At 39.6% G+C, this 72089-nt stretch overlaps 2 protein-coding genes and 1 long non-coding RNA gene across 5 annotated transcripts; 2 read left to right on the forward strand and 1 right to left on the reverse strand.

Moving 5' to 3' along the window:
- Window positions 1–19604: 19604 nt before the first annotated feature.
- On the forward strand, window positions 19605–35923 carry LOC124264660. 3 transcript variants are annotated; one of them, XM_046699415.1, is made up of 3 exons: window positions 19605–20063; window positions 34608–34739; window positions 35522–35923. In XM_046699415.1, the coding sequence occupies exons 1-3, from the start codon at window positions 19751–19753 to the stop codon at window positions 35791–35793; spliced, it is 717 nt and encodes a 238-aa protein (XP_046555371.1). In that variant the 5' UTR covers window positions 19605–19750; the 3' UTR covers window positions 35794–35923. The 3 variants fall into 3 exon arrangements, with proteins under 3 accessions (XP_046555371.1, XP_046555360.1, XP_046555354.1); XM_046699404.1 differs by lacking the exons at window positions 34608–34739; window positions 35522–35923 and adding exons at window positions 21463–21594; window positions 23200–23680 and having other exon boundaries at window positions 19615–20063; XM_046699398.1 differs by lacking the exon at window positions 19605–20063 and adding an exon at window positions 27925–28489.
- LOC124264671 lies at window positions 23092–36029 on the reverse strand. Its single transcript, XR_006895215.1, has 3 exons — window positions 35920–36029; window positions 24039–24043; window positions 23092–23102 (listed from the first exon to the last, which is right to left on the reverse strand). It is a non-coding gene; the product is annotated as an uncharacterized LOC124264671 (long non-coding RNA).
- A 29756-nt stretch (window positions 36030–65785) lies between these two features.
- Window positions 65786–69158, forward strand: LOC124264712 (monocarboxylate transporter 14-like). The gene is made up of 3 exons (XM_046699483.1): window positions 65786–66117; window positions 68383–68526; window positions 69088–69158. Exons 1-3 carry the CDS (start codon window positions 65919–65921, stop codon window positions 69156–69158), a joined length of 414 nt encoding a protein of 137 aa, XP_046555439.1. The 5' UTR covers window positions 65786–65918.
- Window positions 69159–72089: the final 2931 nt, after the last annotated feature.

A 72089-nucleotide genomic window follows, 5' to 3' on the forward strand; every position in this document is an offset into this window, starting at 1 on the left:
TCTGTAAATAATAGAGTCTGGACCAGACAATCCAGTGATCAACAGTATGAGCATCGATCTGCGCAATTGGGAACCGATGACATGTGTCAACCAAGTCAGCGAGCCTGACCACCCGATCCCGTTAGTCACTGTAGAAATACCGACGTACCTTTAAATAGTTGACTTAAATACTACTTCGAAGTCATTATGTTGTTTCTTGAAGATTTTGTATTGGACCAGGCATTTGTTATGAACAACTCTGGGCAACCAGGCATTTAGAAGTTTCGAAATTACACGTGACTATAAGACTAGATTTATAGACTAGCACACCACTGACCTCTATCGAATCTTATCAGAAACAATGTATGCAACGTTGCACCAAGAACAAAACAGCTGATTTCGAGGGATATGTTCATGTGAATCCAGTCTCATAATATCATATACTGGTCGAGATGGAGCAGGATGGACCCAGATGGACGCTCGACTCTTTGGACACGAATGCAAAAACATTCCATTGTATAAGAAGGGTCTACAGTGGTCCTTCACAATCCATCAATATCGGATTCTGCTTGTCTACCCGTTCTATTGTCAACATACACCGCTAACGGGTAATTAAAGTTTCTCCGCTAGGTTTGCCGAACTGATGACATCACATTTGCAACATACCAACAGCAACATATATATCTCAGATATATATATTGTAAGACTCCATTCTCTGGATATGTCACGAATGCATCAGATCCAAGGGAAATAACTCTTACTTTGTGTCGTAAGGAACGAAGGGCAGACATGCCTAACTGTGATATTGGATTTTCCAACGCACAAGACATGTACCTACACTATACTTAGATGGGCGCTGCGATTAATGTGTCCTCCAACGGTCCCGGGACTATCATGCAGTGTTGAAAAGTCTTTGTTTGGGCATGTCCCTCAGGCGCTGGGAACATAAACAAGCGTAGTGTGTACATCTATTATTAGTGTCACCAATGAATTAACACGGTCGGCCGGTAATCTGAGGCATAATTGTTTCTGCAATGTTCACTCAGTATAACGAAATAGGTTTGAATGACTCTTAGTCTAGCATCGTGGTGACCGTGTTCTACTTTCAGCGCGAATAGAGCAATTGACAATAGAAATTAACGTTCCCTGACGCTACTCCTAGTTGTCCTTGGAGAGTAATAACCAGTGACCATTGTCTATGGTCAGTCATTCCTGAAAAAGCATAATGACTTCGAAGTAGTATTTACGTCAACTATTTAAAGGTATGTCGGTATTTTTATATCTACCGTAGTATATGTGTTATAAAAATATATGGCTAGCTTCGTCCACAATTGGACGCGTGAAGATCCGGGTTAGAAGTGGTCTTCCGTAACCCATGCTTTTCTAAAGTGGCGACTAACGGGATCGGGTGGTCAGGCTCGCTGACTTGTTTGGCACATGTCATCGTATCCCAATTGCGTAGGACGATGCTCATGATGTTGGTCACCGAATTGTCTGGTCCAGACCCGATTATTTACAGAGCGCTGCCATACAGCTGGAATATTGCAGCGTAAACATAAACTTTCTCACTTAGTTGTCTACAATAGCTAACAGATGAAGGGATGGCGTAAGCATATATACTGCAAGTCCCCATAGTCACTAGTCTGATGATCTACCTTCACTTTTTGGCAGCCTACAATCCGTTTCTATATTGTCTTGTCATCTGTATACGTAGTTAAAATGTTTCACATTTAATAACTAGTTTTACATTTATATCTGTGATATTCTAGATGTGTTTACTGTCCTTCGTTTCTATAATTTAAATTTATCTATTATGAATGATGGTGACAATGACAATACTTAAATTACCCCTTGGGGCATTCTCTTTACATTTGAAAGTCATCACATAATTATACATTAAACTGACATAAAGGGTTAAGAAAACACACAACAACACAATGGACAAACAAGTGTTTGCCACTGATATGGTCATGTCCCCCGCCTCTAAAGAATGGGATATATATATTTACTATTTTTTATTTTTGGGTCACATACAATGATATGTGTGAGGCAGAGAGAAAGTGGTGTAAGTGTAGAAGTCGGGGGAACGAGAGAGTGTATCTAAAGCACTGTTTTGTGAGAAAGCGTAAGCTGTTTGACAAAGGGGTGCAAGCTGCAAAACGTGCGTACGTACGAGAGGAAAGTAAACGTTTGGATGAGATGTGTGATAATAATGACAGAGAGTTTTGGAAGAAGATTGGTAAGGTTGGTGTTGTGCAAATGTTTTAAATAAATGGCGGAATGACTACTGTGAATTGCTGAATGGGAATACTGGTGTGCAGAAATGTGCCCTGATGTGTGAAAATGATGAATCTGACGAGATGCATGTGTTGTTTGACGCTAAGATTACTCTGTTTGAGGTTACGGCAGCTGTGGATAGAAGCCACAACAACCAGGCGCCTGGGGTTGATGGTATCCCTAGTGAGTGCCTTTAGTCACAAAGTGTTATCAAGGCATTACATCATATTTTCAATGTGTGTTTTAATACAGGGAAAATTCCTGCTACCTGGGCTACAGGCATCATTAATCCAATACCCAAGTGTTCAACCTTAGATCCTATGGATCCTATGTCATATCGGGGTTTGACCCTTACCAATTCTATGTACAAACTGTATTGTAATGTTCTGAATAGTCGTTTACAGTCCTGGGCTGACTCTACTGGCGTTTTGAGTGATATGCAAAACGGATTTCGGAAGAAGAGAGCCACTACTGGTCATATATTCACAGTGTTTGTTCGTTTATTGAAAATAGAAAATGTAATAAAAAGGATACTTTTGCTGCTTTTATTGATTTTAAGAAAGCGTATGACTGTATTGATAGAAGAGTGTTGTGGGAGAAAGTAAGTGATATTGGCGTAAAAGGGAAAATGTTTTTATCTCTTCAATCAATATATGATAAGGTAAAATGTAGTGTCCGTATTAATGGTATGTTAACATCGTGGTTTAATGTTAATCAAGTCTTAAAGCAAGGCTGTCTACTTTCTCCAATACTGTTTAATTTTTTTCATTAATGATTTGCTTATCACACTGGAAGAGAGTGGTATTGGTATTTCTGTTAATGGTACTACTATTGCCGCCTTAGCCTATGCTGATGATCTTATCCTGCTTGCAGAATCATCAGAGGACTTAAATAATATGTTGTACATTTTATACAAGTGGTGTGTGGATAATGGTATATGCATTAATAATGATAAATCTAAGATTGTACATTTTAGACATATTATTGCACAAAGAACAAGTGCGGTTTTTACTGTTGATAATTCCGTTTTAGGAATTGTTAATAGTTATAGCTATTTAGGCCTACTGCTCACAGAACATCTTGACTATAATGATATGGCTAAGGCAGCAGCAAAGTCTGCTAACAGAGCTTTAGGCCTTCTTATTTGTAAATATAAGGCACTTGGAGGAATGGAATCCACAACTTATACAAAGTTATATGATACGATGGTGTGGTCAGTTTTAAGTTATGGGGCATCTATATGGGGACATCGGGAGGTATCCGCAGTAAATGCTGTCCACCATCGTGCTTTGAGATTTTTCTTGGGGGTGGGTAAATATGCTCCTAACGTTGCAGTGAATGGAGACATGGGATGGATCCCTCCAATTGTTAGACAATGGATATGTATTGTTAGACAATACTGTCGTTTTAGAAAAAATGTCTTTTAGAATAAATAAGTATGTATTTATATGGTCGGAGAGTTGTGCGAGTGGATGTGTGAGAAATTGGAATTTCCGAGTAAAAGCAAGGTTAAATGAATGGGGCCTTAGTGTGGAAGCTGATGTTAATGTTAAACAGGTATGCGAGAAGGTGCGAGATATTTGTATGTAGAAGTATGTGAATGATTGGTATGATTTATTACACAAGCCAAGCGGTAGAACGGGAGGTAATAAATTACGAACGTATCGAATGTTTAAGGATGTGTATGGCTGTGAAAGTTATGTGAGTATGAGTATGCCCCGTTCTTACCGCTCTGCCTTCTCCAAATTCAGATCAGGTACTGCTCCTCTGCATTTGGAAACCGGCAGATATACAAATGTGAATGTGAATGAGAGGGTATGTTTTCAGTGCAGTGAGAGTTTTGAGGATGAAAGACACTTTCTGTTGCATTGCCCTATGTATGATGGTTTGCGTGAAAGTTTATATGAAAATGTCTGTTTTAGCTATCCAAACTTCTTAGATCTTTGTGATGATGATAAATTAGTTTTACTTTTTAAACACCATGTATATTTCAGTGCCCAAACCTGCTTTTATATCTTGCAAAGAAGAAAACGTATTTTATACAGATAGATTTTACACAGTATGTACCTATATAATTATTTATTATTTAGTATTTATAATGTATTAATACATTAGTCTCTCATAATCCTTAAAGGGTGGCTCACTTATATGCTATATTTTATAAATATATTTATATATGTATTTTATGCGAGGTGAAACTGAAACAAAATATCTGTCTGTCTGTCTACAAGATGCCTGAAATGACTGATGTCTCCATCATCACACAATGTAGGCTGTCAACATAATTGAAAACATTAGGTGCAATGTCTTATGAGATATCGCGTTTAAATAAGTTTGAAAAGTGGTCAAAGAGTCGTGGTGACCTTGAAGATAAGGTCAAGGTCAACCAAATCAACTGGTGTCTACGTAATCCCCCAATGTAGACTCTCACCAAATTTGAAGACATTGAGTACAACAGTTCATGAGATATCGCGTTAACAAGAATCGGGATGGACGGACGCCGCTAAAATACATACTCCCCTGTTCCGCGTTGCGGCGAAGGGACAACAAAGTTAACCAGTCATTAAAAAGAGAATACGTGCTGGAATAAAATCAATTTTGAACTATTTTTGTTTTTAAAACGGGGCATTTGGTATCCGCGTCCTGAAGGTAAAAGATTATATTCAGGATATAAAACGTGGCTGGAATCAAATAAAATTCTCTCAGCGAGGTTACGAACACTAGAATTAAAAAGAGAAAGTAACTCCGAAAGACAAACCCTTGCCGCTAATTTGGTGGCGGTCTGTAAAGTAATGGAGTCTGGAACAGACAATCCAGTGATCAAAAGCATACACATCGATCTAAGCAATTTGGATATGATGATGTATTTCAACCAAATCGTTGAGCCTGACCACCCGATCCCGTTAGTCGCCTCTTATGACAAGCACTGGTTGCTGAAGACAAAATCTAACCCGGATCATTACGGGTAATACGGTGAGGTACAGCTTACATATAGTGGACACAGATAGTTCGGTAAAAATGTAAATTTTGAGATTATGAATAATGAGCTATTTATTCATTGACACACTGATAAAATATCAATCATAAAAATACCAATAACCCAAACTTGTTTTGTCGAGTATATTTACTTACAAAGACAAGTCTTACAGGAATACACGTTGTTCCCCCGGTCATCGCTACACGTGTGGGTTTCATGTTTTTCTTAAAACTGTTATTCTGCAAGTAATTCGAGTCTTAGAATAGAATCTATAAGTTTGTTATTGTATTCTTTCGGAAATAAGGATTGACGTTTATTCTGACCATCATAAAAGAAGCTCGATTTTGAAAAAATATGAGAATCTCATTTTACTTCTGGGAACCTCATTTGTATGGTACCTCTCAGCGCTATGACTAGACTAGTACAAATATCTGCTGATAATTCAAGATTTATTTACATGGGCTTGTACTAAAGGAGTGAAAATACATTTTTTTCGAAACATCGAACTTAAAAAATGCTACGTCTCCCCCAAGGGCAAAAATATTTTCCCTGAAAACTCGTGTTTTTGGTTTGGAAATAGAGTTTGGAAAATTTACAAGTGCTATGGCAAATAATTCAACTCAACTTAACTTATTTCCTCTAATCTATAGCGTCGGTAAACCATCGTCCATAAGCGTGGCTGGCGGGAAAAACTATTTCCATTTTCATAAAACTCAAATTTGTCTTGCAAGTTGATTAACTTGTGTCAACAAGGAATAAGGCACATATTGATTAAAATTAAATTATTTATAGCCATAACAAATATTTTCGATATATTTTTCATATTGATTAAAATTAAATTATTTATAGCCATAACAAATATTTTCGACCAATGGCAAAGAGGTTTGGGCCCATGGACAAGAAAATAGCCTTTGATCAAACTTCAATATTTTTGTTTTGGAAATACATACATGAAAAGGTCTGTCTGTAAACATCACATAAATACTACAATTTTAATGTTTACGAATTTATAGCCTTGTTCAAGTGTCTCGTACATGATCAAACAATTTGGCGTATGTGAAAAGAATACATATTTCTTGGTTACACCAAAACACAACAAATGGCGTGGCTGGAGGCATCATCACGCTTCTTTCAACATTTTTGGTTTATTGGTTTGAAGAAATATTCTCTTGTTAATGCATTTATATATAATTGTTTCGTTTATTGAATGAGCATTCACAGTTAATTCATATAACCTTATGACCCTACATGTTATATTACGGGTAAAGATGTGAATGTAAACTACTAGTAAGATGTGTGTTTGATGTTTAACGCCACACTCAGCAACTATCCAGCTATGTGACTGCGGTGTGTTAATAATCGAGTCTGGACCAGACTATCCCGTGAATGACATCATGGGCATGAGTCTACGCAGCTGGGATACGTGTGTCAACCTAGCCATCTGTCTCTAAATAATCGATCCTGGACCAGACAGTGATCAGCATGACCATCAGTTTACGCAATTGGGGTACGATGACATGTGTCAACCCAGTTAGCGATCCTGACCACCGGGTCCAGTTAGTTGCCTCTTACGACACACTTGCTGAAGACCAATTTTAACTCGAATATTAGTTGTTCGAAGAGGGGATACCATGATACGTATTACAATGTTTGTTGAATCAGTGGTTCGATAGAAATCGTCATAGTGTGTTAGAAAAGGAAAATAACTGATTAATTTATATCGTTACAAAACGTATGCTCCTTGCACTAGCAAATTCCGTATACAACAAATGTATTCGTTTTGTACAAACAAAGGCGCGCACGAATCCCGGATGGGACTCAACCCTACAAAAGTACAAGAATCTTTACTTTGCTGAGAAATTGTAATCCCAAATCTAACATATCTAACATTTGACCACTTTCTAAATGACATTGTGTAATCATTGTGACAATAGTCTGTGCAGTTGCCTCAGGCCAGCGTAAATACGTCGTATGTTAGGTTCAATAAATATAACACACCCATGCTGGTCATAGACAAGCCACTGCGATTCTCTAATACACATTACAGTAACATATGTAGTGTATTTGTCTTAGAACAGCTCTGTTGATGACTTGGATGCGGGTTGAGCAACAGACACAAAGGCTAGTGTTACTGGAAAAACTGAACATTCTTTACGCTTTTCCCGAATGACTGTTGTCATCTGTTGGAACTGATTTTTTGCATAACGCTTACTTTTGAGATGGCTAAACAAATATTTCTATCCTTGTCAGCGTCAACCTTCGTATGACACTATATATGTTTGCTTACTACTGATAATTATCCCCATCACCCGTGAACATCCGGGTTAGAATTGGTCTTCAGCAATCCGGGTTAGAATTGGTCTTCAGCAATCCGGGTTAGAATTGGTCTTCAGCAATCCGGGTTAGAATTGGTCTTTAGCAATCCGGGTTAGAATTGGTCTTCATTAATGCGGGTAAGGATTCGGATTGGTCTTCAGCAATCCGGATTGGAATTGGTCTTCAGCAATCCGGGTTGGGATTGGTCTTCCACAGTCCGGGTTAGAATTGGTCTTCATTAATGCGAGTAAGGATTCGTCTTCAGCAATCCGGGTAAGGATTGGTCTTCAGCAATCCGGGTTAGAATTGGTCTTCATTAATCCGGGTTGGGATTGGTCTTCAGCAATCCGGGTTAGAATTGGTCTTCAGCAATCCGGGTTGGGATTGGTCATCAGCAATCCGGGTTAGAATTGGTCTTCATTAATGCGGGTAAGGATTGGTCTTCCACAGTCCGGGTTAGAATTGGTCTTCATTAATCCGGGTAAGGATTGGTCTTCATTAATCCAGGTAAGGATTGGTCTTCATTAATCCGGGTAAGGATTGGTCTTCAGCAATCCGGGTTAGAATTGGTCTTCATTAATGAGGGTAAGGATTGGTCTTCAGCAATCCGGGTTACAATTGGTCTTCAGCAATCCGGGTAAGGATTGGCCTTCAGCAATCCGGGATAGAATTGTTTTTCAGCAATCCGGGTAAGGATTGTTCTTCAGCAATCCGGGTAAGGATTGGTCTTCATTAATCCGGGTAAGGATTGGTCTTCAGCAATCCGGGTAAGGATTGGTCTTCAGCAATCCGGGTAAGGATTGGTCTTCATCAATCCGGGTTAGAATTGGTCTTCAGCAATCCGGGTTAGAATTGGTCTTCATTAATCCGGGTAAGGATTGGTCTTCATTAATCCGGGTAAGGATTGGTCTTCAGCAATCCGGGTTAGAATTGGTCTTCAGCAATCCGGGTTAGAATTGGTCTTCAGCAACCCGGGTTAGAATTGGTCTTCATTAATGCGGGTAAGGATTGGTCTCCAGCAATCCGGGTTAGAATTGGTCTTCAGCAATCCGGGTAAGGATTGGTCTTCATTAATCCGGAGGTAAGGATTGGTCTTCAGCAATCCGGGTTAGAATTGGTCTTCAGCAATCCGGGTAAGGATTGGTCTTCAGCAATCAGGGGTTAGAATTGGTGTTCAGCAATCCGGGTTAAATTGGTATTCAACAAGCAATCTTCAGCAATCGGGGTAAGGATTGGTCTTCAGCAATCCGGGTTAGAATTGGTCTTCAGCAATCCGGGTTAGAATTGGTCTTCAGCAATCCGGGTTAGAATTGGTCTTCATTAATGCGGGTAAGGATTGGTCTTCCACAGTCCGGGTTAGAATTGGTCTTCATTAATCCGGGTAAGGATTGGTCTTCATTAATCCGGGTAAGGATTGGTCTTCAGCAATCCGGGTTAGAATTGGTCTTCAGCAATCCGGGTTAGAATTGGTCTTCAGCAATCCGGGTAAGGATTGGTCTTCAGCAATCCGGGATAGAATTGGTCTTCAGCAATCCGGGTAAGGATTGGTCTTCAGCAATCCGGGTAAGGATTGGTCTTCATTAATCCGGGTAAGGATTGGTCTTCAGCAATCCGGGTAAGGATTGGTCTTCAGCAATCCGGGTAAGGATTGGTCTTCATCAATCCGGGTTAGAATTGGTCTTCAGCAATCCGGGTTAGAATTGGTCTTCATTAATCCGGGTAAGGATTGGTCTTCATTAATCCGGGTAAGGATTGGTCTTCATCAATCCGGGTTAGAATTGGTCTTCAGCAATCCGGGTTAGAATTGGTCTTCAGCAATCCGGGTTAGAATTGGTCTTCAACAATTCGGGTTAGAATTGGTCTTCATTAATCCGGGTAAGGATTCGGATTGGTCTTCAGCAATCCAGGTTAGAATTGGTATTCAGCAATCCGGGTTGGGATTGGTCTTCATTAATCCGCAATAAGGTAAGGATTGGTCTTCAGCAATCCGGGTTAGAATTGGTATTCAGCAATCCGGGTAAGGATTGGTCTTCAGCAATCCGGGTTAGAATTGGTATTCAGCAATCCGGGTTAGAATTGGTCTTCAGCAATCCGGGTTAGAATTGGTATTCAGCAATCCGGGTAATGATTGGTCTTCAGCAATCCGGGTTATAATTGGTCTTCAGCAATCCGGGTAAGGATTCGTCTTCAGCAATCCGGGTTAGAATTGGTCTTCATTAATCCAGGTAAGGATTGGTCTTCAGCAATCCGGGTTATAATTGGTCTTCATTAATCCGGGTAAGGATTCGTCTTCAGCAATCCGGGTTAGAATTGGTCTTCATTAATCCAGGTAAGGATTGGTCTTCAGCACTCCGGGTTACAATTGGTCTTCAGCAATCCGGGTGAGAATTGGTATTCATTAGTCCGGGTAAGGATTGGTCTTCAGCAATTCGGGTTAGAATTGGTCTTCAGCAATCCGGGTTGGGATTGGTCTTCAGCAATCCGGGTTAGAATTGGTATTCAGCAATCCGGGTTAGAATTGGTCTTCAGCAATCCGGGTTAGAATTGGTATTCAGCAATCCGGGTTAGAATTGGTCTTCAGCAATCCGGGTTATAATTGGTCTTCAGCAATCCGGGTAAGGATTCGTCTTCAGCAATCCGGGTTAGAATTGGTCTTCATTAATCCAGGTAAGGATTGGTCTTCAGCAATCCGGGATATAATTGGTCTTCATTAATCCGGGTAAGGATTCGTCTTCAGCAATCCGGGTTAGAATTGGTCTTCATTAATCCAGGTAAGGATTGGTCTTCAGCACTCCGGGTTACAATTGGTCTTCAGCAATCCGGCCGAGAATTGGTATTCATCAATAGTAGGATTGGTCTTCATCAATCGGGTGGGTAAGGATTGGTCTTCATCAATCCGGGTGAGAATTGGTATTCAGCAATCCGGGTAAGGATTGGTCTTCAGCAATCTGGGTAAGGATTGGTCTCTGGCAATCCGGGTTAGAATTGGTCTTCATTAATCCGGGTAAGGATTGGTCTTCAGCAATCCGGGATAGAATTGGTTTCATTAATCCGGGTAAGGATTGGTCTTCAGCAATCCGGGTAAGGAATGGTCTTCATTACTTCGGGTAAGGACTGGTCTTCATCAATCCGGGTTAGAATTGGTATTCAGCAATCCGGGTTGGGATTGGTCTTCAGCAATCCGGGCTAGATTTGGTCTTCATTAATTCGGGTAAGGATTGGTCTTCATTAATCCGGGTTAGAATTGGTCTTCATTAATCCGGGTTAGAATTGGTCTTCATTAATCCGGGTAAGGATTGGTCTTCAGCAATCCGGGTTAGAATTGGTCTTCAGCAATCCGGGTTAGAATTGGTCTTCATTAATCCGGGTTGGGATTGGTCTTCAACAATGGTCTTCAACAATCCGGGTTAGAATTGGTCTTCAGCAATCCGGGTTAAGGATTGGTCTTCAGCAATCCGGGTAAGGAATTGGTCTTCATTAATCCGGGTTAGGATTGGTCTTCAGCAATCCGGGTTAGAATTGGTCTTCAGCAATCCGGGTTAGGATTGGTCTTCATTAATCCGGGTAAGGATTCGGATTGGTCTTCAGCAATCCAGGTTAGAATTGGTATTCAGCAATCCGGGTTGGGATTGGTATTCAGCAATCCGGGTAAGAATTGGTCTTCAGCAATCCGGGTTAGAATTGGTATTCAGCAATCCGGGTTGGGATTGGTCTTCAGCAATCCGGGTTAGAATTGGTCTTCATCAATCTGGGTAAGGATTGGTCTTCGGCAATCCGGGTTAGAATTGGTCTTCATTAATCCGGGTAAGGATTGGTCTTCAGCAATCCGGGATAGAATTGGTTTTCATTAATCCGGGTAAGGATTGGTCTTCAGCAATCCGGGTAAGGAATGGTCTTCATTACTTCGGGTAAGGACTGGTCTTCATCAATCCGGGTTAGAATTGGTATTCAGCAATCCGGGTTGGGATTAGAATTGGTCTTCAACAATCCGGGCTAGATTTGGTCTTCATTAATTCGGGTAAGGATTGGTCTTCAGCAATCCGGGTTAGAATTGGTCTTCATTAATCCGGGTTAGAATTGGTCTTCATTAATCCGGGTAAGATTGGTCTTCAGCAATCCGGGTTAGAATTGGTCTTCATTAATCCGGGTTGGGATTGGTCTTCAACAATCCGGGTAGAATTGGTCTTCATTAATCCGGGCAAGGATTGGTCTTCAACAATCCGGGTTAGAATTGGTATTCAGCAATTCAGGTTAGGATTGGTCTTCAACAATCTGGAATAGAATTGGTATTCAGCAATCCAGGTTATGAATTGGTCTTCATTAATCCGGGTTTAGAATTGGTATTCAGCAATCCGGGTTAATGATTGGTCTTCAGCAATCCGGGTTAGAATTGGTCTTCAGCAATCCGGGTTAGAATTGGTCTTCAGCAATCCGGGTTAGAATTGGTCTTCATTAATGCGGGTAAGGATTGGTCTTCCACAGTCCGGGTTAGAATTGGTCTTCATTAATCCGGGTAAGGATTGGTCTTCATTAATCCGGGTAAGGATTGGTCTTCAGCAATCCGGGTTAGAATTGGTCTTAGGCAATCCAGGTAAGGATTGGTCTTCATCAATCCGGGTTAGAATTGGTCTTCAACAATCCGGGTAAGGATTGTTCTTCAGCAATCCGGGATAGAATTGGTCTTCATTAATCCGGGTAAAGGATTGGTCTTCAACAATCAGGATAGAATTGGTCTTCAGCAATCCGGGTAAGGATTGTTCTTCATCAATCCGGGTTAGAATTGGTCTTCAGCAATTCGGGTTAGAATTGGTCTTCATTAATCCGGGTAAGGATTGGTCTTCATTAATCCGGGTAAGGATTGGTCTTCATCAATCCGGGTTAGAATTGGTCTTCAGCAATCCGGGTTAGAATTGGTCTTCAGCAATCCGGGTTAGAATTAGTCTTCAACAATTCGGGTTAGAATTGATCTTCATTAATCAGGTAAGGATTCAGATTGGTCTTCAGCAATCCAGGTTAGAATTGGTATTCAGCAATCCGGGTTGGGATTGCTCTTCATCAATCCGGGTAAGGATTCGGATTGGTCTTCAGCAATCCGGGTTAGAATTGGTATTCAGCAATCCGGGTTGGGATTGGTCTTCAGCAATCCGGGTTAGAATTGGTATTCAGCAATCCGGGTTAGAATTGGTCTTCAGCAATCCGGGTTAGAATTGGTATTCAGCAATCCGGGTAATGATTGGTCTTCAGCAATCCGGGTTATAATTGGTCTTCAGCAATCCGGGTAAGGATTCGTCTTCAGCAATCCGGGTTAGAATTGGTCTTCATTAATCCAGGTAGGATTGGTCTTCTTCAATCCGGGATATAATTGGTCTTCAATCAGTGGAATTGGTCTTCATTAATCCGGGTAGGATTCGTCTTCAGCAATCCGGGTTAGAATTGGTCTTCAGCAATCCTGGGTAAGGATTGGTCTCTGGCAATCCGGGTAGAGAATTGGTCTTCATTAATCCGGGTAAGGATTGGTCTTCAGCAATCGGGTTAGAATTGGTCTTCATTAATCCGGGTAAGGATTGGTCTTCAGCAATCCGGGTAAGGAATGGTCTTCATTACTTCGGGTAAGGACTGGTCTTCATCAATCCGGGTTAGAATTGGTATTCAGCAATCCGGGTTGGGATTGGTCTTCAGCAATCCGGGCTAGATTTGGTCTTCATTAATTCGGGTAAGGATTGGTCTTCATTAATCCGGGTTAGAATTGGTCTTCATTAATCCGGGTTAGAATTGGTCTTCATTAATCCGGGTAAGGATTGGTCTTCAGCAATCCGGGTTAGAATTGGTCTTCATTAATCCGGGTTGGGATTGGTCTTCAACAATCCGGGTTAGAATTGGTCTTCATTAATCCGGGTAAGGATTGGTCTTCAGCAATCCGGGTAAGGAATGGTCTTCATTACTTCGGGTAAGGACTGGTCTTCAGCAATCCGGGTTAGAATTGGTATTCAGCAATCCGGGATTGGATTGGTCTTCATTAATCCGGGTAAGGATTGGTCTTCAGCAATCCGGGATTGGTCTTCTTCAGCAATCCGGGTTAGAATTGGCATTCAGCAATCCGGGTTGGGATTGGTCTTCATCAATCCGGGTTAGAATTGGTCTTCAAGCAATCCGGGTTAGAATTGGTATTCAACAATCCGATTGGTTAGATTAGAATTGGTCTTCAAGCAATCCGGGTTAGGATTGGTCTTCCACAATCCGGGTTAGAATTGGTCTTCATTAATCCGGGTAAGGATTGGTCTTCATTAATCCGGGTAAGGATTGGTCTTCAGCAATCCGGGTTAGAATTGGTCTTAGGCAATCCGGGTAAGGATTGGCCTTCACCAATCCGGGATAGAATTGGTTTTCAGCAATCCTGGTAAGGATTGTTCTTCAGCAATCCGGGTAAGGATTGGTCTTCATTAATCCGGGTAAGGATTGGTCTTCAGCACTCCGGGTAAGGATTGGTCTTCAGCAATCCGGGTAAGGATTGTTCTTCATCAATCCGGGTTAGAATTGGTCTTCAGCAATTCGGGTTAGAATTGGTCTTCATTAATCCGGGTAAGGATTGGTCTTCATTAATCCGGGTAAGGATTGGTCTTCATCAATCCGGGTTAGAATTGGTCTTCAGCAATCCGGGTTAGAATTGGTCTTCAGCAATCCGGGTTAGAATTAGTCTTCAACAATTCGGTTTAGAATTGGTCTTCATTAATCCGGGTAAGGATTCGGATTGGTCTTCAGCAATCCAGGTTAGAATTGGTATTCAGCAATCTGGGTTGGGATTGCTCTTCAGCAATCCGAGTAAGGATTCGGATTGGTCTTCAGCAATCCGGGTTAGAATTGGTATTCAGCAATCCGGGTTGGGATTGGTCTTCAGCAATCCGGGTTAGAATTGGTATTCAGCAATCCGGGTTAGAATTGGTCTTCAGCAATCCGGGTTAGAATTGGTATTCAGCAATCCGGGTAATGATTGGTCTTCAGCAATCCGGGTTATAATTGGTCTTCAGCAATCCGGGTAAGGATTCGTCTTCAGCAATCCAGGTTAGAATTGGTCTTCATTAATCCAGGTAAGGATTGGTCTTCAGCAATCCGGGATATAATTGGTCTTCATTAATCCGGGTAAGGATTCGTCTTCAGCAATCCGGGTTAGAATTGGTCTTCATTAATCCAGGTAAGGATTGGTCTTGAGCAATCCGGGTTACAATTGGTCTTCAACAATCCGGCCGAGAATTGGTATTCATTAGTCCATTGGTATTCAGCAATCTGGGTTGGGATTGCTCTTCATCAATCCGGGTAAGGATTCGGATTGGTCTTCAGCAATCCGGGTTAGAATTGGTATTCAGCAATCCGGGTTGGGATTGGTCTTCAGCAATCCGGGATAGAATTGGTATTCAGCAATCCGGGTTAGAATTGGTCTTCATCAATCCGGGCTAGAATTGGTCTTCAGCAATCTGGGTAAGGATTGGTCTCTGGCAATCCGGGTTAGAATTGGTCTTCATTAATCCGGGTAAGGATTGGTCTTCAGCAATCCGGGATAGAATTGGTTTTCATTAATCCGGGTAAGGATTGGTCTTCAGCAATCCGGGTAAGGAATGGTCTTCATTACTTCGGGTAAGGACTGGTCTTCATCAATCCAGGTAAGGATTGGTCTTCCAATCAGGTTAGAATTGGTATTCAGCAATCCGGGTTGGGATTGGTCTTCAGCAATCCGGGCTAGATTTGGTCTTCATTAATTCGGGTAAGGATTGGTCTTCATTAATCCGGGTTAGAATTGGTCTTCATTAATCCGGGTTAGAATTGGTCTTCATTAATCCGGGTAAGGATTGGTCTTCAGCAATCCGGGTTAGAATTGGTCTTCATTAATCCGGGTTGGGATTGGTCTTCAACAATCCGGGTTAGAATTGGTCTTCATTAATCCGGGTAAGGATTGGTCTTCAGCAATCCGGGTAAGGAATGGTCTTCATTACTTCGGGTAAGGACTGGTCTTCAGCAATCCGGGTTAGAATTGGTATTCAGCAATCCGGGATTGGATTGGTCTTCATTAATCCGGGTAAGGATTCGGATTGGTCTTCAGCAATCCGGGTTAGAATTGGTATTCAGCAATCCGGGTTGGGATTGCTCTTCAGCAATCCGGGTTAGAATTGGTCTTCAGCAATCCGGGTTAGAATTTGTATTCAGCAATCCGGGTTGGGATTGGTCTTCAGCAATCCGGGTTAGAATTGGTCTTCAGCAATCCGTGTTAGAATTGGTATTCATCAATCCGGGTAAGGAGTGGTCTTCAGCAATCCGGGTTAGAATTGGTCTTCATTAATCCAGGTAAGGATTGGTCTTCAGCAATCCGGGTTAGAATTGGTCTTCAGCAATCCGGGTAAGGATTGGTCTTCAGCAATCCGGGTTAGAATTGGTCTTCATTAATCCGGGTAAGGATTGGTCTTCAGCAATCCGGGTTAGAATTGGTCTTCAGCAATCCGGGTTAGAATTGGTATTCATTAATCCGGGTAAGGATTGGTCTTCAGCAATCCGGGTTAGAATTGATCTTCAGCAATCCGTGTAAGGATTGGTCTTCATTAATCCGGGTAAGGATTGGTCTTCATCAATCCGCGTTAGAATTGGTCTTCAGCAATCCGGGTTGGGATTGGTCTTCAACAATCCGGGTTAGAATTGGTCTTCAGCAATCCGGGTTAGAATTGGTCTTCATTAATCAGGGTAAGGATTGGTCTTCATCAATCCGGGTTAGAATTGGTCTTCATTAATCCAGGTTAGAATTGGTCTTCATTAACCCTGGTAAGGATTGGTCTTGAACAATCCGGGTTAGAATTGGTCTTCATTAATCCGGGTTGGGATTGGTCTTCATTAATCCGGGTTAGGATTGATTTTGAGGAATCCGGTTTTTGGATTGGTCTTCAGCATTACATGCCAAGAGGCGATTCAGGTGGTCAGTCTCACTTACTTGATTGACACATGTCATAATAACTCAATTTCCGCAATTAATGCTGATGCCGTTGATCACTGGATTGTCTTGTCCAGACTCGATTATTTAGAGACCGCCGAAATATAGTTCTAATATTGCTGAGTGAGGCGTTGAACAACACACAAACAAACACTATCAATCTTAATCGATCAGAGTGAGTGAGTAAGTTTAGTTTTACACCGCACTCAGCAATATTCCAGCTATATGGCGGAGGTCTGTAAATAATCGAGTCTGGACCAAACAATCCAGCGATTAACAGCATGAGCATTGATCTACGCAGATGGAATACAATAACATGTGTCAACCAAGTCAGCGAGTCGCCTTTTGTGGCAAGCATGGGTTGCTGAAGACCTATTCTACCCCGGATCTTCACGGGTCTAATCGATCAGAGGAAATATGAATCAATACAAACCTGTAGTATAGGTTTTAAAAATTCAGTTATTGTCTTATTGAGACCGTTTGAAGAAGGAGTCGTCAGGTACCGTTACGTATCAATTATCTAGAGAGGAAAACAAAAGTGTCGATTATGCCAACACTGCTCTTGCCATAACACTTCATGTATTCGTGAAAGTAACGGAAGTGTTCACGATCCTCAACTGCCGAAGGTCCCGTATGCTTCTTGTACTCTAGAGATGTGGCACAATATATAATTCTTTTCCATCAACTTCTTGGTGTCTGAAACAGTACAGAGAAGGAGGAGACATACAAATCTAGATTTACGCGATTGAACATGGATGTCCATAGACATCTTCACCGTGTTGGTGGTAATTGAAAACACTGTATAAGATGGTTGTCATTTCTTTTGGGGGGGGCTGCTGTTGTTTAACAAGATGTTTCAATGATGACAATGAGACAAGAGAGATTCCATGAACTTTCCAACAATTAGCGTTCCTTTTCTGTGGAGTAATACTCTATTAGTTCCAGCCTTAAAAAGCTTGCTGTCTACATTTCCCATGCTTCTGTATAATTGAACATCCTCTTTCATCGATGATTTGAAAGTGCATCATACGAATCTGGCATCATTGTTGGTTGATCAACCTTTCAATTTTCGACACTTCAGTAACGCTTTCATGGTAGCGGGTGTAGGTCATTTCCAAATTTAACGCATTAGAGACAAACATGCTAGATGCAATTCGAATTTTGAGTTTGTATCATGTGTTAGTTTGGAATTTTTGTTAATTAGCGCCGCACTCAGCAATATTCCAGCGATATGGCAGCGGTCTGTAAATAATCGAGTCTGGACCAGACAATCCAGCAATTAACAGCATGAGCATCGATCTACGCAGGTGGAATAGGATAACATGTGTCAACCATGTCAGCGAGCCTGACAACCCGATCCCGTTAGTCGTCTCTTACGACAAGCATGTGTTTCTAAAGACCAATTATGATCGATGATATTCTAGTTGTTCTTACTTTCTTTCGTCCACAGGTTTTTCATACTCTGCGTTTATGTGACATGAATCTATAACTAGATAGTGCTGAGATAGTGCCGATGTGATTAAAACTCCTAACTACATCAGTCACTCAGATATGATAAATTTTGATTTCATGGCGCGTTTGCTATAGCCTCCAGGATAAAGGAATTGATCCACAGTAGTGTAGAAAGTTTGTATGTTATACAATAGGAAACCTTGAGCCACACTCTATGCAATGCGCTGATACGTAGTACAACAGATGACTGAACCAGTTAATTATCTATTCAAACTAACAAAGCAAAGCAAGTCTCAATGGGAATACATATGGTCGTGTCTACATGCATATCTGTAAAATCAATTCTGAGGCAATTGTCTGATTCCTGGAGTGTGTAAGGATGGTTGGGTAGGTTAATGGTTAAAGCGTCCACACGCCACGCTGAAGACCCGGGTTCGATTCTCCACATCGGTACAATGTCTGAAGTCCATCTGTGGTGTCCCCCACATGTGATATTGCTGGAATATTGCTAAAAGTGGCGTCAAACCCTGCTCACTCACTCAGTAAGGTCATGAGTGAGTGAGTGGGTGAATAACAGTTTATAGTCACATCCGCAGTATTTTAGTCATATCGTAACCAGAACTAGTTACAACTTCATAATAACTACACTAAAATGAGACATTCCTGTTGACAAAGGACAGTTCAACCAATTAAAATATCACAGAAACAAGAATTAAAACTAGCATAAATCTCTAAATGTGTACTTTTATCAGGACACTGCAGTATAAAAACGGGCTAAGTATTGTTGGCAACTAGGTCCCCATACTAGGGTCTTAAGGTCATGTCATGACGTTAACGTTTGTCAATCAGACAGTCCTGTGATTTACATCATGAGCATCCATCAATTTAGAAACGGTGACATGTGTCAAACAAGCCAACGAGCCAGACAACCCGATCTTGTTAGTTGTCACTAACAAGCAGGGGTTGCAGAAGATCAAAATCTCCCTGGGTTGGTGAACAAGACTAATGGCACTGATATTCCTCAGATGATAATAAAAAATCTTATACAGATGTGTGTGTGCGTGTGTGCGTGCGTGCGCGCGCGCGTGTGTGCATTCGAAACAGTTTGGTGAGCAGGATAAGATACTGTTCAATAAGAGCAGCATTTTTATTTTCTGTGTTTTTCATCAACGGCAAACCTTTCTATTTTTATTCCCGTCCACCCCCACCCCACCCCAGCCCCACACACATTCTTCATGTCATTTGTTCTGAATTATGTTTTGTTTCAATTTTTACCCCCAAATGGTGCCCAAATAGACATCCACATATTTAACGTTCTTAAAGGTGTACGAACAACCATGTGGGGATGAGGTTTTTGCAGTTTACATTTTACAAAATGATGATTAATTCTGACTACTTGCTGCCTTTGCCCATGTCGATAACCCTTGGTTGCCTGGTCCAGACTCAGTTCTTCACAGTCTTAATCAAACTCACCCTGTGCTTGTCCCAAGGCCCTGATAACACACGGAAAGAATCACTAAGTTCCAAATGTGCTATGACTACTTTACAGATGACTGGATCAATCAATAATGAATACAAACCAACGAAGCAAACCAAGTGATCTCCATGCAGACATTTGGTCGTGTCTGCATATGTATATGTAGAATCAATCGTGACAACATTGCATAGTTCCTCGAGTCTGCACATTGACAGGAGGTTGGCCACGTGAACGGATCAGTGTACCATTTAGAGACCGCGTGAACACGCTTAAGATTTATGCCACTAAACTTGATGACCAAATCATGGGAAAAAATGGCGTTTTCATCTTGATTCTATTTCTGCGAGTTTCGACAATTCAAGCCATTCCAGGTTGCGAGAATGTCAAATACTCTCATGTCATGACGTTTGACAATCGGCAGTTTTCAAGATGGTTGTTGTGGACAAAACCATCAGTGAATGGAAATGAATGTGCCGCCCTCTGTTATCTAGAGAAAACCTGCGTCACCTTTCAAGTTAACTCAGGAGGATCAGTCTGCAGAGGCTACGCCGTCGCCTTTAACGAGAACTCCGAAAGCGAATCAGCCCCCGGATATATGCTGTATGTATCGGAGAAAGGTAATTCATGCTATAAAACATATACGTGTCAGAGTATTACACAGAGTAGTATGATACATGTTTGCTTGTTTACACTTTTCTGGGACACGTGGACTCCTATAAAATGTCTTTTTGTATGATTGGTTTTCGGGATATTTGAAACATTGATGACATACTGTCTAGAGCAGGAGTGTCCCTTCGAAACATATTCAGTGACAATACTTAGATATGAAACATTACATGGCATGAAACCAACTGTCGGTATTATACTTCCATGATTTTTGGTAAGACGTAGACAGCCCACAATACGACGATGTGCCTATAAATAACCATTTAAAGATGAAGATTATTTCCTCGGAGGGTTTAATGTGAAATACGTCTCTCACTCCAACATAGACTGTTTTACTTAACGTTGAATAACATAGTTGGTATTCATTGCTTTGAAATATCTTAAGAAATAAACACATCGAATTGAAATAAAACAGATCTTCAATGTTGTTTTCCAAATTAAAATTACAAAGTACCTCCTCTTTCAGAGTTCGCACTGTTGTGATATATCCTAACGTATTTGTTCATTCCTGCCAATACATATATGTTCATTCTGAAGATTTACTTATCCAGTTCTGTGTATCAACTGAATCTGGATTAAGTGGAATTCGTGGGAAAGTCTATTAGATGCCAAATGAAGTAGTTTGAAATAGCGAGTATTTTATGCATTTCACCGATACTGTATAACAAATGGATACACGTCAGCCAGATGGCGAAGTAGTGCTTAGTAAATGATTTGGGACTTTTATGTGTTCATGACGACAAGGTGGTCTTCTATGGAAACGAGGGTAGTGCTAAATATATTGTAAAATACTTATCATTAGTATTTTCTTCTCCAATGACCTGAAGATATCCAGTGGCAAGCAACCACTTTGTAGACTAAGTAGCCAAGGTCCACATGCGAATTGCCCGAGGCCAAGGGGGTATGACGCTTGTGTTACGTAACTAACTTTATGTGTGCAGGTCTTATGATGTTAGTTTTGTGAGAAAAAAGTATCTAAATGTTTACCGCCCTGTTAACAATTAAAATATATATTCAGTTTGCGTCCTCCTAATAACAGTTTTTTCAGTGAAACTGTTAGAAAATGTCAAACCAACCTTGCTTTCTTAGACTGATGTGCCCATAAAGCATATATTCTTGTAATGAAGCTTTGCGTTTGTACTTTCTTGTAGTTCCCGTTGTCTCAGTATGTTCAGTAATCTTGACTCCTAATTTTACTTGTCAATTCAAACTTGTTTTAACTTTCACACGTTTTATGTGGCTACTCTTTAAACCTTTATATCGTACGTGTTGCAATAGATATTGGTTCATATTTATAAATACATTCAATGATAATCTCAGTTTTAATGGTATTTGTCATTGTTTTTTCAGCTCAAGGCTTTATTGGATCTTCGTGTCAGAACATCGCAGACTGTTACGTGGCAAGCTCCGTCTGTGTCAACTCCGAGTGCATGTGTGACCCTGGACTGGCATTCTCACCTCAACAAAAGGCTTGTGTTTCAAGTATGCATGAGATAAAATATTTGCGAATTTATTCGGAGCCCCCCATCAAAGTACGAATTTGCTACAAGTGGGTTTGTAAATCCGCTCTGTTTCCAACGACCAAAGGTCCATGTGAAATTATTTACGGACATACTCCTTTGTAAGCCGTTCACAAAGGGGTGCTTCCTGGTGGTTTTTATTTATTCTGTAAATTCTGACGTGCTGCATTTTAAATTTCCCACTCCCCTTCATCCGTCAGTTGGATGATTTGAATAATACCGTTTTATTAGTGTTCATAAGTATTAGGGGACAAATTATGCCTTTAACTGCACATTTTGATCTACTGATTTTGAATTCAAAATCAATTAGTTCTGCTTCAAATCTTTGAAGGGCATTTAGAAGTGGATTGCATTAGAAAAGCAAGATTTATGGATGTCAACTCCTTTATTGTGAATAACACGTTTCAGAGTGTATGCTTACTCCTTCATCAGGTGAAGGGTAGGGTAGGGAGTATGAGGGGGATATATATATATATACATACAACAACAACTGGCGCCAAAGGAAGCTTCAGGAAGCAATAGACATATGGAGCCAGCCAGCTATCAACCGTGATCAAGGGATCTACTTACCATGTGCTTGGGATTCACTTATCTAATACACTCACCTATGCCTATCACCACCTCTTCTGTCCACTGGCCTCGTGTTTGTTTACACAGTAAGGCTGTGTCACTGGCCTCCTTTTGTTTGCTCTTTACCCCTTCTATTACCACGCGTGTGTGTGTGTGTGTGTGTGTGTGTGTGTGTGTGCCCCCCTCATACTCCCTACCATTCATCTGATGAAGGAGTAAGCATACATTCCGAAGTGTCGTGTTATTCACAATAAATCTTCCTTTTCTTAGTTCTGCTTCTTTGTGAAGTCTGGGAGAAACCAAGCTGACGCTCTTGGTGGTTAAATAGGAAGTTTAACTTGCTTTTAGGATCGTAAAGCATCGAGAATACTGCTAGACATGCCAACGCCTTTCCAGTTACACAAAAAAGAAACGCATAAGCCATTTTAAAGAATTTATTGTGTTAGTTTAAGAGCAATTATTTCATGCAGCTTCAATGGTAAAAAGGTGAAAATTCACACGTCACGATTTTTGAAGAGTGTATAATTAAATCCAACAGAAGTGAGAGATGTAGTCCGAACCATTATGTTTGCAGAATGAGCTAGTTCAAGGCTGTTAGTCCAAACATAGTGGTAATCTCGAGTCGACCCGATCAGCACAGACATGGACACTAGAGGGTCGAATATATTTTATTAAGGAGACGAAAGGACTCTTGTCAGGTTGTTTTGGTGTGATTATATGCATTCAAAATTACATCATGAAATAGAGTGAGTACCTCCTGGACCATAATGGAGTTTGGACGACTGTCTTGTGCGGAACAACCAAATTATTGCTGGGTGATGGATGAACAAAAGCTGAAAATTATTGGCGGGCTTCTGTTCAGTGTACAAACTATTCTTTCATCATCAACCTTCAACCAGTCTTTAACTGACATTCATCTGACTTCATTTTAAGTACCCTAATCCCCAACTTGTGCATCATGTCACAGAAATATACAACATAACTAATTTGTTTGCAGGTTGTACAGAGTACGGTCCTCATTACACTACAATCCGTGGCTACTATATCGGCAACAACAACATGGCTACCTACACCGGGGTGACTGAACAACAGTGCATGGACCACTGCACCAATCATGTCGCCTTTGTCTGCGTGTCAGCTGATAGGCGTGCCTCTGACGGGAGATGTGACCTCACCACCCAAACTCTCATGACTGTTGCCGCATCAAACTACAGAATAGAAACGGATCGTACTATTATTGCCCAGTTTTCCCGAGATTGCAAAGCCTGATCCGACCATGTTAAACTACTCCAAATCTCCTCTGTATTTGTTTACTTGAAACCATTAGTCAGAAGCTACAGTCCTCACTTTGTAATTGACAATATAACATACACTGTAAATGCACTCGAGTTCCAAACAAACGGATCGGTGGAGTAGCCCAGTGGTTAAAGCATTCACTCGCCACGCCGAAGACCCGAGTTCGATTCCATACATTGGTACAATATCTGAAGCATTTATGGTGTCCCCGGTCGTGATATTGCTGGGCTATTGCTAAAAGCGGCATAAAACTAAACTCACTCACTCCAAACATACATTGCAATATTAAACAAATCAGTATTCTTGATGAGATCCCGGAGGTGATCTGACCAGACCAGACCAGACCCAACCTGCGACCAGGTATCCTGGTATTTTGTTCACAGAATGAACCAATCAACTGTAATCAGGCGTTTTGTTATACCGAAATTCACTTATGTTTATGCGGCTTATGTTAATGCGGCCTTTCATGCAGTCTCTTCATCTTCACAGTAACCTTGAACTGTTAAATCATTAAGGCCCAGCGTAATTGTATTCTGCAACATAAGCTTATACTCATCGCTTGACAGGTCAACACCCACAGCGTGACGAGTCAATATTCGACGACAACATGAATCATGTGATGTGGGGTTTAAATGGATGGTTGGATAAGCCTAGGAAATTGGAAGATACTTACTGGAGATATACCAACGTTTTGTTCAACATTCCAAATGGTCAGAGCCGTCATTAGTACTGGTTTTGCCTTTGCAGTAGAAGTTCCTGATGGTGTTTTCTGTGGATTACCGTCCTGTTTTAGCTTATGACTTCATAAGAATCAATTTATGTCGGACATTGTTGGTGTTTTTCAGTGACTTTCAGTGGTTCAGCTAATGTAGATTTTACTTCTTTGGATTATATCAGAATCAATATCCATAGATACATCTTTTCTTCATGTGCCTACTTGTTATATGCTTACTTAGTACAGGCATTACTTGAACCGTTCCCATGTTTATAAATCATACTAAAGAGTTGGTCCAATTATTACACTGCGTTATTAGACTGAGTGTTGATGCATCACTGTTGTTGTTGACATTGTCATTATATGGTTACATCACTGCTGAATACACTAGTATTGTTCAGTGGATATACTTGAATTGGAAATAATTCGTTTGTGGTATCGACGTATCTATTTATTTTCTGTTATAACTTAGCTATTGGTCCTCAATTGTATCTTCAATATATATTAGCTTTCATCCAAAGCTGGTTAGCATTGTCCTATGAATACATTTACCCAAGTAAATGGTCCTGGTTAATTCTGTATGCTGCCAGATTACCCACGTCTAAGTTTGTGTGAATGTTACTAATTACAACACACTTTCTTTGAATGGCGGACCAACAATTCTATGTATTATCAAGTTATAACGGTCATAAGTACTTTTCCGGTTGTACACTTGCTTTCACACAAAATGTCTTTTTATTGTGAACATATATATTGAGCAGGCCAGAAGGCTTCTCTATGAGTAAATTTCCATTCATATCAGAAATTGTCGTCTGTACTTTCTTATAATAGTATATATTAGTTATCATAAACAAAACAGGTTGGAAATGTAACCAATCTCAACAAAACTAGAATCGATTTTCCGACGACTAGAGTCCCCCACAAACTTCTTTTTTCATTCAGAGGCCAGGGGGATGCGCTTGGATATAGCATGGTTCTGGTTCTGACACAACTATGTTCCTAATTCCTTGGAATACAAAGTTCTGTTATTTATTCTGTTTGTGTCGTCACAAAGTCTACCCATGAAGATCCGGGTTGGAACTGGTCTTCAGTAACCAAAATTGCCGTTAGAGGCGACTTACGGGATGGGGTGGTCAGGTTTGCTGACTTAAGTGACCCATGTCAAGGCATCCCAATTGCGTAGAACAATGCTCATGATGTTGATCACTGGATTTTCTGGTGCAGACTCGGCTATTTACAGACCGCCGCCATATAGCTGGAATATTGCTGACCGTGGAGTAAAACTAAACACACCCACTCATCCAAAGTCAACACTTTCTTTACAATGCATTATACCACCTTTGCTTTGAAAGAATTTGTCATAATAGTGGTGGACCATTTGTCCTCTTTAAATATCTATATTTTAATATGTTCACCCAATCCAGTATTGTTGTAAGCGGATTAGGAAATATTAACATACTCATAAACAAATTTGAAAAATGCCAAATAATGCATTTTCCACAAAACAAGGGCAAACAAAAGCAAGCAAGCATATGATATTGGAGGCGAAGCAAATACTCAAGTTATTATACTTGGTCAACCCAAAGCTCTAATTAGTAGAGACAACACAATAATATTGGTATTATTTAATGAACTACTTACAACAGGGATAAGGCAACAACACTTTCCTGTGGGAGATGATTCATTACATTTCTGTAGCTGCAGACCATGCCTCAGCCATACACGTATTCATATTTCGGTTTTAAGGCAGGCATATTAGAGTGCCCTATTATTAGACTCCATATCAAGTACACACCTTCCATAGGGTATGAAATAGAGGTTATTGATCAGCCTGGCTTTGCGCTGCTGGATACACGTAATTATTTTGCCAAGTAGTGAACTGATTAATAATGATGTAGCTTAAGGTGACTTGATGCCGGTTCTCTTCACCATCTATTATCTTTTATGGCTTTTTCTGACTTTCATTGTTACAGCAGTAATGTCAATCATTGGAGTGTCTAGTCAAAACTTAATCGTTACAGATCGCATTATATGTGGACAATAGCTGAGTTAAAGAACCAATAAACATACAACAAGGCTTCTGTAAATGCATAAACAGGATCCAATGTTGATTTGTACAAAGTTAGAAAACTCCATTATTCGTCCCCATGTTGTGTAAAGATATAACTCTGTCAAAAAAGAAACGCAACCCCTGTATTTTAGAGATTTTGATCTGAAGTTTTAGGACGACACGGCATTTTTATTATTTAAGACAGAAGTCTGAAATTTGGCAGAATAATAACCCAGATGGGCATGTTTAAAATTGTTATTTCAAAAGTCATCTCACAGACACCAGTTTGTCACCAGGGGGGGCGTCTTTCTCAGTATCTCGTATGAGCACCACGAGCTGCAATCACTGCACGGCATCTCCTTGGACAAGAACGGATAAGACGCCGGATTCTTTCCTGGGGAATGGCTCTCCACTCCTCCTGCAGTGCAACGGCGAGCTGTTGCAGCGTCTGTGGCGGCGGCTGACGTTGACGTACGCGTCGATCCAGAGTATCCCACAGGTGTTCAATAGGGTTGAGGTCTGGTGATTTAGAGGGCCATGGCAAGACATTGACGTTGGAATTCTGCAGAAAGTTCATTGTTGCACGTGCAGTATGAGGCCGGGCGTTGTCCCGTTGAAAAATCTGTGTCTGTTGGTCAATAATCGGGAGAAGGTGAAGCTCTAACACGTGGTTGATGTAACGTTGGGCTGTCAGGTTCCCTGGAACGATCACCAAGTCTGATTTCTGGTTGTATGAGATGGTTCCCCAAACCATGACGCTTTCTCCGCCAAATCTGTCCACCTGTCGGACGCAGATGGGCGCAAAACGTTTATGACGTCTCCTATACAGACGCTGTCTTCCGTCGTGACGTTGCAAAAGAAAACGTGATTCATCAGAAAACCAGATGCGCCTCCAGTTTTGTAAAGTCCGTATCCTTACGTTGTTGCACCACCTGAGTCGTCGGCGTCGATGTAGGGGGCGTAGTACAGGTCCAACAACTGGTCTACAGGCACGTAAACCCGCTTCTTTCAGACGGTTCCTAATCGTTTGAGCTGACACTCTCCTCAAACCTGGTATTTGTGTGGCAGTCACGGTTGGTAGGGCATGCCGATTACGCAGGTGATGGACCCGGATGTACCGATCTTGAAGGGGGGTCGTGATTCTTGGCCTTCCACTTCTCGGGCGATCGTTGGTCAAATTGAAGTTGTTGTAGCGGCTCCAAAGTCGGGATATCGTTGTTTTGTGAACATTTAGGTGCCGTGCAACAGTTCCAAAACTTTCTCCGGCTTGAACACGACCAATGGCGATATTTCGGTCGGCAGCACTCAATCGTGGCATTTTTAACACAGCTTTTCGGCGACAAATGAATGAATATAATACGAAAGCACATGGGCTTTTATACACCCCTACATTAACTGCCATTTTCATGATTTGCATGTGTTTTTTTTTTGTGCGAAGTCACCATGAGGGTCATTTCATGCGTTGTGACGGAATAAGCAATAAAATACACTTATGCGTACAAATGCAGTTGTTTGGATGGTACTGTTCATTAATTACGTGTATAATTTCAGTACATTCGAATAAAATTTAGTTTGGAAGCAATAACTTCATTCAAACGAATTTTTCATATCTGAGGACAGGGGTTGCGTTTCTTTTTTGACAGAGTTTATTATTTCTTAGGCCTAATGTGTATTGATATTTATTTCACAGTTGAATGCAGCACTAAATAATGAATGCAGCGTACAAATGAAAGGAAATTATGCTAATAGAAAAATACAATCTGCATAATGTGTTTTTGTAGAATCAATTCTTACGCACAGCATGCTTCCCGGAGTCTGCAGATTGACCATGTGAACAGATCAGTGTTCCATTTGGAGACCGTGTGAGTACGCTGAAGATACATTCCACTAAACTCGATGTACAAATCATGGAAAAAACTTGCATTTTCATCCTGATTCTATTTCTGCGATTGTCAAAAGATAGAATTCAAGCCACTCAAGCTTGCGAGAATGTCAAATACTCTCATGTCATGACGTTTGACAATCGGCAGTTTTCAAGATGGTTGTTGTGGACAAAATCATCAGTGAATAGAAATGAATGTGGCACCTTCTGTCTCCAAGAGAAAACCTGCGTCACCTTTCAAGTGAACTCAGGAGGATCAGTCTGTAGAGGCTACGCCGTCGCCTTTAACGAGAACTCCGAAAGCGAATCAGCCCCGGGATGTATGCTGTATGTATCGGAGAAAGGTAATTCATGTTATGAAACATATACGTGTCAGAGTATTACACAAAGTAGTATGATATATGTTTGCTTGTTTACACTTTTCTGGGACACGTGGACTCCTATAAAATGTCTTTTTGTATGTTTGGTTTTCGTGATATTTGAAACATTGATGATATCCTGTCTGGCAGGATTGCCACTTAGAAACATACTCAGTGACACTGAGACTTTATTTAGATATGAAAAATTACACGGCTTGAAATCAACCCCCGGTATTATACTTCCACGATTGGTGGTAAGACGTAAACAGCCCACAATGCGTCGATGCTGGTCATGCAATTAGCCAGTTACCCATAAGTAACCATTGTAAAGTGCAGAATATATCATTGAAGGGACTAATGAAAAAAAAGGCTACCCTCCCAATAAACTGTTTTCCTGAATGTTGAATAAAATATTTGGTGTCAGTTCCTTTGAAATGTCTTTAAGAAATAAACACATCAACTTCAGATGAAACAGATCTTGGATATTGTTTTCTCAAATTATAAAATTTCAGATTTTGTAATTTTGTGATATTTCCTTGTATACATAGTATTCTTTGTACGGAAATGCCCTGTACTTAAATGTCTTGTACGGAAATGTACAATCAGTAGCAACTGTACACAAGGACAAATATATCAAATATCTTTCTGCTTCTTGGCTTATCTTAAAACTTGGTTAAAATTCATCTCTGATAGATGCTAGCGTATTTGTTCATTCCTGCTGTACATATTTATGTCTCCCCCCGAAGGGTCGGGAGACACATTGCTTTTGGTTGAGTTTCCGTCGGCGTTGGCGTCGGCCTCGTCGTTCCCATTGTTTCTGGAACATAACTCTAAAACTACTTCAAAGTCTTCACCAAATTTGGTACACTGCCTCTCCATATCATTTAGATGTGCCTTTGGGGGCTTTGAACTTTTCTTTCAATTTTTTTTTCTGTTTCAATGGTAACAAATTTGGACTTGGTCTTTTTGAAGGGTTGGTTTAAGCAAGCACACCTCTTCATCTCTGTTTTGTGAGCCCTTTTTGCAGCTTATTGATAAGGCATACCGAAGATCTGGTGTTGTTATATGCTGCTACAGTTTCCATGATATCACCTATCTTGTTCTTTATTCGATTCCAGTGAAAAAGTTACATCCATAACTAAATGTGATAAAATTTGATTTTGATTTCAGCATTTGTTGAGATTTTTTCTTGACTAGAAACAACTCTGTCACTGAAAAACAACATGCATTTCGAAAAAGAATCAGTTAGAATTCTGAATGTGCTGTAAAGTATAACTGTTGAGGTGTTGATTTACGATAAGCAAGTAATTTCAATTGAATATAAAAATATTAACTCATTAAGCCCGAGAGCCAATTCACTACTCAACACCTGGAACCCCTTGCTGATTGCCCGACTCATGTGCTGAGACTAATTAGTAGTAATAACACCTGATTTCCCTGGCAGGTTTCGGGGATGACAGGAAACTGTCTAGTCGTACAAACAAGTCCTGATTGTTTAATTGTGTCGCACTATGAAAGAAAGCAAGCGTGAATACATATCATGTAATCGAACGTTTTATGTTATTTTATTGCTATAGTTTCTCTTGTAGACCTTTGGCGGCTTGTACATTTATATTTTATCAACATATGCATGTATTCTTTGTATATAAGAGATGAGACATACATAAACAATTCTCTCTCTCATATCATTGTGTGAAGTTTAATTTTACAAAACATCTATGACAATGACATACTGTAAAGAAGAAGTTACTTACATACTTCATAGTCTTCAACGAAATTAGCGTTTTTGCCGATACATTTCTAGTGTATACGGATTATTTTAAGGAAAGTGTTATTACACTTTTCTGTGACTAACATAGAGCACATTCATAGCATGACATTTTGTTGCATCTAGATTCAATGCAGAAAACATACGTGACCATACAAACATACATATACAAAATGAATATTACATATTCCTTGCATAGACAAGTGACTCTATACTGAATTATTATATTGTATAAACCTGCAGTTGAATTCCCCCAAATATTTATGAAGGTGGGTGTGCCTATATTTATACTGAATGCAAACGAGGTTCACAAGATAACAGATGTGCATGTATGCATAAACGTTACAGAGAGGGGCGTGACTCCATAAAGCAAGCTGTCCAATGATATAATAGCTTATCTGTTTAGTTTACACTTGTCACTGGACAAATCTTTCAACAAGGGCGTAACTACATATGCATTCTACCGGAGGCTGTTATATTTTAAGGTCGAAAGAGGTCTTCAGTTATCTCATTACTGTTTTCTGATTGAATGATTATACGCATGTGTATCGATACCGTAACTGATATACTATCCATCTTTTATTGACGATGGATCGATAGAGACTGAGTTCATTGATACACGTGATAATTACACCGGATTTGATAATTGCAGAGATCAAATACAAACGTTTTACACAATGCTCATGTAAATTGCATAGAAAACTGACAATTCAAATCAACATGAAACTTTCAACAGCTTGAACAAAAATGCTTGAAATACCTTTGGATGGTTTACATGTATTAATTCATTATATTACTTCTGTGTATGTCTAAGAATTTTTTGAATTACCAACTTACTGTGTTTTGTAACAAACGTAGTAAAAGATGTCATTGTTGTAATGACACTGTAATGTATATATATTCGATGCAACGGCGCGACTTGTCACTTTATATTCGACAAGGTAACATTATCAACTTCAGATTATTGAAAATAAATAGTTACAAAGTTGAAGCTGAAGAAAATATAATCTTCAGTAACCGCTAAACAATTACATCTAATTCAATCAATTTGCATAAGAAGTATTTTAGGTGGTATCCTCTTTTGCCAGTCGGGCAATTTGTTTATTTAAAGAGTAAGAGGATTATGAGGCATGGTCGACTGGGTTTGTTTGTTTAACGGCCTTCACCAGTAGAGGGAAAGATTTAGTATCCATTCCCATTGAAGAGTACCAGACACTGACATCTGTAAACACATCATAATGTGTTCATTTGCCAAACGCTGTATAAGCCTATGATAATGATTAGCAATTGCTATCAAAACACTTTAAATACTTCTTCTGATTGACACTAACGGTAGCATCTCTCATAAGAAAAGCTAATATTTGCTCAGTACTACTAAATTGGTTGAAATAATAGGTACATTGCGATTTTTAAAAGTACGACACACATGTGCCTATCTCGCTGCCTAAGAGGTGCTTTCTGTTGTTGCACGTGTGCGTCTCTCGCTGTGAGGAGTTCATTAATTTGTCGAACATGTGCGTCTCTCGGCCTTAATGAGTTAAATGAAGACTTTACAAACATGCTATTTATCAACTGAATCCAGGTTAAGTGGCATTCATGGGAAAGTCTATTAGATGCCATATGAAGTAGTTTTAACCAGTATTTTATGCATTTCACCGATACTGTATAACAAATGGATACCCTCTACATCCCCCAGAAGCCATTACAATGGGATGCTTTTACCAAGATAATGCTTTCATTCAATATACTGTAACCTTTCTACCATTTCAATTTTGTATCCAATCTCATTCCGCATACATAAAGATTGCCTTAATGTAGCTGAATTGATGCATAGTGCGGTGTCAATTAACACACTTGGCTTGTGCACTGGCCTGAAAATACCTTGTGTTGATGCAAGTGAAGGTATGGGTGATTGTGACTGAGAGTGTGTTAATATTAAAAGTCACTTCACTCAGCAGTATCATGTCTAAAACAAGAGTTGAATTTTAAAAACTTGTCAACACAGGGCAGTAAAAAGCACTAGAAGGTCAAGTGTTTAAATGAAAAACTAGTTTGTAAATCTAAAACGTTCTTACTATTAATACAATACAATATTAAAACAGGCTGTAGATCGCAACAACTGAAGGTAGATCATCATACTAGGGACCATGGGGACTTACAGTGCTTCTACTATCTGCATGAACCCTAGCTTACGTTCCCTCTCGGGGTAACAATCATTTTGCGCAGCTTGGACCCGCTTTGAAGGTATTGCCTCTAACAGCCAAAGTGATTAATTCATTCTAACAAATTGGAAGAGAAGATATGAGCAGGATTTTCCTGCAGCCTAATCTGCAATATCATGGTCATGGCACCAAAATGTTACGATCGGGGCTCTTTCAATCGTGAGCTATGTCGGGGGGTGCTTATTAATAACTAAACTCTTTGTGTATATGTTGCTGGTTTGTTGAAGCAACGGAACACTCCAATAATTAAAACGATTGCAGATTTAATTCATTATTAATCGATCAGATCAGCCTTAATGTAGCTGGATTGATGCACAGTGTGGTGTTAGTTAACACATTTGGCTTGTGCACTGGCCTGAAAATACCTTGTGTTGATGCAAGTGAAGGTATCAGTGAGTGTGACTGAGTGTGTTAATATTAAAACTCACTCCTCCAATATCTTAGCAGTACCACCTCTAATATATAGAGAATACTAAACGATGTCCCGTGTAATACCATATTTATGAAACGAGTGAATGGTTTGGTACCTAACGAGCGAAATCGAGTTAGATATTACTACCATTCACGAGTATCATAGATATGGTATTACACGTGACATCGTTAAGTATTGTTTATATTGCTCACCCAACATTACCAAAATAATATCGAGCAAAGTACTTCTTTCCTAAGAATTCAACGAGTGTGATTGACTCTGCTTTCCACGAGTCAAGGTAGGTCTAATACTGTTGTGACAGAGGTATTAGTATTGTGACGTCATAACTGTAAAACACTTTGACATTGTAAAATTATTAAACAGTGATATCTTTCACGGATGAGTATGAAAAGTTCTAAATACATGATAGATATAGAATTGAATTTGAAAAAAATTGTCAACAGTCATTTTACGTTACTATGACCCCCTTTGAAGGTATTGCCTCTAACAGTCAAGGTTACTAATTCATTCTAACAAATTAAAAGTGAAGATATGAGCCAAATTTTCCTGCAGCCTAATCTGTAAGATCATGCTCATGGCACCAAAGGGTTAACATCGGGGCTCATTCAGTCGTGAGATATGTCAATAACTAAACTCTTTGTGTATATGTTGCTGGTCTGTGGAAACAATGGAACACTCCAGTAATTAAAAGGATGGCAGATTTAATTCATTATTGATAGATCAGATCAGGCATAACATAGCAATAACAATAATATACTATGACATACTATGACAAAGGACTATTGGGAATCGTGATGTCTTCTTCCTTAGTATATGCCCTTCTTTTCACCCTAAAACTAACTATCCTTTTCTTCTCGAGTAGACTGGTTCATGAATCTCAGGAAAGTGGAACCTTCACATTTCAGATACATTTTCAAAAGAAAACATTCTCTGATAAGTGTTTGGTTACCTCAGCAAGAAAAGTGCAGACTGAAAAACGGTGGTATACAGCCATCAGTCTGTGGTACGCCCGTTTATCTGCCGTCCGTTTTCCTTTTCCATAGCTGAACTTCAAAAGCGTTGAATATGTCTTCTTAAAAATTTTAAACACGTCAGCCAAATGGGGAAGTAGTGCTGATTAAATTATTTGGGACTTTTATGTGTTCATGACGACAAGGTGGTCTTCTATGGAAACGAGGAAAATATATTGGAAAATACTTATCTTTAGTATGTTGTTCTCCTATGATCTGCAGATATCCAGTGGCAAGTAACAATTTTGTAGTCTAAGTAGCCAAGGTCCACATGCAAATTGATTGAGGCCAAGGGGATATGACTCTTGTGTTAGGTACCTTACTTGATGTGTGCAGGTCTTATTGTGTTAGCTTTGTGAAAAGAAAAATTATATATACAGTTTACGTCCTGCTAATAATATTTTTTTCAGTGAAGTGTCAAACCCACCTTGCTTTCTTAGACTGGTGCCCATAAAGCATTTATTCTTCTAATGAAGCTTTGCGTGTGTAATCAGATTTATGTATTCTTGTAGTTCCCGTTGTCTCAGTATGTTCAGTAATCTTGACTCCTATGAGGTTACTCTTTTCAACCTTTATGTCGTAGGTGTTGCAACGGATATTGGTTCATATCTATAAATACATTCAATGATAATCTCAGTTTTAATTGTATTTTTCGTTGTTGTTTTTTCAGCTCAAGGCTTTATTGGATCTTCGTGTCAGAACAACGCAGACTGTTACGTGGCAAGCTCCGTCTGTGTCAACTCCGAGTGCATGTGTGACCCCGGACTGGGGTTCTCACCTCAACACGAGTCTTGTGTTTCGAGTATGCATGAGATAATATCTTTTCTGGTTCATATTTGCAGCAATTGTGCTTGAAAATCTCTTTGTTTCCAATGGCCAAATGATGCCACAAACCAACCATGTCCTTAGCCTACACACGGTGATAACGGTGTTAGGATCTACATCGAAACGTCGCAACTACTACTGCAACAAAGAAGTTGTCTATCCATGAAAAGTGTTCCACTTCATCATACCAGCTTCTAAATGCCACTTAAGGAAGTTATGCGTTTTGGGGTTTTTTTGTTTCTTTTTCTTTTTCCTTTTTTGATGAGTGTATAATGAAATCCAACAGAAGTGAAAGATATAGTCCAAACAGTCACCATTATGTTTGCAGAATGAGCTAATTCATGAGAGTTAGTCCCACAACAGGTGGTAAACTGCACAACAGGTGGTGTCGACATGCATGGGCAGTGACACTGAAGGGTCGATTTTATTTTATTAAGGAGACGAAAGGATTCTTGTGAGGTTGTTTCGGTGTGATTATTTGCATTCAAAATTACGAAACGAAATTAGAATAGAGCGAGCAGCTTGTGGTGTCTTCTGAAAATATGTTTTTCTGTGTAATTGTTTATTACGATTATCTCGATGGGTGGACAAATGTTGAAAATTAATGGTGGGCTACTTTTCAATGTAGATACTATTCCTTCATCATCAACTTTCAACCAGTCTTTAACTGACATTCATCTGACTTCATTTTAAGTACCCTAATCCCCCATCTTGTGCATCATGTCACAGAAATCTACAACATAACTAATTTGTTTGCAGGTTGTACAGAGTACGGTCCTCATTACACTACAATACGTGGCTACTTTATAAAGGCAAACAACATGGCTACCTACACCGGGGTGACTGAACAACAGTGCATGGACCACTGCACCAATCACGTCGCCTTTGTCTGCGTGTCAGCTGATAGGCGTGCCTCTGACGGGAGATGTGACCTCACCACCCAAACTCTCATGACTGTTGCCGCATCAAACTACAGAATAGAAACGGATCGTACAATTATTGCCCACTTTTCCCGAGATTGCAAAGCGTGATCCGACCATGTAAAACTACTCTCAGTTCCCTCTGTGATTGTTTAATTAAACCATTAATCAGGAGCAATAGTCAACACTTTGTAGCTGACGATACAAAATACTCTCAAAATACCCTCAAGTTCAAACAAGCGGGGCAGTAGGGTACATAAGTGGTCAAAGCGTTCGCTCGTCACGCCGAAGACCCGGGTTCAATTCCCCACATGGGTACAATGTGTGAAGCCCATTTCTGATGTCCCACGCCATGAAAATGCTCGAATATTGCTAAAAGCGACGTAAAACCAAACTCACAACTCACTCCAAGCAAACATCGCAATACTATACAAGTCATTACTCGTGATAGGTCAACATGAAGAAACAAGGACCCGCAGTCCCAATCCCTGACGTGATCTGATCTGGTAAGACCAGACCACACAGGCGGCTACGTCCGTGTCTCCAAGTATTTTGTTCACAGATTGAAATAATCATCACTACTCATGATCAGGCGTTTTGTTATACCGAAATTCATTTCAAGTTTATGTGGCCTTTCACCCATTAACATGGAACTGTAAAGCGTTAGGGCACGACTATTCTGCAACAAGTCAATACTCATAACCTGACAGGTCAACAAAGCGTAACGAGTCAATATTCAAAGACAACTTGAGTCATGCGACTGTGGGGTGTAAATGGATTGTTGGATTAGCCTGTGAAATTAGAGGATGATTGCTTGAGATATACCAACGTTTTGTTGAACATCCCTGTGGACGACCACACGACCTTGACCTAATGATCAGAGCCGTCATTAATACTGGTTTTGCCTTAGCAGTAGAAGTTGCTGATGCAGCTTTCTGTGGATTGCCATCAATTTATGTCTTATGACTTTATATGAATTTCTTTATGTCGGACTTTGTTGCTGTTTTTCAGTGAGTTTTAATAGTTCAGCAAATGTAGATTCATTAAATACATCTTTTTGTCCTGTGCCTACTAGTTATATAGTTTCATTATATAGGCATTACTTTAATAGTTGCCAAGTTTATGCTAAAGAGTTAAACTGCCTTATTACACTGAGGTTTGATGCACTAACGTTTTTATTCACTTTGTCATTATGCGGTGCCACTTTTGCTGAATACAGTTGTTCTAGTATTGTTCGGTGGATATACTTGAATTTGAAATTATGCTTTTGTACTATCAACGTGTCCATTTACGTTCTGTAATAACTTGGCTATTGCTCTGAATTGTATCTTCAATGTATATTAGCTTCCATCTGAAGCTGGTTGGCATTGTCTTATGAATACATTTACCTAAGTAATGGTCCTCGCTAATTTTGTATGCTGCAAGAATACTCGGGTGTATGTTTGTGCGAAGTGCTACTAATAAGAAAACACTTTCATTGAATGACAGACCAACAACTCTATGTGCTCTCAAGTTTATAGACCCATGTGCTTGCCATAAAAAAGGCGACTATCTTGTCGTAAGAGGCGACTAACGGGATCGGGTGGTCAGTTTCACTGACTTGGTTGACACATGTCATCGGTTCCCAGTTGCGCAGATCGATGCTCATGCTGTTGATCACTGGATTGTCTGGTCCAGACTCGATTATTTACAGACCGCCGCCATATAGCTGGAATATTGCTGAGTGCGGCGTAAAACTAAACTCACTCACTCACTCACTCACTCAAGTTTATAGCGGTCATAAGTACTTTTCAGTTGTTCACTTGCATTCAAACAAAATGTTTTTTTTATTATGAACATTTATATTGAGCAGAATGTTTCTCTATGACTAAATTTCCATTCATATCAGGAACTGTTGTCTGAACTTTCTTCGCTGTATTAGCATTAATAGTTGCCATAAACAAAACAGGATGGATATGTAACCAATCTCAACAACATTAGAATAGATGTTTCTTCCACTAGAGTCCCCCTCAAATATTTTTTTTCATTCAGAGGACAGGGGTGTGTGCTTTGGATATAGCATGGTTCCGGTTCTGACACAACTATGTTCCTAATTCCCTGGCATACACAGTGTATATATAAAGTTCTGTTATTGTCCCCACACAGTCAATACTTTCTATGTAATACCTTACACCACCTTAGCTTTAATAATAGAGGTGGATCCTTTGTTCTCTTTAAATGTCTATATTTTAACATTTTCGTCCAATACAGTATTGTTGTAAGCAGATTATGAAATGTTAAAATGTTCGCAAACAAATTTGAAAAATGAAAAATAATTTATGTTCCCCAAAACAGGATCAATGGTAAACAAGCAAGCATATAATATTGAAGGAGAAGCAAATGCCCCGGGGCCTTTTGACACTCGAAACACATCCAAGAAATGTTTTCAATGTCACCCTCTGAATGCTGCAATCAAAAGAAATGATTAAACAATATCTAGTATGAAATATGTATAACACCGAAACAAATTTCAATCTGGGTGGTCATATTTTCAAAGTAACTCAACTCCGTCACAACGTAATTGAGTTGAGTAACGGAGTTGAGGACACTGGGATAAAATGGGGGATCACTCTGGTAAAACAAATGTTCAGTGTCTTTTTCAGCTTGATAGTGATTCTACATTAAATGACCTTTTATCAAGTAAATAAACATTTGTATTAATTTCAGAATGAGTAGAAATGAACTCTGAACGGAGTTGAGTGTGAATAACATACTGAACCTACCTCTGACATTGTACAACTTCAAAATTCTCATTAAAAGATGCAAGGTGTCTCTCCTGCCACCAAAAAGTTCTGTGACATCATTTCCTGTTTGCCTTGTGCTTCTTGACTTGAGAAGGCTCTAGTAGCTTCTTATGTAACGGAGTTGAGTGAATAATACGGGACACGCATTTTTTTTAATGTGTATAATTGTGAAACCAAGTTATAATTGATACATATAAGCGAATATATGTTTTGCCACGTCTATCCTTAGATGCTATGTGATACAAATGAGACTACAGTGGTCATAAATGTTCCACATTGTGCAACATTCTTGTGCACGGTCAGTGTGAGACAAGCAGAACTGACTTGTTTGAGTGGCATTTTAGAAGTTGAGACGTACAATATATAACAAGTTTTATGGATAACAACTTCTTTATTTTCGTGAGTGCGACGTTTCGATACAGATTCTTGTACCGTTGTCAACCTTGCTTGACAACGGTACAAGAATCTGTATCGAAACGTCGCACTCACGAAAATAAAGAAGTTGTTATCCATAAAACTTGTTATATAAAGCAGAACTGAGCTAACACACATGCTTCCCACCCGATATTTTTCTTTTAGTTATCTTTTTTGAATTTAATTTAGACAATTGTTAGGTGTCATAAGTCCTATTTCCTTTGTAGAGTATGGCCCAAACCAAGAAAATATAATTTATTATGAATTTTGACAAAACAAAATCTTAAAAATATTTCACCCTTTGCTAGTAACTTGCCAATAGCTACGGATGATAAAGCATGCCCTACACGAATGTTTCCAGACAGCAAAGTTGCAGAACGTATGCATGTGGACGAACAAAGACTACTACTGCAATGATGAAAACCTTAGCAGCTGAAACATCAAGTACAATTTCTGCTGACCCCTTTCATACACAATTTTCTTTGGCCACTGACGGCAGTAATGATGTTATATCCTGTAGTGGTTAGATACTTTGATGATAAGGCAGGGGTGGTTGTATGCTTGCTGCTGCCCGTGTCTAAATGTGAGGAGGAATCTTTCACTGGGGAAAACATGTGTAATGTTTTGAGGAGAGAACTTTCTCAGCGAAATATCAGCTGAGAGAACTGTATCAGCTTCAGCTGTGACAATGCCAGTGCATGACAGGTATCCACAAAAGAGTCTCTGCGTTTATCAGAAAACTGCATAAAAGTGTCTACATGCAAGGGTGTGCATGCCACCTAATTCATTTGGCTGTCAGACATGCAGGTAAATAATTGCCAATATAAATTGAAGACTTTCTAATTGATATACTTTTACTTACATAAAAGTTCGAAACATCAAAAAGAACTTAATCACTTTCAGAACCTTTTTGGTGTAAAGCTACATAATATATTAAAGCATGTGTCAACTCGTTGTCTGTCTCTTGGTTCATGCATTTCTTGTCTATTGTAACACCTGTCTGCAAAAGTCAAACAAGGATAAAGTTGGTGATATCAGTAAATAAACAGGATGAACCTGAAACCAAGAACACAAAGATGGAGAAAGAAAAGGACAAAACCAAAGCTGTGAAGGGAAAAGAAGTGAAAAGGAAGCAGACAGGTTTGTATCCATAAGTCCAGACCAGAGAGAAAAGTGACAAAAAGAGACTTGTGAAAGAGGGACAGACTAAAGAGGAGAGTAAGAAGATGGAAAACAAAAAGAAAATGAAACTACAGTGAAACCTGACAAATCTAAGCAGTGTGAGAAAAATATGAAAGCAACCATTGCCAGAAATTTGTGCTATGATTACCAGACTAGAACGAATACGAATTGAATTCTAAAATTGGGTTCAAACACTGTTTGTTTCTAAAACCAACATTGCCAGTATTTGATCACGTGAATGTGTTTCTACAAAATGAAGCTTAAAAGAAAAGTAGCATCTCTGTTTGTATCAGGTATGAGTGTCCAAGGCCAAAACACTGCCGGATGTTCACTTCAGTGAAAGAAAACATCAGGGATGAAGAGAAGAAGTAATGATAGGGACATAAACCAGAAAGTACTTCAATGAAATGTCAGAAGCTTCGGAGTTATCGTCAAGTGACCCAGACACTTTCTCAAGAGCGTGAGGAATTGAATTTCTCTACTATAGCCTGCAGATATGTTGTGCAAAAATGTCCATTTAGAGATGAGATACTTTTTCCTGCAGAAGTTGCAGACATACATCTCAGAAGGTCTGCTAACTATGCATCTGTGACATACTTTCTTGAGAGATTTCCCAAAGTGGGCAGTGATGATCAGACTGACAATAGTCCCATTTCAGTGTGTGCTGAAATGGAACTTAAATTTCACAGATACCAAGATGATCCACTCACAGAGGAAATTCCTATTGTTTCCTTCTTAGAGAGTTCAGAGTCCTAATTACACCAATTCGGAGGTGGCATCTCTGCACTTGAGGCGACTAAGGGTTGTCTCTGACTTGGTCGATGCATGCAATCGTATCATCTGAATTGGCTGGTACAGACTATTAACAGGCCGCCAAGTAATTGTAACACTTGATATCAATGGATGTAAAGCGACATTCAGTGAACAGATATATACTGGACAAAATAAGTTAGGAAAGTTGGTATTTTTATGATTGATATTTTATCAGAGTGTCAATGAATAAATAGATCATTATTCATAATTTCAAAAATTACATATATCCCTAACTATTTTTGTCCAGTATAATTCCGCCGTTAATTGATTAAAAGATTCAGAATAGGTCATGGTACTCGTTTCTATGTGAAACTCATGTGACTTCCAGATTCTGATTAATTATCAGGAATCTACAGATTATCTAGAACCAACAAATGTACATTTGGAAAATACGGACACACACACGAACGCACGCACGCACGCACGCACGCACACACACTATGGCAATGAACGGTCAACATAGGTGTTCCATCTTCTAACGTTTTTGCTTTCAGTGAAAGTGTTATATTAAACCCACCTCGTTTAATGAGACCTGTGTGCCAATGAAGCCTGTATTTGTGTTACACATCGTGTGCTAAATGAATTTTTGTAATCCTACACGTAGTTCCCGTTAGGTTAGATTCACGACTAACTTGTACTTATGTTTTACTAGGTAACCTGCAGTATTGTAAATAATATTGTTTGTTAGATGTCGATTCAGACTTCGTTATCTCAAGCCTTGAGACGCTCTAAGAAGTAATGATTATATCGTTTATGTCCTCTGCACTGAAAAAGATTGATTCAAAGGCAATCTCACTTTTAATGGTATTTTTCGGGTTGTTTTCAGCTCGTGGCTTTATCGGATCTTCGTGTCAGAACAACGCAGACTGTTACGTGGCAAGCTCCGTCTGTGTTAACTTCGAGTGCATGTGTGACCCTGGACTGGCATTCTCACATCAACAAATGGGTTGTTTTTCAAGTATGCATGAGATAAAATATTATTTAATTTATGAGACGCGCCCTTGAAAATGGACGAATTTTTCTGCATTTGTGTTTGTTAATCCAATTTGTTTCAAACGACCAAAAGTTTAAGTGAACTTAATGTATTTAAAATGGGATGCCTTTTGGGTTTTTGTTCTTAATTAAATACCGTAATTCCTCTATGAACTCAAGTTTCGAACGACCAAATGTCCAAGTGGGATTACGTTGGACTGCCATGAAGCTTTATCACATGTTCAGCCCAAATGTACTGTCAGTATAATGGCTTGAACAACGCAGTTAAAATGATTTATGACCCAGGAATGTCAGGAACAAAAGTGCTGTTAATAACCGTGTAGGCCCCATCTATCTAAAATATTACGTTATATCAGAAGTGAGATGAGGTGAAATTGGGTTTAACGTCGTGCTTGAGAATATTTCGCTCCATATGACGACGTGCATGCGTGTGTATGTGTATGTGCGGCTGCTTGTACTAGCTCAGACTTAAGCTGGTTTTATAGTTCTAGCCCACTGTGATACCATGCCGCAGTGAAACATGAATATCCCACTCAGACACATTCTACTGACTCCGAGCCGACCAGTCCTTGTTGTACCCATTAATACCGAGCGCCAGGCAGGGACCAACAAGTACAATATCTTAACGGCTATTGGTATGACGCGGTCGGGGATCGAACCCACGATCTTCCGCTCCCTGGGCGGACACTCTAACCACTACACCACGGAGGCGGTCACGTTATATCAGAAACAACTTCCTTTTTCAAATGATTAATCTTAATGGCTACCTTAAATCCGTATGAACGTATATTGAGTCAGTGTTGTATTTGGGTTCTGTGGCTTTGTGATAATAACCAACGTACTTAACTAGCAACCCGTAAACTGAAGTTCAAGTTAGTTAAATCGAAAACACTTAGAATCGCCTGTTCAGTGTATTAAACATTGCTGGTGGTATGAACATTGCTGGTGTCCCCGGTCGTGATATTGCTGGAATTTTACACAAAGCGGCCGTAAAACAACACTCACTCTTGCCAACGTCGTTCTTCTTTGCAATGTAATAGATGCCAAAAGAACTTGCCTTCCATTCCACCTCCGTGCCATGCTAAAAATATATAGTAACGATCTGATTTGTTTGCAGCTTGTACGGACTACGGGCCTCATTACACTAAAATACGTGGCTACTTTATAAAGGCAAACAACATGGCTACCTACCCCGGGGTGACTGAACAACAGTGCATGAACCGCTGCACCACCCGAACCACTTTTGTCTGCAGGACAGCTGATAGGCGTGCCTCTGACGGGAGATGTGACCTCACCAACCAAACACTCCTCACTGTTGACGCATCTCGCTACAGAATAGTAGAGGATCGTACAGCTATGACCCAATTTTCCAGAGATTGCAAAGCCTAATCCAACAAAGTCGACTCATCAAACTTTCGTCCATCACTTTTTCGTCAAAACAATGAATCACCAGCAAGGCAATTTGTACATTTGATTATTTTGGCTTTTATCCAAAGTTCGTAATTGACGATATCGGTTACACTGTAAATACTCGAAGCCAACTATTGGAGAGATCTGAACGTTTATGTCTCTACTGAAGAGGCCACAGCCTGCAGTACACTAACAGTGTAACAGTTATGCATTACTAAAGTGGAATGGCTTTTGTCTGCGTAACATTACATACTAAATATACTTGGACAGGTTCTGCAGTATATCATGTCTTGTACTACCTACTGCTTAGGTTTCACTGTGACTACACTCGGGGTCCAAGCTCACATTGCAATCTTCCTCTTCACTTCTCTTCTGTGAAGATCTTGGCAATTTTTCTCAATTCTTTCTTCAATAATTCAATAATAAATGCGGTGGGGTACCCTAGTGGTAAAAGCGTTGATTCAACACGCTCGATTCGCCACTTAGATACAATGTGTGAAACACAATGTGTGTCCATATTGCTGGAATATTGCTAAAAGATGCATAAAAATATTCACTTCTTTAATGCTTAAAAACTTTCGTTTCATTACTCTGGGCATAGGAATAATCAAAACTCTTGGTGAGGTCAACATGCGAAAACAAGGATCCGATGGTCCAACCCCTTAGGTGATCTGACCAGACCAGGTGGCCTTGGTCCGTCCTGACAACCTTTTGGGCCGAGTTTGTTTTTCTAGTCCATTCGGGAAGAGAATTTTATGGATGTTAACTTCTTTATAATGAGGGGAAAACGTTTAGTAGTATAAACTTACTCCTTCAAGCGAATTACAATGTTATTTGTGTCAGCTTCTTCTTCTTTTTTTCTTCATGAAGGAGTAAGAATATACTCCGAAACGTTTTGTTCCCAATAAAAAAGAAGTTCCTGTCTGTAAATAATCGAGTCTGGACCAGACAATCCAGTGATCAACAGCACGAGCATCGATCTACGCAATTGGGATGCGATGACATGTGTCAACCATGTCAGCGAGCCTGACCACTCCATCCCGTTAGTCGCCTTTACGACAAGCACGGGTTGCTGAAGATCATCTTCTTCACTGGTCCATAATAAAGAAGTTCAGATCAGTAAAATCCTCATTCTTATGCGTATCACTTCTAAATGCCATTTAAAGGCCCAGTAATCATTCGTTTTCTAATACCGAAATTCACGCCTACGTTTATGGGGCGTTAGGGTAACTGGTTGCTAAACCATTCGTGTGAAGCCTATTTCTGGTGTCCCCTGTCGGAATATTGCTGGAATGTTGCTAAAAGCGGCAAATAAATCCAAATTCACTCAAGTTTATGAAAATCTTTCAAATATTCAGCCATCGTTTGATTCAATTACAGAGGTGATAACCACGACATGTGATTATCTGACCAGTGACGGTGGGAAACCTAGCGGTTGAAGTGTGTGCTCGTCATGTCGAAGACCTGGGTTCGATTCCCATTCTGCCAATTTCTAGTGTTCCCAGTTGAGATAGTGCTGGAATATTGCTAAATGCATACTAACTCACTAACTCATTAATGCCTGACGACATCGTATGTTCCAACCGTGAGTGACCCGTGAAGATCCAGGGTAGAATAGGTCTTCAGCAACCCATGCTTGCCACAAAAGGCGACTATGCTTGTCGTAAGAGGCGACTACCGGGATCAGGTGTTCAGGCTCGGTGACTTGGTTGACACATGTCATCGGTTTCCATTTGCGCAGATCGATGCTCGTGCTGTTGATCGCTGGATTGTTTGGTCCAGACTCGATAATTTAGAGACCTCCACCATACAGCTGGAATATTGCTTAGTGCGGCGTAAAACTAAACTCACTCACTCACTAATGAGTCATTACTCATCATGTGACAGGTTAATAATAACCCCGTGACGAATCAATATTCCAGGAGAACTTCTATCAGGTGATTATGTCGTCACCTGATACGGACTAAATAATGCATTTGGAAGATTTTTGTTGAGCTTATAACAATGTTTTGTAAAAGAACCTGTGCTAGACGATCACACGACCTTGACATAGTACTGTCTTCGTCATGGCAGAGCTTGTGACTTTTGTTGATTCCATTTATGTCAGATGTTGTCGTGTTTTTCATTGACTCTTAATAACTTCAGCGAACGTAGATTCATATCTACCAGAAGGTACATATACGCACTAGCAACATAATATAAGTATGCCATTCATACTTCCGATGTTTATGCACATACTTCCGGTGTTTATGCACATGAGTAAGTGTTGGGAATTGGTTAAAATCTCATAATTGATGATTGGTTCATTACAACCGATCAATCATCGAAAATAATTGGTTTGCGTCATTTATCAAATGTTCCTGTTATCTTTGTTAATGCACACACAAAAAATAAAGAAAAAACATGCAATAGGGTCTTTTGCAGATTGCACAAAATCCATTGGCAAATTTTGCATATTTAAAGGATGATTAGTATGTTAGGAACACAGATTTCCTGGATTCTTTAAGATAAATTTAATCATGACTTAGAACGAGCTTGTAGTGCTCATGAAATGTAAATTTGATGACACAGACAAAACCAACCTTGTGTATAATATTGTCGATTAGCCACTGCGACCAATCTTCGATTATTTCAATTAATCGGACCACCACTAACATGAGTTAGTCCAATTATTACAGATCGTTGTACTTGACATTCTTATTTTAGTGAATAGAGATTACATTTATATCAGGCATTGTTGGGTGTTTTTCAGTAACGATTTTACCGAACGTCAATATATTTCTTTTTCTTTTCAATGGAGGTAGCAATGTTACAAGTGTCATGATCTTTAAATACACTTTGAAAAGGAAAATACACGCATGCGTTATGTATTATATAATCTATGTATTCATCAAATGCTTCCTATACTTGTAGAGATATGTTGTTACAGATTTACCACATCGTACAAGACATTTGTATGCTTGGTGAATTAAGTTTCGATAAGTTGAAGTTGTTTTGTCAGTATCACGCTCTGTGGCCACCTACAATGAATACCAATGTTGTTTAGTGGATATATTTGACAGAGTTATCTTCATCCGCACTGTGTTCCGTGAATAAACATTCGTTTGCAACTTCTCTTTTGTGATGATCTTGGCAGTTTTTCTCAATTCTTTCTTCAATATATTAAATGCGGTGGGGTACCCTAGTGGTAAAAGCGTTGATTCAACACGTTCGATTCACCACGTAGGTACAAATGTGAAACACACTATGTCCATAGAGCTGGAATATTGCTAAAAGCTGCATAAAAATACTCACTTCTTTAATACTTAAGGTTTCGTTTGATAGTCCCCCCGAAGACGTTTGTCTTGGTCCTCGCTAAATCTGTATTCAGCTAGTTTGTGCTTTTGAATTCCTAGAAAAACATACTTCCTTGGGCATGGCCATCAATTCGATGTATTCCCCCTTTGAACGTTGCAATTAGTACTATTTTTGGAATATTCTTGCCTTTCTGATATCATCTGAAAACATGTCAGATGACTTGGATGCTGCTGCTGTGACTACACTTATATTGGCATCAGAAATTGTATTTCATCAACCTTTAAATGTACCCTTGAAGATCTGGTTCTGAATAAGTGATCTTATTGATCGGCTACCCATACTTTTCATAAGCGGCAACTAACGGGATCGTATCCCAGTTGCGTAGATCAATGCTTGTGCTTTTGATCGCTGGATTGTCTGGTCCAGACTCGAATATTTACGGACCTCCGCCTTCTAGATGGAATATTGCTGAGTGCGACATTAAACACAAAACCAACGTATGGCTTTCTTGTTCTCTGACGATAACTAAGTTTTAAAATCTTCACCATAATCAACAGTTCGGTGAACAGTTTATAAAATTATTAAATGCTTAAAACAATTTTTTTAAGAGAAGGCAGTGACATCACTAGAGGTACAAATGCTGCGGTCATTTTAGTGATATATCTTTAGCTCCCATTAAACCAACTGGTTTTAACTAAATATACTGAAGTGACACAATGTCCCTTAAGAGATGATTCAGTTCGTTTTGCGGTCGTCAGGGACCACTGATCACCATACACTTATTCACAATTTCTGTTCAATGGCAGACAAACCAGCAAAACCCTGTTATTCGACTCCATATTAAATACACACCTTCCACTGAGTAAGAAATAAGTGCTATTGATCAACCGGATAAACTTTGCGCCGACGTATACATGTACGTGTTATTGTTTTGCCAACTGAACCAATTATTTATGCATGTGTCCCGATGTGGTTTGTTAGCGCTCCTAGTATCCTTTGTGATTTATGGTTTCTTGAAACATTCTCTATTCGGAACGTGGCGTTATATATAATTAATCAACTATTGGCTAATGTACTAGATGTAATTCATGCGTTGCAGTTGTGTTGCCTTGGTTTAACACAACAATACATGTTCAAACATTTTTAGCCTTAAATAAATCGTCCCCTGGGTTGTGTTAGATATCACGTCTAGAGTTCATATGACCACAGCAACAACAATTTCACTTCGTCTGTACATTGTTATCTCTTCGCTGTCAAGTTGTATCTATTACCATATGTGTTTGTTATATCTACACGGTTGTTGATCCATATATTGTCATCCTTCCTCACTGTTCAAACTTCTAAATGCCTCAATAAAGTTATGTTAGTCGTTATGTTCCTATTGCAACTCCAGTGAATAGGTTTATTTTTACACCACACTTAGCAATATTCCAGCTATATGGCGGCGGTCTGTTAATCGTGTCAATGTAGTGATCAACAGTACGAGCATCGATCTTCGCAAGTGGGATGCACTGACATGTGTCAACGGAAGCCTGACCACCCGAGCCCATGAGTCGCCTCTTAAGACAAGCATGGGTTACTGAAGATCAATTCTAACCCTGATCTTCACGGGTTTACAGCCGTAAGATACATAATTTGGCGGGGTTTGATAACGCTGTTTGGAACTCTCTCCGTTATGGTGGTATTCCTTTCATTCACAGCATGGGGCAATCTGTACATATCATACAGATTCAACAATGGATACCAAAAGAAAGCGCATGTCAATAGATGTGAAACAGAAACAAAACCCGAAATAATCCAATATACAATCACAAATTTCTTTGCTATGTCCATTCAGTGTTCAGATAATATGCTAAAGAATTCTGAAATGTACTACAACCCCATAGGCCTTCTCATTGTGTTCTGACGCAGAGAACCCGTGAAGGTCCGGGTTAGAATGAGCCCATCAGTATCCCATGCGTGTCGTAAGAGGCAACTATCGGGATCGGGTGGTCAGGCTCGCTGGATTGGTTGACACACGTCATCGGTTCTCAATCGCGCAGATCGACACTCATGCTGTTAATCACTGGATTGGCTGGTCCAGGCTCGATTATTTACTGACCGCCCCCATATAGCTGGAATATTGTTGAGTGCGTCGTAAAACTAAACTCACTCACTCACTATAGTTGTTTCTATTAGACATGTATGTAATTTTGTATTACACAATAACTTTACTATACTACACTGATTTTTTACACGTTTACAGAATGGCATGTCTAGTGATAACACCATTATGATGATAAGGCCAAAATCTTCCTGGACACAGGTTCGCATTAATACACGGGTAGACTGGATTAGATTCGGTTATCTGGCTTGCAGACATTATAAAGTATAGGAAGTTCCCCAAAATAATAATAACTGGATTCTATTACAGACTCGTTTGGGGGGCGGTGGGCAACCCAGTGGTTAAAGCGTTCGCTCGTCACGCCGAAGACCCGGGTCCGATTCCCCCATTTGGGTAGATTGTGTGTATCCCATTTCTGGTGTCCCCTGCCGTGATATTGCTGGCATATGACTCAAAACGGTGTAAAAACAAACTCAATCATTCATTCACTCCAGACCGGAGTAATATAAATGAATTAGTGTGTTGTTGATTACCAAACAGCAAGTGTAACAGGTAGGTGGATATTGATGACTTTGTTCTCTCGTCTTGGTCGATTTCATTTTGTCCCGTGGGAACGTTGGGTTAATAAGGAACAAACTTGCAAGACACAACAGCAGTCAACTTCCCATTGTGTATGTACAAACATGCTATGGGCACCACGTTAGCGAGGCGTTATGTCATTTCCTTTCTTGGAAGAACAAGGGGCTGTGTTGTTCAGAAATGTATTGTTCAGTAAGAAGCAAAACATGGAAGGCTTCCTTTGTTCATGAACCTTTGGGATCATGTCCTTTGAGAAAACTGGGAGAGCTTTCTGAAAGACCTATTGTTGAGCTTTCTGAAAGACCTATTGTTATATTCCGTAATGTACACCATGTTGATATTCATACGGTGCTGTTGTACAGGACATATATTGGGTATATTCCCAAATGATCATTTTCCCGTCCCAGGGGTTTTACCAAAATTTGGCGAGAGTATCAGCACATGCTTATCTGGCTTCTGTCTTGTCGCCTCTAATCAGCTGCAACACGTGCACTAAGATAGCTAACGTGCCAATGATCCACAAAATAATTAATAAATGCGAGCAATATAATACATAAGTGTTTGGATATTGTTGGTACTACTTAATATAAAATGTACTTTTGCATCGCATTGCAGTAAGACATAATTTGCTAAGAAATATTATTTACACACAACAAACAGAAGCAAATGCATAATATACTGCAAAGAAATAAAAAAGACGGAGCTCAAGTGACATCCTCTTAAATACGTGTAAGTCCAGTGACATGTGTGTATATGATGGTGCAGGGTATATGTACAGTGTAGAGAAGTTACATACAAGTCAGTGAACACCGGGAAATTCGCGTCACAAGTTGTACCATAGTGGGGAATCGCACTGACTTTATACAACAGGGTGAGCTGTCACAAGTTTACATGTTGTTATACATATACATATACAGAATATCTAAGTATGTATCATACATGCATGCATTAATACATACATGCATGCATACACATACATGCATGCATACATACACACACATACATATATACATACACACATACATTTCATACACACATATACATACATACATACATACATACATGCATGCATACACATACATGCATGCATACATACACACACATACATATATACATACACACATACATTTCATACACACATATACATACATACACACATACATACATACATACATACATACATACATACATACATACATACATACATACATACATACACATACATACATACATACACATACATACATACATACACACACATACATACATACATACATACACACACATACACACACATACATGCACACACATACATACATACACATACATCACACACATACACACACATACATACACACATACATACATACACATACATACATACACACATACATACACAGATACATACATACATACACATACATACATACACACACACATACACTACATACATACATACACACACAGACAGGCATACGTACGTACACATACATACATACATACATACATACATACATACATACATACATACATACATACATACATACATACATACATACATACATACATACATACATACATACATACATACATACACACACAGACACATACATACACATACACACACATACAGGCATACATACATACATACATACATACATACATACATACATACATACATACATACATACATACATACATACATACATACATACATACATACATACATACATACATACACACACACTATTAAACATTGATTCCTGTAAAGTTTAATATTTTTCCTGCAGTAGCAGATCTCAACCATTACAAATTTGAATTTAAGTTAAGGAATACATTGATAAATACACATTGAATATACGAATATACATTGATGTATATTGAAATTCATCCATGAGGGACAACTTATCTGGTGAGATAGGTTTTAACGTCTTATTCAGGATTATTGCACAATACTACATCAGTCAATATACATAACGGTGTATATGTGTGTGTCTCTCTTTGTGTTGCGCCTGTATAAAGGCGGTTCGTTTTATAACATTAGCCAATTATGCCACAATACAGTAGAATCTGTCTATTACCGTTCATTTGTGCGGATTAGACAACTTCTTTCCGTTACTGTAGACACGGCCACGAGGAGTTACCTCCTTTTGTTAAGTGAGTGAGTGAATTTAGTTTTACGCCGCTTTTAGTAATATTCCAGCTATATCACGGCGGGAGACACCAGAAATGGGCTTCACATATTGTACCCATTTGGGGAATCGAACCCGGGTCTTCGGCGTGACGAACGAACGCTTTAACCACTACGCTACCCCACCGCCCCCCTTTTGCTAAGGACAACAACTTGAATCGTTCTTTTTGTGTTTTATTTATACTCAATATATTATTTTTACTTTCATTGGAGAAAGTCTTCATTGCATCTGCTTCTGCATGTGTATTTCCACATAATACATTCTTTTCAGTCATTAAGCATTGTGAACAGAAGTAACAGAGATGTTTACGAAAGGTTATTTTAGTCTGCTGCGACCGGATTACAAAGCATTGTTCTCATAGCAAGTTGATCGTCGGGACTGTTATATTAGAGTTTGTAATCCGTTATTGAGAAAGTCCGTATTATAAAGCAGCTTTAATGATAAAATAAGAAAAAATTGCCGGAACTCAGAGAGTAGTCCGGATTATGGAGAAAGCCCGTTTCCAAAGAGTCCAGATTTGACAGATTCAACTGAATATATCGTAAATTCCCCATACTGTTTAATGGCTTTCAGGCTTTGTCATTCCGGACAAAGAGATCAGTGATGTTCATTAACTGTAACTAATCTCTTCACTGTGTGTGAAAATCAACTCTCTCGTCACTCACGGCAGATGTTATAAAGAATGTATGGAAATGAGATATATCCCATGAATGGAAATAGGCCATTGTATGAATATATCTGAGTGAAACGTAAATAAATAATGTCCGCAACTATCCAACAACAGATGCATAATTCATATGACTTGAAATAACACAAAGCATCAAAGAAACGTGTGTCTGTTGACGAATATAAAGTCATCCACTTACTCTGCGGTCCGACTGCAAGATTTGGCCAAGAAGTAATAACGAAATCCACTCGACTCTACGATTGTTTGATTTCAACTTTCCAGTCGTCAACAGTACCATTATGTCGAGCAGTATGCTAGCAGTTTCTGTCTTGCTCATGTTTCCCTTTTGTTTTTACAAATGATTTGTCTGCGGAGATTTCAAAGAACGTCATATGAATCCTGCTTCAGCGTTGTTTGTTTGAGAATTTAGTAAAGATTTAGAAAAGAGTTACATGCTAGTTATGTGAAGATGGTACGTGTTGTTTTTAATGTGAAACTAAAGAGTTAACAGGGAATCAGGACGAAAGGAATTACTTCTTTGTTTGGCATTTTTAAATAGTTGTGAGTCAGATAAGGACAAACTTATGGATAAACAACGTCTTCATTTAGGTGATACGACGTTTCGATACAGATTTCTGTATCATTGCTTGCTAACTGACCAGCAATGATTTTTACCATTTGGCGAGTGAGTGAGTATTGTTTTACGCAGTATTCCAGCAATATCACGGCGGGGGACACCAGGAATGGGCTTGACACATTTTACCCATGAGGAGAATGGAGCCCGGGTCTTCGGCGTGACGAGCCAAGTTCCCTTTAACCACTAGGCTACCCAACCGCCCCTCACCATTTGGCATTGTACCAAACACAAAAACCTGATTCTGGGATCACACAATGGATTCTTTACGCTTATATACACGGTTCTGTATGTCATATTTCTTCCATATCTTAGGTCTTTCTTACATAGGATTGAAGACCTTTTCTTTCAATGATCCGAGTGCTGGGCTTTGTACAAAATATGAATTACTTCCACTGGTTGAACAGACGTGTTTACTCCGTTCATATCCAGAACAATGAGCCTTTCGTTAGAGACATGCCACGCATTATTAACCCTTTACAGCATTTATTATGTATTTAAAGAACGCAGTATATTTGTGATAGGATGGTGCCAATTCCACAGGGGAGTGAGACAGAGTACCCTTAGTCCTCAAGGAGACGTACCGTCAAGGGCAATGATAGCAGGAGAAATAACAAGTTGTCCTCTTGTTTTGACACGCGGAATAGATAACATCGATTTGTGTAATGGGTTAACCCATTAACCCCAATGAACCCCAGTGGGTGCACATGTTCAGAGTTATCCTTAAAAAAAATATTTACAAGTACTCTTTGACATTTGTATTGAAACAGCTTCGGCAAAATCTTCTGTTACCATCCATTGTGGACAACAAGAATTTGCCTGACCATGCACAGTTTGGAAAGGTGCGACCTTTGATGACCACGGAAAGTGGACGCTCACTGTTGTTTCATTTATCTGTTAATGCATCACTAGTACCTTACTATGGCCGCCTCTCTGCTAAACAGTTCAGAAGAGGAAAGACCTTTCATTTGATTTCACGTTATGGGTTGTTGCTACGCTCTCAGGATATGCTGTGGAGTTTAGGCCACATCAAGGTGACGGTACCACGAGTAATCCAGGTCAAGGATTAGGAGGTTCTGTTGTTGTTACCCTATGGCCATTATCTTATCATTATTTAGAACTCAGACTTCAAAATGCCTAACACACAAGTGAATCATAAAACTGTTTTGACTCAACTGACTAACATTTCACATACACATTTTCCACATGGGTTCAAGACGTTAAAATCCAATTTTCATTATTGCTCGATTACAGCCATACTGAAAAGCCTATTTCGGGTAACTGATATGTAAATTGGTTCCTGTGTTGTGCGCATCAGGACGAATCAGATATTTTCTGAATGAAACGTAAATAAATAATGTCCACAGCTATGCAACAAGTAATGCATAATTCATATGACTTGAATCAAAGCAATACATCAAAGAAACGCGCGTCTGTTGACGAAGCCGTCCCACTTAATCTGCGGCCCGACTGGAAGTTTTGGCCAAGAAGTAATACAAATATCCACTTGACTCTACGATAGTTTGATTTCATTTCCTGCGTTTGTTTTCTTTCCCTTTTGTATTACAGAGGATCTGTCTGTCTGCGGAGATTCAAAAGAACGTCATGTGAATCGTGTTCAGAGTTGTTTGAGACTTTAGTACAGACTTAGAAAAGAGTCATATGCTATTCATTTGAATGTGTTGCGTGCTGTTTCCCAAGGTGAAACTAAAGTGTTAACAGGGAATCAGGGACGTATTTGCTTTGACAGGGACGTCGCACGAGCCGTATCGAAATAGATATTGTTTTACCATTCTTTAAAACCAGTTTTGTTAAGAATGTAAAGAAATTGTGTATGCTGTCAGTGACGGTTGGGACATCGTAAATGTAGGTCATAAATCTTGTCAAATCGGATATAAGACATTATATGCATTTTGTATGCTGGGCTGAGGGTAGCTTAGTTGTTAAACCGTTAGCTCTGCACGTTCGGGGGTTCTATTTCCTACATAGGTTCAATATGTGAGTCCACTATCTGTGTTCCGCGCTGTGATAAAATTGTAATATCGCTCTCTCCATGCTCCATGCTCTCTCACTTGCTTCATTTATGGCAGGATCAACAAAGCGAATTTAATGTTTTGTTCTAGATTATTTCTCTGAATACAATCTGAATTTACCATGTTAATACACCTCTGAGCTGAAAAAAATATACTCAATGAAACGGATACGGGAAAACATGAAAGTACAAGTTTTTTTTATTTCCAGGTGTTCACACACAGTGCAATACTAAGCATGACAAGAAACTCGGAAAAGAGTTTAGGAACGCTTGCACGTTTGTGTGTTCTTTTATTCGTCTCCATGAGTATATTTTCGTAAAACATGTTTCGAGTGAGTTGGGACTGTCACGAGATTCATCGTGAACCAGTTGTGACTATAAACCTTCACTTCGTTGTCACAAACACAAACACATCCTTGACTTAGAACCCACAGCATTATTACAATCCCATCACGATTGCCTATAAATATCAGCGTCAACTTGGACATCATACACTCCTTGCCTGCCACGTACGTCATACACCATCAGCCACGTCAAACGTCGTGACGAGCCAATTCTAAGTTTGTATTGATTTACCACATGGCAGCTGCATGGAGACTCGTCTGTCCTGACAATAACAATCCTCCCAGGATCTTGTGCAAGAAGAAATCCACTGCCGTAACTGTCCTCCTTGTGGGGATTCCAGGATTGATTTTTTTCCGAGTACAATGCATTTGTTATTGTCTGTGATTTGTTTGACTTACGTAGAACTTGCTGCGTGAATGTATGGGGTATGTGGAGACGGGTTACGGTTAGAACAGAGATGTCTAGCCCCGTGTACCAACTCTACAACCACCACACTTGTTTGCCTTTTGTTGTTTGTTTGTGTTTTGTTTTTTCTATTTTTGTTTTACTTTTATTAGGGGGGTAGAGTCAGTGTTGTTATTGTTTGTAGGTTTGTTTGGGTGTTTTTTTGGTTTGTTTTGGAGGGTTGTTATTTTGTTTTGTTTTGTTTTTTTGGTTTGGTTTAGTTTGGGTTGGGTTTTTTTGTTGTTTTGGAGGGGTGTGTGTTATTTTTCTGCATTCGAAATGAATCATGTTGTCATTTGAAGAAAACATATAACCAAAACGGTTGTTGGTGACATTATGTGCTGGCATGCTGGCATTGGTGTATTGCATTTGCATCTATACAGATCTTTTTACCAAAACTCCTTCCCTACACACTTGCGTTAGTACACACACACAAACACAAACACGGACACACACACGAAGGAACGCTTTTCTAAAAGTGTGTATACACCTTACGTCAGGTTGTTTATTGACAGATGGAAAGGAGTGAGCTAGCACGTGGAAGCACAGATGTTCCTTTGTTTGTTTCCAGATCTTCAGCCGCAGTGTAGAGAGCATTGCGAAGAAAGGTGGAAAAGAATATAGGACATCTTGTACTTTGATGTGTTCCCTTGTTTGTTTCCTTCAGTAAACACTCAAGTCTAGATGCAAATAAAGTCTTTTTCATTGTGTGTTTTTTGAGAGTGTACTCATATCACCTGTTTCTCACTTTTGTTTTCTACCTGTTTGTTACACTTGGGGGACACTCATTTGGTTACCTGTCAATGATAAGAATATGAGACAGCGTTTTTCTCAAAAACTAATTTGTGATCGATTGTTAGTTCAAATGAAAAATGAGTTCGAAACACATCACTGGAGAGGGAGGCTGGAGCTCCAACTGTTAATCATTTACTTGTTGTGCGGTAGTTCGGTTCATTAGTAAACCACAAAGGACAGCAGTGTTTGTAGTAGCGGTGTCAGTATAACTCTGTGTATCATACCCACTATCGAATAGGTCGTCAAAACAGTAAGTTTAACGAACATTATTAACTCGCTGAGAAAGTGTAATCCCAAATATAACATATGTTACATTTGACCACTTTCTAAATGGCATTGTGTATTTCATAGCTTTCGGCCGTGGGAGCCGTGCCAATTAACACTTATCAGAGGGGTACACAAAGTCCGCAGTCTAGACTACCAGTTGTCCGACATCCATTTTTGTGGAAGCCGCGGTGGCTGATTCGGTGCCTGACTCTGAGGGTGCGGGTTCGAATCCCGGATGGGATTCAACCCCAAAAAGTACTAGAATCTGTACTTTACTGAGAAAGTGTAATCCCAAATATAACATGTATTACATTTGACCACTTTCTAAATGGCATTGTATATGTCACAGGATACGATTTGCTCGGTACAAAGCAAATCAAAAACATCATGGGATTTCTGTCTGGGTCCGTATGACAATAATATTTTATGAATTTTTGATATCTCATAGGCACCCCTTCCCATCGCCCTCACTAACCGTCTGGGTTACACAAAACCAAATGTTTTCCCACAGACTTCTATAGTAACGTTATCCTTTTTTTTAAATCATCCAGGCTGTCAACAGCCATTCGATGTACACATGGGTACTGTCTGGCCTTCAAGCCACAATACAAACACAAATTCCGGCTAACTTATCCAGCCTATTTTCCGAGCACAGGAAGCTGAACACATCAACCCCAGTTCCGCACCAAATGGTGCAAAGTCATGGTGATAAAAATGACTGCATTAAATACTTAAAATTGTGGCCAGTTTGGAAGGAAGTGCTTTTAAAAAAATAAAAATCCAATCACAGCCGTCACATGTCTCCATCTGGCCAGAAGCACTGGCTCAGCGAGCAAGTGATTTTGATTTCGTGTATAAGCTCTGGCGAAACCGCACTGTCCGTGGTTCAAGGGAGGTTACTCTCTCTCACCACATTGTACATGCAAATGTGGGCCTCATTCGACTGACTGACTGACTGAGTTTAGTTTTACGCCGCTTTTAGCAATATTCCAGCAATATCACGGCGGGGGACACCAGAAATGGGCTTAACAGCCTCATTCGAACCCAAACAACATTTTAAACTTTGTCGACAAGAAATCACAGATATCTGACGAAATAAATACTTATAAATACAATCTAAGTGTCACTTATTTATACAACTTGCATGAAATAGTTACTACATATTAAAACAGCAGCAAACGACACGGCTACCGCGAAACTTAGTCATGGATCATTAATATTCATGAGTGTATTCATTTTGTGGAACGGTTCACACAATATCTATGACGCCATTGATTAAGACCTTTGATTCCATAGAATGGTCATATGCTATTCACCAATTATCCACTTGGAGAGTCCTACGGCAATACTATCGTGTCTTCATTATGGGATATTGAAGAGTCTTGTCAGCTTCAGTGTGAAGTATAATAAACTTCCCATCTAGATAATCACACTGAATTACAGTGATAATCATGACAGAAGGCAGATTTATTGTTGTTTTCAAATTTGAAGAAACAGATTTTCCATTAAACTGCATTTGTATCACTGTCGATAATTGACCGATATTAATCATATAATATATAAAATATAATTGCTACTGATGTCACTTGCCGAGTGACAGTTGCTCTGGGTCTTACATATGTTGGGTAAAATAATATGCTCCATAATTTTATTTTGAATGAATAAAATCTATGAATGTATTCGATTTTGCTAACATAAAATGTTTTTCAATTGTAGTTTTTGAAAGATAAGATTAACTCTAATTTTAAAAAGTGACCCCACACGAAAAATCGCCAAACAGAAATAATAATAAGTTGGCCCACATTTTTTCCTGTGATGTCTACAAATGTAGTTTTATTCATTTTTTAGAAATGTGGGACCTCTCACAAAAATTCTATCTAGAAGTCAAGATAAGTGGGCCCACATTTGTGTTTTCACCTTCATGTATACAGTTTGGTTGCTGATATTGCACGTAGTAAACACTCTATATCTACAAAGTAAATGATATTGCCCATATATATTCTCATATATGGGTTACTTCAACATCAGATGATAATCTTGGTGTAGTGTCTGAGTGGGAACAGACCGCCTCCGTGGTGTAGTGGTTAGAGCGTCCGCCCGGAGAGCGGAAGGTCGCGGGTTCCATCCCCGATCGCGTCATACCAAATAACGTTAAAATATGGTACTTGTTGGTCCCTGCCTGGCGCTCGGCATTAATGGGTACAAGGACTGGTCGGCTCGGAGTCAGTATAATGTGTCTGAGTGGGGTATTCATGCTCCACTGCGGCTTGGTATCTCAGTGGGCTAGCACAATAAAACCAGCTTAAGTCTGGGCTAGTACAAGCAGCCGCACATACACATACAAACCCATGCACGTCGTCACATGAGCGAAATATTCTCAAGCATGATGTTAAACCCAATTTTACCTCACCTCACCGAGTGGGAACAAACACTATCTTCCTAGATAATGAACTTAATCGACATGAAAATCTCTCAGAAACGCAATGGACACGCGACGGACGCTCTTCTCTGCATCCGGGTATGTACATTCTGTTTCACACATGTCTGTCTGTCTGTACGTATGTAAAAAGTAAACGTACAGTAGACTTTGGGTAATGGTATTCTTCTGCTTGATGTGAGTTAGTGAGTTTTAGTTTTACGCCGCAATATTTCAGCAACATCACGGCGGGGGACACAAGAAATGGGTTTCACATATTTTACCCATGTGGGGAATCGAACCTGACGAGCGAACGAGCGAATGCTTTAACCACTAGGAAACCCCACCGTCCCGTTCTTCTGAAGTAAGTCAATATTATTAACACGAAAACTAACAATGACATCACAACATCACAACGTTATGTTCAGCCTCCTCATCTAAAACATTCAAAGAGTAATTTTGATGATGTGATTGCAAAATGAAACTCTGAATTTGCTTAAAACATTGACCTGTCTGTTAAGCCCCACTTCTGACAACTATCAACTGTATATAGGTGACGTAACTTGTCCCTCGGGAAAGTCTGCAGCAAACAGATACAAACGCAAGCCAAGCGGTAACCATAGCAATCGCTGAAATATCTGATACAAGTCACAAAACATTATTTTGGTGACAGTCATGAAGACTAACCCTCTCCTGATGAGTCCTGGGTAACGCTTTTCCCGTGCATGAGCCTGAAGCAGATTGTATCCTCAGCACCAAGCCAATTGTTAACCTCAGTAAACGCTGAAATATCCGATACAAGTCAAAAACAAGATATCCCATCAAGAATTATTTTGGTGACACTCATAAAGACCCTGAAGACCGTCCTGGTGAGTCCTGGGTTACGCTTTTCACGAGCATGGACCTGGGGCAGATTGTATCCACAGCACATTGCTAATGATTGTAAAAGGCGTAGACGTCAGGCCACATGTTTGCTGTTGGCTGAGCCGGATTCTACCAATCGGCTGATACTTACATGCCCTGTTAATGGACAACTTAAAATTATAATCATCAAATCAAATAATATTCATCATGAAATATGATACCTGAATTATACCAACACTGTTTAAACAGAGCAGTAAGCCAGAATGGGTTTGCTCAAAGGTGTTACAGTTAATAATTTGCCGTGTCAAAAGGTTTAAGAGTCCCCTTTGAACCAGCAAAATAGAGCACAGACAAGTCTAAAATATTCAATAATGTATTGGACAAACAATACGCTTCTAGTACAACGCAATTGAGCCAAAATTCTGAAATATTGGTTCACAAATATAAAATATTAACTCATCAGAGTCTTGACATTCACAGTGAGAACAGATATACTGATTGAAGGTTAGTTACAATGATAGCAGTTAAATACACAAGCCTGGTCAACTTGACGATTGCAGACAGATATGTATAAATCCAGTCATGTGAAAATCCCCGAGTAGCACAACTACACAACCAGCCTTTATATAGCGCTTACACAGTTCTCAAGCATTGTGGGAAAGCCAGGCTCCATCTTTATCCTCTCAGAAAACACCCGACGTGACGAGAGACGGAAGTCAAAACAAAATATGGGACAGAACGTATACTTAGAAGGTAGATAATCTTGTCTTAGGTCTTCATACTGTGGACAAATGAGAAGGACATGGTATTCATCTTCAGTAATATCCCTGTTGCACATTTTGCAGGATTGGCTCTAAGTAGAATGACATATTCTTTAATACTATATTTAATCATAATAGCCACATCGAAACTGCGATAACGATACTCTTAATTTCCTTATGCTTACGACTGTTAAATACTTTTCAAACATAAAATGTTGTTTAAACAATGAATACGATTATGAACATTTTCCAGTTTGAATATTTCTGGTCCACTCTTGCTGGAAGCAATCCTTACATCGTTGTAAAACAATTGATAAAAACGAAGTAGCATCCACAACTCCCTGGCCGACCCATGCATATCCAAGACCAAGTTGGAGCACTGTCTTTTTGATTAACATAGCCCAGTTGTGCTTATTTCTAGCCTCACTAGCATTTTCAACCCAATACAGTAGCATCTTATAGGCTTTTAAGGGGTAGCGATGAGGCCGATTAAGATGACTTTCAACCAATATAAGATAGAACGTTTCAGTGCCAAGATATAGATTGGGTATCTTCGGCATTCACCTAATACAAAATCACTGGATGTTGATCTGCGGATGCCCAGAACACAACGTTTACAAGCTTGCAACTGAATTTTGTCAATGCTTTTAAATCTTTGAATACCCCATACCTCAGAACCATATAATAGAATTGACAGGATTTTAGTGTCAAAGATTTTAAAATATAGTTCATATGAGAGATTTTCAAACTTAAACAAGCTACACTGAACGGTTATAAGAGCCTTCTTAGCTTTAAGAGTCAGATTGTTTATGGATGCCTGCCAAGTGAGATTTCTAGTAAATAGCAAGCCAAGGTATCTGTATGATGATAAAACTTTAATTGGAGCAAGTTTGTAGGTCCACTTTTCCGTTCTAGCAAGTCAGCCCCCATGTTTAAATACAACAATACTTGTCTTGTTTAAATTTACTTATAGACTCCATGTTTCGCAGTAATTATCTAAAATATCAATTTGTTTTTGGAGTCCAATTACCTTATCAGAAAACAGAACAACGTCAATAACCTCTGAGCCCACGCTTCTTCGCTCGGAGCTTGAGTTGTTTCACCGTGGGTCGTTGTTGGTCATCGACGATGTCCAGCAATCTCAGCAGCTGAGGTTTCTTCAAATGGGAGGAGTAACCGATCACTCCACGTTCTTCAGCAATCCCTTCAGTTCTCGAACAGTGAGCATTTTTGCTATATCCATATGCGAAGGAAAATCTCTAACAGGTTTGATTTTCGCTATATTCAGATGCAAAGTCAAATCTCTAATAGGATTTTCGCTATATTCAGGTGCGAAGTCAAATCTCTAATAGGTTTTCGCTATAGTCAGGTGCAAAGTCAAATATCTAATTGGGTGTTTGCTACATGGGAGGTAACTCCGTCAGCCTTATCGCTGACGAGGTTTTGAAGTATTGAAGCGCACGTAAAATTCTATTTTTTAACTTTTTATTCTGAGCAGTCGGTTGCGTTCGTTGAGATAGTCTCTTTTCGTCAAGTAGATGAGACGGCCTCGTACCACGTCCGCTCCGTGGGCTTTGGAACGGCGATAATGGCATTTCAAGCCAACACCGCACATTTCTCCTGTATTTCACGAAACCCTTTCGTATGGACATCATGTGTATGCCGCAAAATTTCAGTGGTGCATTTCCTGCCGCAGGTTTCGGTTTTTCTGAGCAGCACGTACTTGCAGTTATATGGCACACGTCTTCCCATCTTTATGTATATGCACTTAAATATATTTTTATTCTAATATTTTGGCGATCAACACGGGAACGGCTAGGCCCAGTGCCACAACGATCAGTTCCCGGTCTTTCTGTTCCAGGGAAGTTGTGTAATATGCGAGAGAGTGGGTTCGTCGCCAAGCGGTTCGAGTCGTTTGCATTTGGGCAGGTAGTATTCTCGCATGGCGTCGTCAACGTTCTTGAACGTTCTCAGGGTGTGGTTTTCGTGCGCGAGTTGGTCGTTAATGAAATCTGTTCTCTATTTTGACGTTCTCGGCTTGAGCAGCCTGCAGTTTCTCCACGGGCATATCGTGACGTTTACGTTCCGCTTCGATTTCGACTGCATTGGACGTTTGTAATTGGGAAAAAAGATAATTGCTGCCGGAAAATGCGAGGGCATTGACTAATGCCCCGCCGACCATCATTGCTATCGTTGCCATCTTTTAATGTTATAACGATATTTTTTTTATTATTTCAATATGTTTTCCGGAATGATCCCTTGCTTGAAGAGCATGGAGAGTGTAGGTGTCTTATTGACATGTCTCTAGCATGGCAGATGTAGGTGTCCTTTAGACGGGTCACTAACATGGCAGATGTAGGTGTCTTATTGATATGTCTCTAGCATGACAGGTGCAGGTGTTCTTTTGACGGGTCTCTAACATGGCAGATATAGGTGTATTATTGATATGTCTCGAACATGGCAGGTGTAGGTGTCTTATTGACATGTCTCTAACATGGCAGATGTAGGTGTCTTATTGATATGTCTCTAGCATGGCAGGTGTAGGTGTCTTATGGACGTGTCTCTAGCATGGCAGGTGTAGATGTCTTATTGACGTGTCTCTAGCATGGCAGGTGTAGGTGTCTTATTGACATGTCTCTAGCATGGCAGATGTAGGTGTCTTATTGACATGTCTCTAGCATAGAGAGTGTAGTTATATTATTGACATGACTCTAGCATAGAGAGTGTAGTTATATTATTGACATGTCTCTAGCATGACAGATGTAGGTGTCTTATTGATATGTCTCCAGCATGACAGGTGTGTAGGTGTCTTATTGACGTGTCTCTAGAATGGCAGATGTAGGTGTCTTATTGACGTGTCTCTAGCATAGAGAGTGTAGTTATATTATTGACATGTCTCTAGCATGGCAGGTGTACCTGTCTTATTGACGTGTCTCTAGCATGGCAAGCGCAGGCGTCTTATTGACATGTCTCTAGCATAGAGAGTGTACTTATATTTTGGACATGTCTCTAGCATGGCAGATGTAGGTGTTTTATTGATATGTCTCTAGCATGGCAGATGTAGGTGTCTTATTGACATGTCTCTAGCATGGCAGAAGTAGGTGTCTTATTGACTTGTCTCTAGCATGGCAGAAGTAGGTGTCTTATTGACATGTCTCTAGCATGGCAGATGTAGGTGTCTTATTGACATGTCTCTAGCATGGCAGAAGTAGGTGTCTTATTGACATGTCTCTAGCATGGCAGAAGTAGGTGTCTTATTGACTTGTCTCTAGCATGGCAGAAGTAGGTGTTTTATTGATATGTCTCTAGCATGGCAGATGTAGGTGTCTTATTGACATGTCTCTAGCATGACAGAAGTAGGTGTCTTATTGACATGTCTCTAGCATGGCAGATGTAGGTGTCTTATTGACATGTCTCCAGCATGGCAGATGTAGGTGTCTTTTTGATACATCTCTAGTATGGCAGGTGGCAGCTTACCTCTGTCACAACGACTGAATGTATTTTACACACATATCTCTGTTATGTCGAGTGTATGCACCTTATTGAATATCTCTATCATGACGGGCGTATGCACCTTATTGAACTATCTCTATCATGACGGGTGTATGCATCTTATTGACCTATCTCTATCATGACGGGTGTATACATCTTCCGGACCTATCTCTGTCATGACGGGTGTATGCACCTTATTGACTATCTCTATCATGACGGGCGTATGCACCTTATTGAACTATCTCTATCATGACGGGTGTATGCATCGTATTGACTATCTCTATCATGACGGGTGTGGCACCTTATTGACCAATCTCTATCATGACGGGTGTGGCACCTTATTGACCTATCTCTATCATGACGGGTGTATGCATCTTATTGACCAATCTCTATCATGACGGGTGTATGCATCTTATTGACCTATCTCTATCATGACGGGAGTATGCATCTTATTGACCTATCTCTATCATGACGGGTGTATGCATCTTATTGACCTATCTCTATCATGACGGGTGTATGCATCTTATTGACCTATCTCTATCATGACGGGTGTATGCATCTTATTGACCTATCTCTATCATGACGGGTGTATGCATCTTAGTGACCTATCTCTATCATGACGGGTGTATGCATCTTACTGACCTATCTCTATCATGACGGGTGTATGCATCTTATTGACCTATCTCTATCATGACGGGTGTATGCATCTTACTGACCTATCTCTGTCATGACGAGCGTTTGTGTAATTATCATGGACATGTCTCTGTACTGACGAATGTATGCATCAGATAAACATATCTGTGATGTTGAGTGTGAATATTGCAACGAGTTTGACATATCTCAGTGTTTGGGAACCTGGCATCAGGTAATATCTTTGTCGTCGATGTACGTGTATTGTTCTGGATATCTCTCGAAAAGAAGATGTATGAATCATAATGACATTTCCCTCGTGTTGTAAACACATGTATCTTACGCACAAATCTGTAATGAAAAGAGGAGCCTAACAGTTGACACTATTTGTATTTTCAGTAATTTCTGGAACATGTTTTTCTCCAAATGAGAGACAGGCCGGTAATGTATATGCTGTTTATGCAAGCTCATGCCTCTTGGCATATTGAGACTTTGTACTCATCTAACATGATGGAGTAACATCTAGCCCATTGCGTGAGTGAGTATGGGTTTACGTCGCTTTTAGCAGTAGGGGCGGTAGAGTAGCCCATTGGTTAAGGCATTCGCTCGTCACATCGAGGACCTGGGTTCCATTCCCCACATGGGCACAATGTGTGAAGCCTAATTCTGGTGTCCCCCGCCGTGATATTACTGGAATATTGCTCAAAGCGGCGTAAAACGAAACTCACTCACTCACTTTTAGCAATATTCAATCAATATCACGACGGGGGACACCAGAAATGGGCTTCACATATTATACCCATGAGGAGAATCGAACCCGGGTCTCCGGCGTGATGAGCGAAACTACTAGGCTTCCCCACCGACCCCAAGCCCAGTGAGGCTCAAGGTAGGAATCAGGTCCCTAGAAACCTATGCTCGTCGTGGAATGCACCTAAATCGATCGGATAGTAAGGCTTTTTGCGGGTTAACGCTAAAGATTATGTCAGTTGCGTTTATCTGTAATTATGATGGCAAACCCTGGATTTATTTGGTTCAACCTTGGTTATTTACATGCAACCATCATTTGATTGGGAAAATGCGTGGCGTTAATTAACTCGTGTATATTTTCAACGGTAAGTTGATATGGCGAGTGCAGCCAAGAACATCGACGGAGGCTGGGCTCGGGTCATCCTGACATGTGGCTTCTTCTGCATGTTTTTGAATGGATTCATGTGCTATTCCGTGGGCGTTATCGCCGAAGCGTTGCTGGAAGAGTTTGACGGCGACCTTGCTAGCACTGCTGCAGTTGGAACGTCTATTATCGGCATCGAACATTTGTTAGGTGAGTTCAACCAGTGAGTGAGTTAGTATTTAGCGTCACATCGGCAATATCTCAGCCATATCGTGAAGAAAACAATTTATACAATAAAAATGTAAACATTTTGAAAAGTAAAATCTGTCGACGATGGACAGTAAAAATACTCGAGTATCACAGATATGAATATAAAACTAGCATGTAAATCTGAAACATTTTCATTGAAGAAGACAATACAATAGAAAACACGGGCTATAGATCGCCAACAACTGAAGGTAGAGCACCATACTAGGAACCATGGGGACTTACATTACTTTTGCTACCTGCATGGACTCCAGTTGACCCATAAAATGAGTGTAAAAAGATCAATGATTCTTGTGTAAAAAAATAAACGTTCTTGTAAAGTACGTTATGATCACTTAGACTAAACTCAAATAATTGTTTTCACTCCGTAAATGTGGTTTTCATCAGTGTATTTATGAAGTTAATAGTGTGCTGCATGAAAACTGGAGACATGGTTATGACATACTAAAACGAGGGAGTGACGGAGTTCATATTTAACGTCACATCGGCAATGTTTCAGCCATATCGTGACGAGAACAAATTTGCGTTGATAAAGAATATGTGCATGTTATGAAATCTGTCGTCAAAGGACATTAAAACAACTATACTATCACAGTGAAAATTAAAACTAGCATGTAAAGTTAAAACCAATCCTTGTAGCTTAATAGAACTGTAAGTTCACACATCATAATACTATTTCCTTTATAATATGTACTGTTGAATTCATTAAAAACATAGATAATGACTTTTTAGTTCAGTCTGGAGACATTAACGTACATTACTAAATCAGTAATATCCTCCCTTTGCGCTTTTGAAGTTTCCACATAAAAGCTTGCGTTCAACCAAGCAAATACAATTGTCAGATCCATGAAATGAATATACATTCAATTATATTTTCGCATGATATACCCTTTTAATATTCTTCCCGGTACATGTCGCATTAAAGACTTGAAGCAAAATGCAATAAATGTCAGAAGCCTTAGTGGGTCTTGCAGTATCAAAACCAAACCAAACATAGGCTCCGTAAATGAGTGGGGAGTTGAACTCGAACCTCGACGTGAGGCGCGATGGCTTTAACCACTTGGCTAACCAACAACTCTGAATAAATATCCACATCTACATGACATACCTCGACACAAAACCGTTCTGCTAACAACGTCCTGTGTGCTTTAGTATGGTTTTACACCGCTTTAATCAATATTCCAGCAATATCACGGCGGGGGACACAAGAAATGGGCTTCACACAACGTCAAATATCTGCTTATCAACGGAGAAATTGATTGTCCAAGTTTACGAGCTGTAATAATACTAAACTTTTACTTAAACAAGATATTTGCTTGATGATATGTACGCCTTGGTGCGTACACATCCCAAATCAATGTATGGTGCGCCCGAACTGACAAAATAAGGATGCAAACATAATTATGATTTGAATATAAATGACTATTTGGGGTTTTAGACATGTTGCGATGCTTTCTTTCATGTGTATATTATGAAAAAAAACGATGCACGCTGCATACCAACGGCGTGAAGCACTTCAGTAATGCACTGACATTCTCTGGATCATAATTAGTGCAAAAGGTGAGAATCGAACTAACCAACTAGGGATCTTGTGTTGGTTGCACAGGCATAGGTTCGATGAGATAGTCACTTGTAACTATTTCAGATCGAACTGGCTACAACACTGCATATTCGTTCACATAATGCCTTTAAGTACCTGTAATAATGCATAATTATACATTGGTACAGATAAGCTGCGTTTCTGCGTAAATTATGCAAATACAAGTATTTATGTGAAAGCTCAATTCCTGTTAGGTCTGTTGCGTACAAGTACGCTTGAACTTTTGTAAATACTCAATACTCATCTTACATGCGTACACACAAAACTGTCAAATATTAGCATTGAGGTTACAGAGGATAGATCAAATAATGAGAGCTTCTATTTCGCAGATGAACTTGGCAACTCTCTGTCTTTCTTATCGTTTCTCATCTTACAGATCAAATATAAATAACAAACCCATAAACCAAAATTTAAACTTTATTATATTTTTATGATTAATGGAAAATGGAAAATACCCAACTGAGTTTGAGTGAGGTGGGTACAATTTATTTTTTTACTCAAAGGAAAATTAGGAAACCCAATTGAGATGAACACAAGGGAGTACGTAACTCAATGACTCTAAACGTTATCTGCAGCTCTGTTATATTTATAAGGTTTTAATTTTCCAGGTCCTTTCATTGGCATTGGTATTAACATAGTGGGATGTCGCTGTTGTACGATATTTGGAGGTGTCGTTGCAATGCTTGGACTGGTAGGTGCATCGATGTCAAAGCATCTATCGACCATGATGGGAACCTTTGGAATTTTGAGTGGTAGGTTTCTTTTGTCTTTCGAAATCCTTTCGGGTTAGATCGCCAGCAAGAAGTGTTATTTATTCATTTTTTTTATTTCAACATTAAAAACAAAATCCCCTGCTTTTATTGTTGGTTCAGTTTTATTTAGGATTCATTGGAACATCATAATTATCGGTTAGATGCTGAAGGATGAAAAAAAACACACAAAAAGTAGCCAGTAGGTTTGGGTTTTTTTCATTTCAACATTCAAACAAAATCATGTGCTAATATTATTAGTAAATATCGAATTCATTGGAAAATCAGACTTATCTTCTTACTGCTGGAGGATAAAAGAAGAATTTTTTTTTTAAAAGTGGCCAGTTAGTCTGTGGTTATAGGTTTCATTTTTTTGACCAATTGCTCTAAATGTTAATTAAAACTAAGAATTCTAATAATAATCGGAGATGTGGAATTGATATGTGACGCTTTAGAATCTCCTCAAATTCTTCTTCCTTTTCTTGATTCCTGTACCAACTACAGCATAAGTATGTGTTTATTAATCACTATCAAATAGTGACGATACCGTGTTTACGCTGACAGGTGGCGCCTCCTATCCCTCATATGTCATCCGTACAAAACACGTGCAAAGGCAAGGAAATATAGGGACTTGATAGGGATGAAGTCCAAAGAAATTCGTGTCATTGAATATGTCTCTTTACAAGACCCTGGCTTGATTTGGTGTATTACTTTAAAGCTGAATCTAGTGTTTTACTCTAGGTATCGGATATGGCTTTGGATTTCTGCCAGGGAATGTGATGGTCGGTTTGTACTTTAAAAAACTGCGTCCCGTAGCAGCTGGTATTACAATGGCTGGAGCTGGTCTTGGAATGTTTGTTGGTTCTCCTATCATTCGCTTCCTCATTGACGAGTACGGTCTTCACGGTGCTTTTCTTGTCATCGGAGGGATTGCCTTCCATTTCTGTGTGTTCGGTTCTTTAATGAGACCCTTGGAAAATGACAGCAAATCCAAATCAGCAAGCAGTCAACTTTCAGAAACTCATCCACGTGCGCTTCTTGTGACAAGAATGTGGATGAAGACGAAGGAAAGGATGGGTGGGAGATGCTCTTCCAGGGTGTGGAAGAACTATGGCTTTTTGTTATACGTCCTCAGCATCTTTGGGTGGAGTTGTGCACAGTCAGCATGTTTGTTGCATCTTCCAAACTATTGTATACAACAGGGTTCATCAAAACAAGAGGCCGCTTTCTTGTTTACAATTATGGGTATATTCAACGTATTGTCCAGGCTTTTCACGGGACTGGCGGCCAATGACGAACGCGTGAGTAGTCTCATTCTCCACATGGGACAAATGGGCGTGGCATCCATCTTTACATCACTCCTCCCGTTGTACTCTCACACGTATGCTGGGCAGATGGTGTATGCTACAGTAACGGGGATGTACATTGGGGGAGTAAATACACTATTGACGCCAATACTGTTTCTGCTGCTCGATCAAGAGGATCTTGCACTGGGATTCGGCATGGTATACTGCACTGCTGGAATCGGATACATAACTGGACCTCCTGTTGCAGATAATGGCTATTTTGCGAGGAGCAACGTACAGAGAAAGCTATTTGTTTGCAGGCAAGTATATAGAGAATACTACACGAGGTCTCATTACATACGAATTATACGAAACGAGTGACCTTCCTATGGTATCTGACCGAACCAAAGCGAGGAAGGTTTCATTTCTATTTCTCGATAATGAACCTTTGAGAAAATTCGCAGTGTTTAGTATCTCATTTACATTACATTAATCCAGTAAAAGAGTGTTTTCTGCTATATATTTCCGGCACTAATATTTCCAAATCCTTTGTAAAAAAAAACCTTTTTACACGAATTTTGTATAAATTTGATTTGTTCAATTGACTTGACGAACGTGTAAGTGTATTGAATGATTGCATCTCTGACTAAACCTCAGTAAAACTTTCTTTCTTTTAGCATCTATGTTCCAGCTAGCTAGCATTCTGATCATGCTCATACCGCTAGTCCAAAGGGTGGACAAGAAACTGATGCCAAATATTAACCAAGACATTTCCGTGACTGCGGATGAAGCAGTGGATGAAGGATCTAAGTTTCTGACTGACCAAGATGAGATCATAGTACAAAGATGAGAGCCATACTGATGACTGTGGGAGGAAGAATACCCAATAAGAGAGTGACGTAGAACAGACGCTAACGTCAGTACTGAAGATCAAGGGCATATAGATACCGATATTGGAAGAACATCAGTGATGGTGATCGACTGAGGGCAGAATCTAGATGTTAGAGTGGTAGCTAAGACCGTGTGGAAATCTGTATTCCAAGAACATCAGGGGTGATGTGAGACTGAAGGCAGAATCTAGAGGTTAGTGCAGTAGCTGAAGACCATGTGGAAATCTGTATTCCAAGAACATCAGGGGTGATGTGAGACTGAAGGCAGAATCTAGAGGTTAGTGCAGTAGCTGAAGACCATATGGAAATCTGTATTTCAAGAACATCAGGGGTGATGTGAGACTGAGGGCAGAATCTAGAGGTTAGTGCAGTAGCTGAAGACCATGTGGAAATCTGAATTCCAAGAACATCAGGGGTGATGTGAGACTGAAGGCATAATCTAGAGGTTAGTGCAGTAGCTGAAGACCATATGGAAATCTGTATTCCAAGAACATCAGGGGTGATGTGAGACTGAAGGCAGAATCTAGAGGTTAGTGCAGTAGCTAAAGACCATATGGAAATCTGTATTCAAAGAACATCAGGGTTGATGTGTGGCTGAAGGCAGAATCTAGAATATTGTGAAAGCCTCTGTTGGCTAATGTGTGTGAATGTATCGTTCTGACAAAACTGAATAAGCTTAAAAGAAGAATTTTAACTGAAAGTATTTCAAAAGCTGCTGCAACACCCAGTGTTCAGTAACTGTGACCCGAAAATTTAAAGTCACATCGGCAATATGTCAGCAATAGCATGACTAAAACTAGTTTAAATTCATAATGGTCATCCAGTGATAATAATTGAAACAGAATCTACATGTCCCCACCAATAGCACTACATTCATATTATTATTATTATGTTTTACAGATTAAAGATAGTATGCAGCAGAGAGGGTTCGGGTGATCCTTATTATTATTATTATTTTTATGCTAATATTTGTATAGCGCCAATATCCAGTTCAGCTCAGCTGTTTTCCCTCGACCATTGGATTTCAATCTCAAGCGGCACATTGTATTATCAATCTCAACTCCCTGAGGACCATACAACAAATATACAAATATTAGCCTAATAATAATAATATATTCATACGTGATTGAGAACAGAGGATCCACTTAGTACTTAAGGTGAGGGATTTTTAAGTGAACATATGGTGTTAATAAATGAAAAAGTAAAGAGGTTAGATATTAGTAACTTAAGGTTATTTATACCTGTATCAAAATGATGTCCATCAATGATGTGTGACTGAGAGCAGAAACTAGAAGGCAAAGGTCATTGTGCTGTAAGCTTTTTATTCCTCAATCGTGTGGTAAATTGCTACAATAAGAAAACAGATAATTACTTATATTGCCAAAACATA

This window comes from Haliotis rubra, unplaced genomic scaffold (assembly GCF_003918875.1).
Source record: "Haliotis rubra isolate DU_JTF1 unplaced genomic scaffold, ASM391887v1 Scf1208, whole genome shotgun sequence".
NCBI classification, from domain to species: domain Eukaryota; kingdom Metazoa; phylum Mollusca; class Gastropoda; order Lepetellida; family Haliotidae; genus Haliotis; species Haliotis rubra.

Coding starts and splice junctions, on each gene's coding strand:
- LOC124264712 (XM_046699483.1), top strand. CDS start 65,919: ATGGCGAGTGCAGCCAAGAACATCGACGGAGGCTGGGCTCGGGTCATC. Junction 66,118..68,382: donor CGGCATCGAACATTTGTTAG/GTGAGTTCAACC, acceptor TTAATTTTCCAG/GTCCTTTCATTGGCATTGGT. Junction 68,527..69,087: donor AACCTTTGGAATTTTGAGTG/GTAGGTTTCTTT, acceptor TTACGCTGACAG/GTGGCGCCTCCTATCCCTCA.
- LOC124264660 (XM_046699398.1), top strand. CDS start 28,171: ATGGAAAAAACTTGCATTTTCATCCTGATTCTATTTCTGCGATTGTCA. Junction 28,490..34,607: donor GCTGTATGTATCGGAGAAAG/GTAATTCATGTT, acceptor TTGTTTTTTCAG/CTCAAGGCTTTATTGGATCT. Junction 34,740..35,521: donor ACACGAGTCTTGTGTTTCGA/GTATGCATGAGA, acceptor ATTTGTTTGCAG/GTTGTACAGAGTACGGTCCT.